This window comes from Haliotis cracherodii, unplaced genomic scaffold (genome assembly GCF_022045235.1).
Source record: "Haliotis cracherodii isolate W230 unplaced genomic scaffold, xgHalCrac1.p SCAF_4, whole genome shotgun sequence".
Lineage (NCBI taxonomy): Eukaryota > Metazoa > Mollusca > Gastropoda > Lepetellida > Haliotidae > Haliotis > Haliotis cracherodii.
The window spans coordinates 57,289,738-57,361,826 of NW_027266297.1; the positions used below are offsets into that span (position 1 = coordinate 57,289,738).

The following is a 72,089-nucleotide window of genomic DNA, read 5'->3' on the forward strand; positions in this document are numbered from 1 at the left end:
ATTCTTTGAGTAAATTTAGATGTTCTGGTCATACTTTGCAAACTGAAAATGGAAGGAAGTACAATATACCTAGAGCTATGAGACTATGTCCATTTTGTGTAAGACCTGAAGTGGAATCTGAATATCATTTTTGTTTACAATGTCCATACTATGACAGTTTTAGACGTAAGGTTCTACCTTACTATTTTTACACAAATGTAACTTTTGATAAATTTGTAACACTCTGCACATCTAAAACCCCATGGATAATTAATGCTTTAACTAAATTTATATTTCTTGCTTTTAAAAAGCGTAATAACTTTCTCATTGGCGCTGAAATTGTCTAACTCTGACATCATGTATTGTATAATTGGCCGGTGGCCGGTGGCCTCTCTCTCTCTCTCTCCCTCCCTCTCTCTCCCTCTCCCCCCTCTCTCTCTCTCTCCCTCTCTCTCTCAATAGCCCATGTCTTACTCAGATTTACATAAATTTATTATTTCCACTACTGCAGGTTTTCCCAGGTTCTCTGGTGTTGGCAGCAGGTAGGATGAAACAGCTGGGAGGGATATCGATCGTTTACAAACACGTCATATGTTGATCTACTCGATCCATGACGTAAGATACACCAGCAAAACAATACCTTGTAATAAACTGAAAACAGTGTTTTATCATATTTACAGGAGCTGCGACATTAAGGTAAAATCAGAGATCTGTTATGTGGTCTCTGGGTAAAAAATGACTGAATAAGCTTCAAATACAGAACAAAAGCGTCATTACATTCGAAAAACGCAATTGTCTCCCTTGTCTGAACTGGGAGCTGTTCTGAGACGCAGTTATGAAATTGTAGAGAGGTTATTGCGACGAATCAGTGGGAAATAGCCAGTTTAACCATTACAGATGGGGATTTCCCTACCTCGTAGCAGCCTTGACATCTTGAAGGCAGGCGGACTCGTTTGTGCGAGACAACAAAAGCCACGGGGTGAGTAGACTAAAGATAACACTGTCAAACTGATATATTACAATACGCGGGTTACCTGCGCAGCCCGTGCGGGTGTGTCATTCGGCAGTAGGTGGCCCGTTCGAGAGGTCTGTCGGCGTCTTCTCGTGAAGAAAGACCGACGATCTGATCGTAGCAATGAGTTTCCGCTCAGTGTTGATCCTGCACGTAGGAGTTTTCATTTCATCATAAAGGAAATATAAATGATAGATCGGCGTTTCCTTTATTTGATAATTTCGAATGACACTGAGCAGATATTTATTCCGATACAGACAGCATATAGATCTATATAGAAATCTAGGCCTACCGTCTCTGAAAAGAACTAGGATAGTCTAACGTTATATAATTAGAAATGAACAGCGTTAGCAATAAACAGTGTTACAAATTGGCACTAGTCCTGTAGTTTTTAAGAGTTTTGCTATATGTTATCAGAGACGATATAATAGATTACCGTATTGGTGTAATAAGCGCCCAGTTCTAATATGCGCCCATGGCGATATTTGTTAACATATTGGCTAGTGAACAATTCCAATTAGCACCCCTTCCGATTGATCAATGTACAAAAGACTTATTTATTCGTGTATAATACACACTTGTGTGCTATATGTACCCTTAATTATGGGCAATTAAATTCTGGAAAAATATATCTGTCGTATATAAACATTTCAGCCTGTCAGCATAAACCTCGAAATTTATCTTTCAACTCTGTTTATTTTTCACCAAAATACTATTCTAATAAGAGACTCCAATTTCTAATTTTGAGAGCGCCCTGAGCGCTTATTACGTCGAATGCGGTATGTTATATGGTCGCTGATGTTATCATTATAAGAACTAGTGGACTGAAAGGGGGCATGGGTGGCACAGTTGTCTAAGGCGCCGCGATTCGCTGTGCAGAGTTGCGTCCCTTGGGCACGCCAGAAACCTATCATTGTGGGTTCGAATCCAGGTTCGCCCCGATTATGTTTCTAGGTTTGTCAGCACCATACCCATGCTCGTGGGTTTCACCAAAGTGGAAAACATCCGAGACCTGCATTACTTGGGGCTTTCCTCCCACATTAAGCTGACACGCCGTGATATAACTGGAATACTGTTAAAAGCGGTGTTCCCCCTCATTTATCCGCGTACTAGGGTTAATTTTACCCTTTGCTCATCAGGCAACAGCCGACAGTTGACCCCCGCTAATTATCAAAGGCTTCTAATATATGATTAGATCTATATGTGAGATTGTCAGTTCAATCTCTGCATGTATTCATGTGCGCTAACCAGTTCAGTTTCAGTTATAGTTAAAGGCTGTATAAATGCGATACCAAAATGGCAAATGATATAATTTCCTAAAAACAGATAGGCCTTCATTTTATGGTGTGAAATTTCTTTTCAAGGAATTGCACATCATGTTTTAATTTGGCTAAAAAGACCTAGAAAATACTGACACTTACTTGACTATGAATTGACATTATCATTATTATATGTCATAAATAATAATTTTGGTTTATGTTTTTAAGATGACACACACGACAATGCATTGATGTTAATGTTTGTTATACATAAATAGTAATTGAAATATTTATTTAAAATACTGACACAAGATTATGAAAAGACAATAGTGTTTGTTATTTCCTCTTCATGTCAGAATGTTGAAATCTGATTGGTTCACATGGTCTTGATAAAATACTACGTATTCTGCCTGGGAGGGAAATAAATAAATTCCTTATACCCAGTATATATTAATTACTGAGTATTCTAACCACTAATTGGTTGTGACATTGAATTCCAGATGATGCTGGTAAGGGTTGTAATTTAGAGGCAGGAGACCAAGAGAAATAAATATGTTGTCAGAGTTCATTTAGAAGATAAATATTATGTGTGTGTCTATTTCCGGGATTTTATTGAGTATTTGCATCTTGGAAATTCATCTCGAGACGCGAAAGCGTTAGATAGTATTTATCGATTTTGTAAACCTATTGTTTTATTTAGAAAAAAACATGCGCACTCTTTAACACCTTCAGTCGCTTGCATCAGGGAATGCAAATCATATTTTCACCCTTTGACATTTGGTCATGTGACCCAAATTAGCCAATCACAACACAGAACACACTTTCTATAGGTTTACAATTGACATTAAATCCCCAAAATGTGAATAAAAGTAAAACAAAATTACAAAACAAATTAATTTAATTCCAACAGTGTCAGGCCATCAACTGTATGGCCTGAGGAATTAATTGTGAGCTGCCAAAGATTAGCACGTGGTTGATTAGTGTTGTTAGTGTATTGTTTCTCCATGCGGTGTCACATTGAGGGCTATCTCCATATAGATATCTAGCCACAAGGACATCAGGACTCATTACACATGTTTATTCTTAGTCATGGCTGCAGTACATATGGTCAGTGATGACATCATTAACTACATCATAGCGCAAGCTAGCTGATACTACTTACTCTAACACTACTCCCAATGGCATTACACACAATAGATATTTTGTGAAGTGACTGACTTGTTTTTTAATATGATGAAGGAATGTCCAGTGTTATGCAGGTCTCAGATATATAGGGGGCGGTCGGGTAGCCTGGTGGTTAAAGCGTTTGATCGTCACGCTGAAGCCCCGGGTTCGATTACTGATATGGATACAATGTGTGAAGCCCATTTCTGGGGTCCCATTTCTGGGGTCCCATTTCTGGGGTTCTGCATTGATATTGCTGGAACATTGCTAAAAGCGGCACAAAACCATACTCACTTGGATATATCGAAATTAATTCACCATGAGTGTTTATTTATGTCAAGGCATCTTCCCGAGGCAAGGGAGTTAACTAACTGTAAAAGTCCAGTTTCCATCCTTGCCGAACCAGGATGGAATTTTTGGGATCGATCGTAGCACCACCAGTTGCTATTACAAGTTTACAGCTGTAAAGGCTAAGGGGTTGTGTCTCTTACAGTGGATGATAACTCACATGATTTGAGATGACCATATGGGATAAGTGTGGGTTATCATATTAATAACCCGCTTGAATCTTGCTTGGCTTTACTTGATGCGCAAATGAAGATAATGGTCGCAGGAAAAGAATGCACTCATCCCGAGTGACATATAATTATATTCATTTTACCTACAGCTCATCAAGAGCAGTTATGGACATCTGTCATTTAAATCATCAATCATGATCACTGTCCACATGTTCATTGATTCATTCGACCGCCTCTGTGGTCTAGTGGTAGATCCTCCATCCATAGTGGAAGGTCTCAGGTTCGATCCCTGGCTGTGTCATACCAAAACACGTTAAAAGATGGCACTTGTTGTTACCCTGCCTGGCGCTCGGCATGAAGGGGCTCAAACAAGGACTGGTCGGCTCGGAGTCAGTATACTGGGGTATTCATGTTAAACTGACATTTTGTATCTCAATGGGCTAGAATTAGAAATCCGCATCAGTCTGTACCAGTAGAAGCAGCCACACACACACGTGCTTGCATGTACGTTGCTATATAAGTGCAATAATCTTGCACGCGACGTTAAACCCCATTTCACCCTACCTCATTGATTCATTCAAGTCTCTAAAGTAATTATTAAAAAGTACTGTACACTACACCATTTGAATACTTTTCAGGACCCTAATATTGCCGTCAAGGACCCTTAGAATTAATTTTTGGGGATCCCCTGGACCCCCAATTTGTAAGTCAAGGTAAAATCCTGCTCTCGGAATTACAGATTATATATTCCTTTTGAAATTAACTTTTAAGATTTTATGCCAAGGATCAGACTATGCCAATCTCATTAAAATCAGACCTTAGTTCTCGCTATAGCTAAACAAAGATCTGAAGACATCCCATTAGGGGTCACGTCAGAACGACCTTTCATTCAATCAATCAAAGCGTCGCTTACCAGATTTTGAAAGTGACAGTCGGAATGATTTCTCATCATGCAACCTCGAAAACTTTAACATGGGGTATTCCGAACGTTAGTTACTGAAACTATACAATCTAGACAATCTATAAGCCAATTCAGATTGTTTTTTTGTTCAGGTTTCAAATTTGTAATCGAGAATTTGTCAAAATATGTTTCCAAGCGTAATCGCCAGTTTGAAATTAGTGCCGTAAAGCACGAGAAAGCTGCCTTCTGATTGGTCATTCCATTGGTCGGTCAAAGTTTGCGCAAGGTCGGTCATCCCTGTAATGGGATGTCCTCAGATCTTTGTTTAGCAGTAGCGAGAACTAAGGTCTGATTTTAATGAGATTGGTACTATGCCATTTTGAACCTTGTGTAGATGAGTGAGTGAGAGTTGGGTTTTAACTAATAATAGAGTTACCTCTCATAATGGCATGTGATCATGGCAGAAAACAAGGACGTGGTAGCTGAGGACGCGCTGACAAACTGTCACATTTAATAACTATCCCTTCACTTAAAACTGTTTTGTTCTTGTGGTTTTCTTTGCTCAAGTTTTTGAGATAACAATAACTAAATGTATGAAGAAAGAGGTTCGAGAGCTGTAATTCAGTGATTTTTCATTACTTCTTACTATTTGATGTGGTGTATTGTGATACCAGTAGTATCGTCAGTCTGTATTTTGATACAAATTGTATCGCAAGATACCAGGCAATGTGTGCATTTCACTTTGCTCCATCACTATTCAACCAGGGACTTCAGTTGTCAGGCCTAGAACACCTAAATTGTTCTTGTGAGTCCCCATCTTCCTGAGGCAAGAGAGTTAACTGACTTTAAAAGTCCAGTTTCCATTGCCGAACTAGGCTGGAATTACTGGGCTCAATCAATCAATCCCCAGAGGTTTTTACCCGTTAAGTCCCTTTTAAGCCTCTCCTATGGACCAATCAGATTCCATCATTTGCGTTTGCTTCACACAAAATGGTGGCACCCAGTCAGGACGATCTGATCGATAATCAAGATCTATATTGTGATAAAACGGGTCTTACATCACAAAATGCATAAAATCACGTAAGCACCTTGATAAAACACATGAAAAGACTTGGAAACTATCTGCTGACAAAGAGTTGGCGGTGCACATGCTTTGCAAATCCTGCAATCGATCGAAATCTGCATGACAGTTTACGAACCGGATTTTGATTTCGGTGCACGATTTTGATTGGACTATGCATAGACTCGTTAGTCCAGTCAAAATGTAACTCCATAATACCAGCCTAGTTCGGCAAGGGTGGAAACTGGATTTTTGTAGTCAGTTAACTCTCTTGCCTCAGGAAGATGGTGAGTCCCCTGAACTGAACTGAACTGAACTGAACTGAACTGAACTTTATTTACACTCAGGCCGCTATCAGCGGCATCAAAGGTACAAAATTATTTCAACAACATAATACATATAAATATATACAAAAACATCTTTGCCAAGCATGCATGCATTTATACAGACTTACTAGGGTAGCAATATATATGTAATTCATAAAGAGGCAGAGTTACTTGATAGGTTTAAACAATGACATGATGATTTTACAGAATTTGGACAGTTTTCTCAATGTTCCTAGTCATGAATTATTGAAAGGTAAATTCATTTTAAGCATATTGGGTTTGATGTTGTTGAATCTGTGTAAGAAATGTTTACTTTCATTTTCTAAAGATGGTCAAATAAACAAAAAATGTAATTCATCACCAAGGTCAGATAATTTGCGAAGTTGGCATTTCCTTTTGGTTAAAGGTATTCTTCTCCATCTCCCTGAGATGCAAAAGTAGATAAATAAATCCCCTGAAACCTGACGTTCATCTTGGCTACACACACACAAAGAACGATTGTCAATACCTGTTTCTTTAATTAGATCAGTTTACCATGTCAACTGATGTTGTTGAAGCGAGATGTGGATAATATAGATTGACACCAGTCATTGGAACAGTTTGTAAAACTTTCCGCAACAGTGACCAAGGTTGGATCCAGCAAATTTAGAAGGGAGGGGTCCCAAATATCTAAATCATCTGTCAGTGAAGGAGGGTGGGGTGGGGTGGGTAGGGGTGTGGATTGTCTACAACATACTACATTTGGTTTTTAAAGTGCCTGTGGGGTGGGGGGGACCCTCTGGCTCTGGATCCCCCTGGGGTGACCATGACATTAATCACCAACGTCGATCATTCACTTTTAAGGTACCACCCTCTTGTCAAAATACGGTCTGTGACATCACTGTGAAAGTTTCCCCGTCCTGTTGTCATCGACAGTGATCATGCCAACTATTTGGGTGTCCTAAATGTGATGTTAAAGTAGGAAGTAATTTATGTTAATATCTTAGTAAAATTACCAATACCGTATTTGCTGTATTAAGCGCCCTGCCTCGGTAAGTTCGCCCCAACCCCACCAAAGAGAGTTTGGCTTAATACCACTTTGAACAGTATTCCAGTTATATCATGGTGTGTCAACCACTTGTGGGAGGTGAGCCCAATGTGATGCAGGTCTTAGACTTTTACCATTTAATGAAACACTGCGCATAATATGGTTCTCATAATCCTTGAAAAATAAGTAGGGCGATTCTGGGATTTGAAACCACAAGTTTTATCAGCACACATAAAGGATGCAATACGTAAAGGCGAATAAAATTTGTATCATGAATATAGGGTAACAAATACGAATAATAATTCATGAAGACAATAACAAGTCAGCTGTTGATGTATCATTTGTCATATTCAGCATGTTCAGTGAGGCAACAGCATAAATTATTTGACATGGTTTGTTAATTTTTAATATATTATTAAATATATTATTCATTTATATACTGCATTTATCCAGGTACTAGTATCTGCTCAAATGCGACAATGACCAGTGACCACAATATTGTCAAATTAAATAGTATAAGAGTGTTGTCTTATGAAGAAATCTATGCATAAAATATGTTCTTATGGGCATTTTTTTTATATGTAAATGCATATGCTTGCATATTCATAAATATTCGATTCTAGTGGCCACGAATAACAAATTCAATTCATGAATGGATTTGGTTCGATTCACTGAATAAGCGAGTGAATCGTAACAGCCCTACTGAACAATAAGATGAGTTAGTCAGGACCATCCATGCCTTTTGAACTTTGAATCCTCATTCAGTCCCACATTTCTCATGAAAGAAGTTTTCATTTGTTGACATGCATCATGCAATTGTTAATATCGCACTCAGTGTTCATTATTGATTGTTTTTGTTTGATTGATTGATTATTTGCCTGCAAGGTGAATGCATGTTCATCAAAGGCTACTGTCAGCTACCCTGCAAGGTAACATCAATTCTTTTGATATGCAGCGTCAACTGATGAGGTTGACTGCAGCAGCTGTGTTCAATGTTATAAGAATCTTGCACCATTGCATTTGAAAGGAAAACGCTCACAAAGAGTGTTTCCACTGTTTCCATGCCAAATTCAACCATACAGTTTACGCCATCTCATGGTATGTTCAATTATTGAAAGAGCAAATCAATATGTCTGCAGGATACTGTCCCAGCTAACCTGGATAATAATCACAAGCAAAGGTGTACATCGGGTTTGTGTTTCCTCCCTTGTCCTGACAGGTAATATTTGATAATGTGTGTTTAGTTTCACTTTTATGCTTGAACAATGAGCTATGGATCATGTATCTGCAGTTAAAAGCCTGCATGGCCCCGATGATGTTGTCATGGCTAGTGGGTTTGTCTATATGAGCTTGGATACCATGTACAGATATTCATGGTGAACCTATATTTTTTTAATTGTGCACAATAAGCTGTATCTGTGGATGCAAATAATCAGTTTTGTTCTGTTGTCATTAATAGATTTGTGAAAAAAAGGTCACAACGGTACTTGAGTTCTGACTATTGATATTCTGGATTCCTAAATCACATGCACAGATCAATAGTATTCCTGTCACTGTTTGTTTGCCTGTGGACATCAGATGTCATTAGTTATTTTCCTTTCTTTGGACACTGTGACGTTGGTGGCCCACTAATCTGAGGCACCACAATTTGCTGTCCCTTAGTCGTTCCCGAATTCGCTGTACAGACTTGTGTCCCTTAGTCGTTCCAGAATTCGCTGTACAGACTTGTGTCCCTTAGTCGTTCCAGAATTCGCTGTACAGACTTGTGTCCCTAAGGCGTTCCAGAATTCGCTGTACAGACTTGTGTCCCTTAGTCGTTCCAGAATTCGCTGTACAGACTTGTGTCCCTAAGGCGTTCCAGAATTCGCTGTACAGACTTGTGTCCCTTAGTCGTTCCAGAATTCGCTGTACAGACTTGTGTCCCTTAGTCGTTCCAGAATTCGCTGTACAGACTTGTGTCCCTAAGGCGTTCCAGAATTCGCTGTACAGACTTGTGTCCCTTAGGCGTTCCAGAATTCGCTATGCAAAATTGTGCTAGAAACAAATAATCGTGGGTTTGAATCCCAGTTTGCCATGATTTTTTCTAGGTTTGTCAGCACCATACCCTTCCTAAGACCTCCACTCACTTACGCACGCACACACTCCCTTGGTGGACGGTAATTTACTATTGAGTCCTAGTTTGTAGTGAGTGAGTGAGTTTGATTTTACGCCGCTTTCAGCAATATCACGGCAGGGGACACCAGAAATTCACTCACTCACTCACTTGACGGACGAACCGCCTCCGTGGTCAAGTGGTAGAGCGTCCGCCCGGAGAGCAGAAGGTCCGGGGTTCGATCCCCAGCCGCGTCATACCGAAAGATGTTAAAAGATGGTACTTGTTGTTACCCTGTCTGGCGCTTGGCATTAAGGGGCTAAAACAAGGACTAGTCGGCGCAGAGTCAGCATACTGTGTCTGAGTGGGGTATTCATTTTAAACTGCGCCATGGAATCTCAGTGAGCTAGCACTAAAAAATCGGCATCAGTCCGGACTAGTACAAGCAGCCCCCACCCCCACACACACACATACACGTGCATGCACGTCACTATATAAGTGCAATAATCTTGGACGTGACGTTAAACCCCATTTCATCTCAACTCACTTGGCGGACGGTAATTTACTATTGAGTCCTAGTTTGTAGTGAGTGAGTTTGATTTTACGCCGCTTTCAGCAATATTCCAGCAATATCACTGAGGGGGACACCAGAAACTCACTCACTCACTCACTCACTCACTCACTCACTCACTCACTCACGCACTCCACAATCAATCTCTGAGGTATCAAATCACATATATGAGTTTCCTAAATTTCAGATCAGCTCAAAACATTTGATTCAACCATTGTACCTTCATTTCATTCACCATATCTTTGCTATGACCAAAGTCACGCTTCATTTTGTCGTGGTAGAACTGAGAAAACACTAATGTGTGTTTAATGCATGCGATGTAGAACTTGGTTTCTTGCAGATTTAACCACACTTATTTGAATTTGAACACAGCATAACGTTTTGAAAGTTAATTTAATCCTGTAAGTTAGTCTGCAGATTCACACTCTCTGATCTGCTCTTCACAATTAATGTAACCATGTATGACATATATTTTATTCATTAAAAAATATTGAGCTTAGATATTTATGATAAACAGTAACACTTTATTTGGTCTGGTGCTTTTTCCTTAAATATAAACTGCTGTAAAAATTATATAAAATAGACTAAAATAGACTATAATATTTAGTCCTAAAGCCTTCAGGTTCTTGTCATCAAACTGTCCTATAATTGTTATGCAGTCCAAAAAGCTGTGCATTCACTTGCATCAGTGGTTACAGAAATCAATGCTGATTTCACAAGTGATATATGACTCAACCATATTCATAATTATTATTAGTTAAGCACACTGAGAATCAATCATTTTGAAAAGCACCAAGTAATACGATTGCATGAGTGCAGTGAATAGTATGGCTGAAGTGGTTACACACAACTGAGGCAGGGGAAGACACTGTTGGTCAAATACAGCTGATTTCAAACTGGTAGCTTTTGAAAAAAAACTGGATTATGGGATAAAACAATCTCTATCAGTAGGTAGTATTGTGTATAGTATAATGTGTTCAACACCCCCTGTATTGCCCAGTGTCCCAGATGCAGTCATGAATCAATAGTCATAACAGCTTACTTGTCATTCAGAACTAATGGTCTGTGAACAGCATATTATCATTGATAATCATGCAGCAATGTTGCCTGCACCTGCACTTACTTAGGTGGTAGGTGTGCATGGCTGCTTGTACATTTACACAAGGTAGGTGTGCAGGGCTGCCTGTATATTGACACAGGGTAGGTGTGCAGGGCTGCTTGTATATTGACACAGGGTAGGTGTGCAGGGCTGCTTATATTTACACAGGACAGGTGTGCAGGGCTGCTTGTATTTACCCAGGGTAGGTGTGCAGGGCTGCTTGTATATTGACACAGGGTAGGTGTGCAGGACTGCTTGTATATTGACACAGGGTAGGTGTGCAGGGCTGCTTGTATATTGACACAGGGTAGGTGTGCAGGGCTGCTTGTATATTGACACAGGGTAGGTGTGCAGGGCTGCTTGTATATTGACACAGGGTAGGTGTGCAGGGTTGCTTGTATATTGACACAGGGTAGGTGTGCAGGGCTGCTTGTATTTACACAGGACAGGTGTGCAGGGCTGCTTGTATTTACACAGGGTAGGTGTGCAGGGCTGCTTGTATATTGACACAGGGTAGGTGTGCAGGGTTGCTTGTATACTGGCACAGGGTAGGTGTGCAGGGCTGCTTGTATTTACACAGGACAGGTGTGCATGGCTGCTTGTATTTACACAAGGTAGGTGTGCAGGGCTGCTTGTATATTGACACAGGGTAGGTGTGCAGGGCTGCTTGTATATTTACACAGGGTAGGTGTGCAGAGCTGCTTGTATTTACACAGGGTAGGTGTGCAGGGCTGCTTGTACATTGACACAGGGTAGGTGTGCAGGGCTGCTTGTACATTGACACAAGGTAAGTGTGCATGGCTGCTTTTATATTTACACAGGGTAGGTGTGCAGGGCTGCTTTTATATGTACACAAGGTAGGTGTGCAGGGCTGCTTGTATATTTTTACAGGGTTGGTGGTAGGTGTAAAAGGGCTGCTTGTATATTTACACAAGGTCAGTGTGCTGTATAGCAGGTTTGTAGAATTTGTTGGCATCCAATTCAACATCCTTCCTTCATTCTGTTTAAGCAGTGATCATTACTTCCTGCAAATAGGTCATATAAGTGTACACATGTTACAAATATGGAGAAACTATTGATATTACTTCCTTATTTCCACGCTGTTCTGTGATGTTTATGTGTGGCTTCATATGATGTTGTGATCAGGTTTAAAGGGGCACTGATCTAACGCAATTCCCCGCGACTGGTTGTTGCCTTTGTTATTGTTTTTTCCCAGTAAGTACCCGGATGTATAGCAGAAATCTAGACTAGTTCGCGACCTCTGCTGCGCCATTCGTAAGCGCAATAGTCACTTTTATGGGTAGTAATAAGGGCGTATGGTCACATTGATCAACAAAATGAAATACAGTTTTCGAGATAATAAGGTAATGTAGGTATCTTTGTGGGAAAAATTGATAATGGTGATGAAGTTTTGATAAGTCACTTGCTTGGTAATTTTGCGATTTTCGTTTACACTATTTTCACTTGCATCACAAAGTAAATATTTCACCTGGGCATTGCTTTTTTTTAAAGTGTGTATATATTTTTTTACTGTCAAATGTGTAACAAATTTATTAAACGTCTAAGTATTCAGTTATTTTACAAAGTGACTGAAAAACATTTCCATCTGTATTATTATGATAACAAATTCCAAACATTTTGATGTTTAATGTCACCACCAAGAGACTGAAAATGTTACGTTGAAAAGTACATTTCTATGTTGTTTGGCTTCTAATCCTACATAATAATCTGTTGTGATGTTTGTAGGCCCTTTTGATCGTCTTAATCAATCTGGACAGATTTTTTAGTCAAAATGGTTACATCCCATTAGTGAGACATCCCATTAGTGAGACACCCATTGTAAGACAGTGGAGTAGGTGGGATTAATTAGCTAACACAGCCAGTCTACCCACTTAACAATGGTCACAGCCCATGATTAGCAGATTAATTAATAAGAGTAGGCCAGTAATTCTGTTTGAATATGCTCAGGAAATAACTTAGGAGCTAGTAGGAGCTTACTAAAAAAGTTGAGATGCATGTTTTGATAAAACTTACTTATTACACATATAAATTCCCCCTAGTCTGTGAACATTTCATGCACAATCATGGCAGGTTTGCAGCAGGTTGAGTTCATTACCAGTCAAAGAGGTACTATCCAGGTCCTCTTTCAGGGATATCTCCACTACAAGAACAAAGTAAGACAAACTGGTACTGTACCGTTAAGACCTGCATTGGCAAATGTACAACAGTTGGAAATTTTGTTAGAAATTTAACTGTACACAACCACCCACCAGAAGACACCAGCAGAATCAAGTTCCTTGGCAGCTTAAGAAAGAGAGCAAGAGAAGAACCAACCACAGGTGGACTTTGAAGTTGCTGCCATTAGAGCCCTCCGGACAGAGTTTCAAGGTTCAGACATCAAGGGGTATTTCTTCCACTTTACCCAGGCGATTTGGCGGAAAACACAGGAGCTTGGTCTTGCTGTTTTATACAGAGATAAGCCACTTGTGGAACAGTGTATCCGACGAGCTGCTGCCTTGCCTCTGCTGCCTCTGCAACAGGTTCAGGATGCATGGATTGACTCCATGAACCAGTCTCCCGATGTACCCAATGCTGAAGAATTCAACGACTACATAGTCACAAACTGGGTGGATTATGAAGCCAGATTCCCTCTTTCGCTGTGGAACCATCACCAGACATTCGGCCCAATTACCAACAACAACCTGGAGGGTTTCCACAGTCGCCTCAATTCATCACTGAATCATCGTCATCCTAATCTCTACAGGTTCATCGAGATTGACAATCGACTTTCCAGACTGAAGGATCAGCTATCCCAGGGTGTCAAGACACCACTCTAGTTCTTGGATGCTGTTGGCAAACTTCTGAAGATGGACTAAGGTTGTGTCGTGTGACAACCTCGATGTGAACTGTGATGTGAACTGTGATATTAATTTTAACTGGATTTTAATGGATTTTAAGGGATGGATGAATTAAAATGTTGAATTAAATAAAGTAAAAGAGGGTATCAAACATCTTGAGTCATTTCTTTTGTCTATAATAAGACAAGTCCATTTTCATGATAGGGGTTAATTACCTGATTAACATGTGCAACCAGGTATGACCTTGTTGTTTTAAGGTGTCTCACAACTGGGATGTCTTACTAATGGGAGGAGACCGTCAAAATGACTGAAATATTTACACATTTTATAAATTGCCTGAGAGAATCACATTTTACAAATTAACGTTAATATATACACGCTTACAAAGGAAAAGACCTGTGAAAACAACGTCTATCGCGCATTGAAGAATTTCCCAACCAAGACGTAGAGAAACAAGAACGAATCGGTTCAAATGAATGAAAACAAAATGCAAATATCATAATTACAACCTACCAAAGTTATGTGTATAAATTTTAGGCAGCTACCTTGTTCGAGGAATGTATCCATAAATATCCACACAAAGGAACAATAACCCACTCGTCTGCAGCTGTACAAAGAAACTTATTCGATGTCACGTGTCTCTGTAACAATCAAATATTTTAAAATATATATATCGTTTTGGGATATAATAACCCGTGTTCGTTTCTCAACTGATCACTTAGATTGTTTCAGGTGTTTCACATAGGTGTCAAGTCTCAATGGTCAGCTGAGAAAGCCCACGTGACAACTATTTTCATAACGTCCACGGTTCCTAAAAAATCCATTGAGTGATAAATAACAATGATCAATCAATCAACGTATTATCAGTTAACCCTTTGACCAAAGTATGTTGTTTTTACATCGGCACTTCACGCCATGATATGAGTGTATTCCCTTTGTTTTAGTAAACCTAGACATGTAAACACTCACTCTTGACATATCCACTGTGCAAGATAACAGTGATTAATCAATCAACGTATTTTCTGTTAATCCTTTGATGACTAGGAACAATCCATTGATTTACAAAAAAAGTAAATCAACTGATCATTCATCTCTTGCTGGGCTGCCACGTACATATTACATAACACACATTTCACCTCACTTCAAACCAGGATTTAGATTGAATAATTACCCCAGACACTATAAATGCTAAATGGGAACCTTTGTCAGGTAATCTAAGTGATGCTACCACTAATTGTACCTGTAATAAATTCATTAACTGAGCATCAAGTAAATGACGACAAATACACAAGTGTAGGGTTATACGAGAAAACGTGGATGACAACAAGGGAGTAGTAATCGTATTATCGACAAAAGCCGAAATCCGAAAATGCTTTCACTGCATGGATACTTTTTATTAGAATTAAACTATAACTATCTGGGGTATTTCCAAATGACGACATCCGATGAGCTTCGCCGTTCTTTTTGTCTGTTTGTTTAGGCTTAAGAAATTAATTAACATGCACCCTTTGTCGAAATCTTTATAGATCACAGTTAACCAATCAGTGTTTATGCAAAAATGCGTAAAACAAATATTGCCTCCAGCCTCCAAGTTTATTTAGCTGTTCTTGCAGACGGTAGCCCAGTCTCTGGTCACGCTCAGTTGCGTTGCGTATCATTCGGGTACTCACTGGGGAAAAAACAATAACAAAGGCAACAACCAGTCCCGGGGATTGCGTTAGATCTGTGCCCCTTTAATGTTTGTTCATACAGTTTATGCACCTTGTAACACTTTTGGTCTTGTATGCACGGATATCAGCAGTCATTAAGACAAAATTCTACCCAAAATAGCATTGAAGATGTTTGTTGTTTCAAGTTCATCAGCCCACATTCTTTGTTTATGATTTTTGTTTGTTGTTTGACACCACACTCAGCAATATCCCAGCTTTTTAACGGCGGTCTGTAAATAATCGAGTCTAGACCAGACAATCCACTGATTGATATCATCAGCATCGATCCACGCATTTGGGATACAATGACATGCATCAACCAAGTCAGCGAGTCTGACCACCCGATCCTGTGAGTCACCTCTTACGACAAGCTTAGTTGCCTTTTGAGGCAAGCATGGGTTGCTGAAAACCTATTCTACCCCGGATCTTCATGGGTCATGTTTATGACAGTCATGAGACAGGAGTCAACTATTTGTCCCCCAAAATACAAATCAGAAATTTGAAGATTCATGAGTAATTACTGCAGTCTCTGTTGGTTGGGCTCTGTTGCAATTGTGTCATCGTCTCCTTGATGAGCCTTATTTTTAAAACATGTTACCTTTAGGTACCCATTAGGGCTGGGACGGATAACTCAGGTCCCCGGGACGGGTGGGTGCTGAGTAGGACCCGGGTACCCACAGGACTACCTGGACCCATGGTTTGTCACGTGATATATTGTTTAATGACAAAAAAATTATCTAAAACAGTGGTTACACTACAAGTCACTATTGTTCACATTTCTTTCTGACTGTGCACACATTCCTTCTGACTTTTCATATGGTTGAATAAAGATATAACTTAAGTCAACTTCAGTGTATGCATGACCTGATCGTTTAATACATGCATCTAAATACGTTTTGCATGGGCTGTGGTAAAAAAATGCCAATCGGACAGTTTGTGTCTCTTGAGACCTACAGTGGGTAGTCTGAAGTGCCAAGATTACATCCTTAGGCCATGTCAAGTAACTACGTTGGGCTCTTACTGGGTCAGATATAGTATACGATGCTGAAAGAAATGTAAATGATTAAAAAATCAAATCTTGTAGCTTACACAGTTCATCCTGGTTCAAGAACGAAACTTTTCTCTGCATTGTGTTTCACTGTGTTCGAGTGTTTGAGTCATGGGTTCTGGTCATAGCCAGGACATCTCTACAGGACAACCCTACAGGGATTTAATCAAGACAACCCTACAGGGATTTAATCAAGACAACCCTACAGGGATTTAGCCAGGACAACCCTACAGGGATTAAGCCAGGACAACCTTACTGGGATTTTACCAGGACAATTCTACAGGGATTAAGCCAGGACAACCCTACAGGGATTTAGCCAGGACAACCCTACAGGACAACCCTACAGGACAACCCTACAGGACAACCCTACAGGGATTTAGCCAGGACAACCCTACAGGGATTTAGCCAGGACAACCCTACAGGGATTTAGCCAAGACAACCCTACAGGGATTAAGCCAGGACAATTCGACAGGGATTTAGCCATGACAACCCTTAAGGGATTTAGCCAGGACAACCCTACAGGGATTTAGCCAGGACAACCCTAAAGGGATTTAGCCAGGACACCCCTACAGGGATTTAGCCGAGACAGCCCTACAGGGATAAGCCAGGACAATTCTACAGGGATTTATCCATGACAACCCTACAGGGATTTAGCCAGGACAACCCTACAGGGATTTAGCCAAGACAACCCTACAGGGATTAAGCCAGGACAATTCTACAGGGATTTAGCGAGGACAAACCTACAGGGATTTAGCCACAATTTAGCCAGGACAACCCTACAGAGACTTAGCTGGGATTCCACAGAAAATAATATATATTTTTCAGATTTTTAAAGACATTATATAGTTGTTATTTTCTTGAATTCAGGGGTATTTCAAAGTTTTTCAGTTCAGTTTACCAGTCAAAATACTGGTCCATTTTGCCAGTCCTATTTATTAACCTATTGATAGCATCATAAAGAAGGTGTTTTACATCACTGGTCAGTGTTACATATAAAAATGCCAGGCTGCCATCTGGAGCCACAGACTTTAAAACGTGCAGGCCTGGACTAAATTCTTCTACGACGATGGATTACGGAGATTTTGCTGTCGGAAATTTCACATCTGACGATGAGCTCAATTCATTACTAGCTCTAAATTTAACATTTAAATCCTCACGTAAATGAGTTCAGTTTTAAATTAAATTTAGAGCTAGTATAAATCCGTTATACTACCTCTAATTTCAAAACACAGTAGGTTTATATATTAACATTGTATTTTCACACTGCATCAGTGTGCATTAAAAGCAGTAATGTAAAACTAGGCTTTCTCTTTACTGGTCCTGTCACCAGTGAAACACAAGTCACGTATACAAAGCTATATATACATAAGTATAACTACAACATTCGATGTAATAAGTGCCCCGCTCTAATTAGCACCCACATCGATATTTGCTGATGTATTGTAGTGAACAATCCCAATTTGCACCCCTTCCAATTGATCAATGCACACAAGACTTCTTTATACTTGTATGATATGTGTGTTATATGCATTATGGGAAATTAAATTCTGGAAAAATATATCTGTTGTGTATAAACATTTCAGGCTGTCAGCATAGACCACGAAGTTTACGATCTTCTAACTCTATTGTTTTTCACCAAAATAATATTCAAATAAGAGCCCACTATTTATTATTTTGAGAACGCCCTGAGTGGTTATTATGTTGAATACAGAGTGCTTATTATGTTGAATACAATATATTAGAATGAAGTAGTGTGAAAAATATTTTTTTCCAATTTGTGAAATTTTACTGACATTTGCATTTACTTGGTGTCGAGTATCAGTCTCTACATGCTTTGAGAAGGTCAAGATAAATTCCTGGTCTAAGGTTGTCCCCCTGTCAGTACTGCAACCACCCTCATGAATCCCATTTAGTGGCTACTCATTAGTGTGAAATTACCCAATAGATTGGACACTAGGGAGGAAATATATATTGAATACCCAAAGAAAACTATCGATACCAATTATGAATGATGACATGTTAAGAAACATCATATCATCAACGGCCCAAACCATGATCTGGAGTCCTGGTTGATGCAAGATTATATATTTATGTTGGCAGTGATGTGTGACTGTGTCCTGTGTAGCATGTTGAAAGCATGCACCATACACCAGACCACCTTTTTATCTAGTTGGGAATATCTTCTCGCTGCCCTGTTCTCAGTCCTTGAGGCAACCCGGGGCTGTGCAGAACCTGTCTGGACTTGAAGCTGGGAGATCTGTTTGTTTGTTTGTTTGTTGTTTACGCTGCACTCAGCAATATTACAGCAATATAAATAATCGAGTCTGGACCAGACAATCCAGTGATTGATATCATCAGCATCGATCCACGCAATTGGGACCGATGACATGCATCAACCAAGTCAGCGAGCCTGACCACCCGATCCCGTTAGTCGCCTTTTACGACAAGCATAGCCAACTTTTACAGCAAGCATGTGTTGCTGAAGACCTATTCCTCCCCGGATCTTCACAGGTCAAAGCTGTAAGATGAAGCAGGCCAAACAGATAGATTTTTCAGGATGCTGGCAGATCGGAACTGACAAGCACAGTACAGTTATGAAATGTTTCTTCCCATTTATAGCGTTGGTGGATCAGCTTGTACAAATTCTGTAGGAACTTCCATTGGTAGTTTGAAGGGAAACATCTCCCCAACTTTGAAAGTATTGAAAAATGGCTGGGCTTTTTCTAAGCGAACTCAAAATTTGCTTATTATGGACTATAACCTTGACTGGTTTGACTCGTGTTCGGCACTAATCTCGCTGCACTGCCCGAAGCGAAACCTATCGCAGGAATGAGAAACAAAAGATAAAGAGAAGTGAGTGAGTGAGTTGGGTTCAACACCGCTTTTAACAGTATTCCAGTTATATCACGGCGTGTCAACTTAATGTGGGAGGAAAGCCCGAAGTGATGCAGGTCTCAGACCTTTACCACTTCGGTGAAACCCACGAGCACGGGTATAGTGCTGACAAACCTAGAAACATAATCGGGGCGAACCGGGATTCGAACCCACAATCATAGGTTTCTGGCTTGTCCAGGTGACGCAACCTTGCACAGCGAATCGCGGCGCCTTAGACGACTGGGCCACCCATGCCCCCCGGATATAAAATAAAGAGCTGCAGCCAAACTGACATGTGTTTTTGTTGTTGATTATTGTACACGTGACTTGCAAGGGTAATGCTATTGGTCAACATCATCTTATTCACAGTAAAAGACTACATCGTATCATTCAGCAAATTTAGTAAGAGGTGACAAAAAACTTGGTCAATAAAAATGTGAAATTTGAGATAAAATATCAACTAACATGATGATTTGCCATTTAAATTGTATTTTCTGTTCTTACTTACTTTCTTACTTTGGTGATTTAACATGCGTATTTCGCACACGGTGTTGTGCTTGGCATTCTTTTATATACAGGTGACTGGTCAAATTGTTCCATGTGAAAAACATATCCGGCACTCGCAATCAGCTGCACGGAAGTGCTATGTGTATTGTTATTATAATTTAAAATATATTTAATTAAAGCTGCAACTTAAATAACATGATATTGGAATATATTATTCCTGATAAACAATAGTGTCAGACACAATTTTCCTCGATCCTTGCATTAAAATCCTTTCAAGTTATATCATTGGGTGTGTCTTGACCGAATCAAGAAAATTCCAAGAAAACGTGTGTACGGCTGATTGCTGTTTCTGGCTTGTTTACGAGAAAATGTGCAAGGTAATCTTGCAATCCCTGTATGTAAAACAATGCCTAGCAGAACAAAAAATACAATTTAAATGGTAGATCAACAAGTCTGGTGATTTTGTATCTCAATTTCATTTTTGTACTGACCTAGTCTTTTATCACCCGTTCGTATACCGGAATTCACTGAAGGGGTACGGTGTATTTTTTTCTGCGCATAACATTCAATTATTTTTTTTTCAAAAATACTGAATCCACTAGAGGGGGGTGCGCATTAAACTTGGGTGCGCATTGTACTTGGGTGCGCACTGTTCTCAAGAAAATACGGTAAGATTACAGTTTTTTCTTGGTATATGTTATCAAATTGACACTTGATTTTCTTTTGTTCACACGTGAATATCAAACAGTGACTGTCAAATATGATGTAGTTGTGGCCGAAATTAAAATTTATGATTAGCAATAACAAGATTCCGGATCCGAGATGCTGACAAAATTAACCAAAGTGTTCTGTTGTCGAAAACAACAGGTCCCCAGCTATTTGAAGATTGAGAGTTTGAGTATTGTTGCCCTTTAAGGCTTAATGGAGTATGGCATTTGTGAAATTCAGTTCAAGCTTGGGTGCATCAGCTATTTTCTATACCTCTGCAGTGACATGGCCTATATAGTTTACACTCTATCAAGAATCTTACTTTGTTTGACGCTGAGTTCATACTCTTGAAGACATTTCAGATGTGTTTTCATCCTCAGCTGATTCATTTGCTTGTCAAGGGGAGATTAGGTCCCCAGTAACCCATGCTTGTTGTTTGAGTCAAATGTAGATGATGAGGCTCCGTGTCTTGTTTGACTGAGAGTTCACAGATGGCGTGGATCGTTGCACTGTGAGCATTTTCCTGAGGCAAGGGAATTAACTGACGAAGTCCAGTTTCCACCCTTGCTAAACTGGGCTGGAATTTCTTGGCTCGATCATAGTGGCTATTACTAGTTATGTCCCTTCTATGACCCCCCTATTGACCAATCAGATTCCACCTCTCTTATCAATTGCATTTGATTAAAACAAAATGGCGGCACCCAGACAAGATAATCAAAATGAAGATTGTATTAAAACGAGTCTTACTTTGTGAAGTGCATCAAATCACGTGAGCACCTTGATTAAAAACATGAAAAAATTTGGAAAATATCTGTTGATGATGAGTTGGCAGGACACATGCTTTGCAAATCCTGCAATTGACTGAAATGGTCATGGCAGTTAACCAAACCAGATGTCAATTTTGTTACGCGATTTTGATTTGGACTGTGAATAGACTCGTCAGTCCAGCCAAATTATAACTCCATAATACCAGTGTAGATCGGCAGGGGTTAATATTGCGCTTCATCATCTGTTTTCTCCCTTGCCTCAGGAAGATGCTCTGTGAGATACAAACACATTGTATTTTGGTTAATCATTAACGCACCGTATATCTTGAACATATTTATATATACAATCCTACAATTTACTCAGATATGTGACATAAAAACAAGTGCATGTGAATGACTCCAGATTATAATTGCAAGGACAGACAAGTTTGCCAGCCTTTAGTCATGTTAGTCCATCCGTAAGTTGAAAGGCCTCTTCCCTCGGTGTGGATTCGAGTTAGAATTTGTTCCCACCAACTGGTCATAGGAGGCAATTTAATGGTTTAAGTGGTCGGGCAGCGTGACTTTTTTCTCATAATATCTCCATATTGTCTGTTTCAATATTTACACTAACGGTCCACTGTCCTTTTGCTGGAACATCGTCGAGTGCTGTGTTGAGCAACAAATAGACTAACGTGTGTATACCCACCCTGGGGTGTAGGGAATTGGGTTAAAAGAAGACCTTTGTTACTATAAGTACTGACACTTAGGTCATAAACAGATTGTACCTGGATGTGCTCAGCGGATTACTGGGGATATTGTGTTATATTGTGTCATGCATTGTTGATTGTACCAATCATTATTTTCTTCAAAAGACGATATATATTTTTGACGAAAAAAACAACTTTACAGTTTCCATTTTAGCATCATAAGTAGTGAATATTGTAGTGCGAGACATACTCAGCTTAACAAGTCAGGCTTACCTTCTTCAGCAGCTCGTGGAAGAAGTTGAATGTTAACAGACAGATTATGCTGTAAGCTCACTTAGAACTTTGACCTGGTTAGCTAAACAAGGCTAAAGTTCATAAATTGTAACAATCCTAACTAACTTGATTGTGTTGTTTCTGTTTCACAGGCTCAAGGATATGAAGGATTCATGATGGACAAGACAAGAACAGAGTCGCCTCCAACCACTGAACAGTGAATGTCACCATGGAGTCAGTGTTCATCAGCATCAATGAATGGCGACATATTTGTACTAACCACAGAGCAGTGAATGGTAACATTTGAGCACCACAGAGCAGTGAATGGCGACATATTTGAGCACCACAGTAGTGAATGGCGACATATTTGAGCAACACATTAGTGAATGGCGACATATTTGAGCACCACAGTAGTGAATGGCGACATATTTGAGCACCACAGAGCAGTGAATGTCCCTAAATTGGTCACCAAACAGTGAATGGTGCCATGTTGGTCACCAAGCAGTGAATGGTGCCATGTTGGTCCCCAAGCAGTGAATGGTGCCATGTTGATCACTGAGCAGTGAATGGTGCCATGTTGATCACCGAGCAGTGAATGGTGCCATGTCGATCACCGTCCATCCGTAAAATTTGTGCTTGCCTACATGATTAATTTTTTTTAACAGAATGAAAGTCTGATGTGATATGGGGTGACCTTTCCCTAATCTGAAAACAATATTTATTTTTAACTTGCCGTGTGACCATGCCATATTTATGTAAGATAAGAAATCATTAACACTGAAGTGTGAATAATTTCATTTTCGTAAAAATAACTCCCATGTTGAGTGATAGTTACTATAGCAACACCAGCAAGATTGGGCACAAGGCATAAGATACCATTCTGTCACAGAGCATTGACATATTTTGATGATTTTTAACAAATTGTGATAACATTGACAACACTGATATACATTTGGACGAGGTGTGATGAGATACTGGTGCTAATGTTCACGGACTGTGAAGATCACAGACAAGATTTCAAGTCCACCTAATTGTTACACTGCCTGAGGGAAAGTCATTTGTTTTGTACATGAATACTCATATCCTTTGTGTGTCACTGAACAGGAAGCTGTCTCTGTTGAAAATAGATATAATATTGGTTATATGTGAGATTCAAGTGTACTGTCATTTTTGAAGATGTGAGACAATCCATTTACCTGGCAAGTCTGTCAAACCAGTTTTTCTGTGTACTGTCTGTTTGAAGATGTGAGACAATCCATTTACCTGGCAAGTCTGTCAAACCAGTTTTTTGTGTACTGTCTGTTTGAAGATGTGAGACAATCCAATTACCTGGCAAGTCTGTCAAACCAGTTTTTTGTGTACTGTCTGTTTGAAGATGTGAGACAATCCATTTACCTGGCAAGTCTGTCAAACCAGTTTTTTTGTGTACTGTCTGTTTGAAGATGTGAGACAATCCATTTACCTGGCAAGTCTGTCAAACCAGTTTTTTTTGTGAAGGAGATATAACATTGGTTATATGTAGGAGTGAAATGTACTGTGTGTTTGAAGATGTGAGACAATCCTTGCATCGGCCAAGCTCATGAAACAGTTCTCGTCATGTGGACATTATGTCTGTTATCTGTATGAAGTCCAGTGTCTGATGTGAAGATGTGAGACTGTCTCTGGCCAGTCTAGGAATCCAACAGTTCTTGTACTGGACATCGGCTGTTGATGCAGCTGGGTCAACATGTCTGTCAACATTGTGCTGGTGATGCTGATGATAGTGATGCTCCCTCTTGGAGCAGCAGAATGGCCTCTGGGAGGTAAGATACGTCTTGTATTTGTGTTATGATGGTCCTTCTTTAAAACTGAGACATAATTTTATCTCAACAATCTTTTTCCTGTTATGTACAATATATCCCTTTAACAATTTCTGACATTAAATATATTTAAGTCTTTGAAAGGCATTTAGAAGTAATACACATAAGTAAGAAAATTTATTTGTTACAAAAAAAGTTCACATACTCTATATCTAAAAGCTTGCATTTTGGCAAACAAACACTTACCCCTGAATCCATTCCCGTCATTCTCAAGATCTCAAATTACCCGCCCTTGATTTCAAGGAGATATTGATGATGACAGGTTCAATGTACCAATGTGATTCGGATTAGTTTTAGCTTTTTTCCACTGATCAAAACTCTTGAAATTATGTTCTATACAAGACTTGAAGCTAATTCAACTGTATTATAATGGCCCATGACATTCTAAATGGATCAGGGTACCCCAGTTTTAGAGCATCTCTCGTACCAACCTTTTAGAGCAATGAGAGGTCTCTGTTATCCTACCCACTGGGGCGTGATAGGTCTTTTGTATCCCAACAACCAGGGCGTGATAGGTCTCTTGTATTCCACCCCAAGGGCATAATGGGTCTCTTGTATCCTACCACCCCAAGGGCATGATAGGTATCTTGTATCCCACCCCAAGGATGTGAAAGGGTATCTTGTATCCCACCCCAAGGGCATGATAGGTATCTTGTATCCCACCCCAAGGGCATGATAGGCCTCTTGTATCCCACCCCAAGGACATGAAAGGGTATCTTGTATCCCACCTCAAGGGCATGATAGGCCTCTTGTATCCCACCCCAAGGGCATGATAGGCCTCTTGTATCCCACCTCAAGGGCATGATAGGTATCTTGTATCCCACCTCTAGGTCATGATTCGCCTCTTGTATCCCACCCCAAGGACATGAAAGGGTATCTTGTATCCCACTCTTGAGGGTGTGATAGGTCTCTGTTTCCCAACTTGTGGAGCATGATACGTCTCTATTATCCCACACTTCAGGGAAAGTCACGTCTCTACTATCACACACGCACACACCCTCCAGGGCAGGATAAATCTATTGTATCCCACCCATTCCCTGTGGCAAGTTAGGTCTCAGGTATTATACCCATCATGGCAAGTTAGGGGAATTAGGGAAAGGTGGTATTTGGTATCCCATGTTTCAGGGCAAGGTGGTACCTGGTATCACACACTTCAGGGCAAGGTAGTATCAGGTATCACACACATCAAGGCAAGGTAGTATCTGGTATCACACACTTCAGGGCAAGGTAGTATCAGGTCTCACACACATCAAGGCAAGTAGTATCAGGTATCACACACATCAAGGCAAGTAGTATCTGATATCACACACTTCAGGTGAGTGAGTTGGGTTTAACACCGCTTTTAATATTATGCCAGTTTTATCACGGCATGTCAGCTTAATGTGGGAGGAAAGCCCGAAGTGATGCAGGTGCAAGACGTTTACCACTTTGGTGAAACCCACGAGCACGGGTATGGTGCTGACAAACCTAGAAACATAATAAGGGCGAACCGGGATTCGAACCCACAATCATAGGTTTCTGGCGTGCCCAAGGGACGCAACTCTGCACAGCAAATCGCGGCGCCTTAGACGACTGGGCCACCCTTGCCCCCAACACACTTCAGGGCAAAGTGTAGCAGGCATCACCCACTTCAAGGCAAGGTAGTATCTGCTATCACACACTTCAGGGCAAGGTAGTATCAGGTATCACACCCTTCAGGGCAAGTAGTATCAGGTATCACACACTTCAAGGCAAGGTAGTATCAGGTATCACCCACTTCAGGGCACGGTAGTACCAGGCATCACACACTTCAAGGCAAGGTAGTATCGGGCATCACACACTTCAGGGCAAGGTAGTATTGGGTATCACACACATCAAGGCAAGGTAGTATCAGGTATCACACACTTCAGGGCAAGGTAGTATCGGGTATCACACACATCAAGGCAAGGTAGTATCAGGTATCACACACACATCAAGGCAAGGTAGTATTGGGTATCACACACATCAAGGCAAGGTAGTATCAGGTATCACACACTCCAGGGCAAGGTAGTATCAGGCATCACACACTTCAGGGCAAGTAGTATCAGGTATCACACACATCAAGGCAAGGTAGTATCAGGTATCACACACTTCAGGGCAAGGTAGTATCGGGTATCACACACATCAAGGCAAGGTAGTATCGGGCATCACACACTTCAGGGCAAGGTAGTATTGGGTATCACACACATCAAGGCAAGGTAGTATTGGGTATCACACACTTCAGGGCAAGGTAGTATCAGGTATCACACACATCAAGGCAAGGTAGTATCAGGTATCACACACTTCAGGGCAAGGTAGTATCAGGCATCACACACTTCAGGGCAAGTAGTATCAGGTATCACACACTTCTGGGCAAGTAGTATCGGGTATCACACACATCAAGGCAAGGTAGTATCAGGTATCAAACACTTCTGGGCAAGTAGTATCGGGTATCACACACATCAAGGCACGGTAGTACCAGGCATCACACATATCAAGGCAAGGTAGTATCGGGCATCACACACTTCAGGGCAAGGTAGTATTGGGTATCACACACATCAAGGCAAGGTAGTTTCAGGTATCACACACTTCAGGGCAAGGTAGTATCGGGTATCACACACATCAAGGCAAGGTAGTATCAGGTATCACCCACTTCAGGGCACGGTAGTACCAGGCATCACACACTTCAAGGCAAGGTAGTATCGGGCATCACACACTTCAGGGCAAGGTAGTATTGGGTATCACACACATCAAGGCAAGGTAGTATCAGGTATCACACACTTCAGGGCAAGGTAGTATCAGGTATCACACACATCAAGGCAAGGTAGTATCAGGTATCACACACACATCAAGGCAAGGTAGTATTGGGTATCACACACATCAAGGCAAGGTAGTATCAGGTATCACACACTCCAGGGCAAGGTAGTATCAGGCATCACACACTTCAGGGCAAGTAGTATCAGGTATCACACACATCAAGGCAAGGTAGTATCAGGTATCACCCACTTCAGGGCACGGTAGTACCAGGCATCACACACTTCAAGGCAAGGTAGTATCGGGCATCACACACTTCAGGGCAAGGTAGTATTGGGTATCACACACATCAAGGCAAGGTAGTTTCAGGTATCACACACTTCAGGGCAAGGTAGTATCGGGTATCACACACATCAAGGCAAGGTAGTATCAGGTATCACACACTTCAGGGCAAGGTAGTATCGGGTATCACACACATCAAGGCAAGGTAGTATCGGGCATCACACACTTCAGGGCAAGGTAGTATTGGGTATCACACACATCAAGGCAAGGTAGTATCAGGTATCACACACTTCAGGGCAAGGTAGTATCAGGTATCACACACATCAAGGCAAGGTAGTATCAGGTATCACACACACATCAAGGCAAGGTAGTATTGGGTATCACACACATCAAGGCAAGGTAGTATCAGGTATCACACACTCCAGGGCAAGGTAGTATCAGGCATCACACACTTCAGGGCAAGTAGTATCAGGTATCACACACATCAAGGCAAGGTAGTATCAGGTATCACCCACTTCAGGGCACGGTAGTACCAGGCATCACACACTTCAAGGCAAGGTAGTATCGGGCATCACACACTTCAGGGCAAGGTAGTATTGGGTATCACACACATCAAGGCAAGGTAGTTTCAGGTATCACACACTTCAGGGCAAGGTAGTATCGGGTATCACACACATCAAGGCAAGGTAGTATCAGGTATCACACACTTCAGGGCAAGGTAGTATCGGGTATCACACACATCAAGGCAAGGTAGTATCAGGTATCACACACTTCAGGGCAAGGTAGTATCAGGCATCACACACTTCAGGGCAAGTAGTATCAGGTATCACACACTTCTGGGCAAGTAGTATCGGGTATCACACACATCAAGGCAAGGTAGTATCAGGTATCACACACTTCAAGGCAAGGTAGTATTGGGTATCACACACATCAAGGCAAGGTAGTATCAGGTATCACACACTTCAGGGCAAGGTAGTATCGGGTATCACACATATCAAGGCAAGTAGTATCAGGCATCACACACATCAAGGCTAGGAAGTATCAGGTATCACACACACATCAAGGCAAGGTAGTATCAGGTATCACACACACATCAAGGCAAGGTAGTATCAGGTATCACACACACATCAAGGCAAGGTAGTATCAGGTATCACACACTTCAGGGCACGGTAGTACCAGGCATCACACACATCAAGGCAAGGTAGTATCAGGTATCACACACTTCATGGCAAGGTAGTATCAGGCATCACACACATCAAGGCAAGGTAGTATCAGGCATCACACACATCAAGGCTAGGTAGTATCAGGTATCACACACACATCAAGGCTAGGTAGTATCAGGTATCACACACACATCAAGGCTAGGTAGTATCAGGTATCACCCACTTCAGGGCACGGTAGTACCAGGCATCACACACATCAAGGCAAGATAGTATCAGGTATCACACACTTCAAGGCAAGGTAGTATCAGGCATCACACACATCAAGGCAAGGTAGTATCAGGTATCACACACATCAAGGCTAGGTGGTATCAGGTATCACACACACATCAAGGCAAGGTAGTATCAGGTATCACACACACATCAAGGCAAGGCGGTACCTGGTATCACCCACTTCAGGGCAAGGTAGTATCAGGTATCACACACTTCAGGGCAAGGTAGTATCAGGTATCACCCACTTCAGGGCAGGGTAGTACCAGGCATCACACACATCAAGGCAAGGTAGTATCAGGTATCACACACATCAAGGCAAGTACTATCAGGTATCACACACATCAAGGCAAGTACTATCAGGTATCACACACATCAAGGCAAGTACTATCAGGTATCACACACATCAAGGCATATGAATGAAGATGTAATGTCTGAATTAAATTGTTTTGGTTACAGAACTGGTTCCGTCAACTCCGGGAGGGGACTATGTTTTGATTGGTCAACAGCTCCTGCTGGACTGTCACCTGAACAGCTCCACAACCTACAACTCGGGCATGTTGTTTGTGGAGAAGGGGGACGACTTTAATGGAAGCTTGACCATCATTGACCACCGAACAGTTGAGATGAACCTGACCGTCACATCTCTGAGTGATGCTGGGAGGTATTACTGTTGGGTAGGAGTATCAGGGGAAGACAGCAGCCTGTTCGTGGGATCACGCTTAGTGGAAGTTGAATGTAAGTGTAAAATGGTGTAATAATGTGTAAGTGTAATAATTTGGGTAATGTGTCCAGACAACATGGATACAGGTCACTGTGATATAGCTGGATCTGGGTCTGTTTTTCATATCCTCTAAATGGATTGGGTGGTTGGATTCAGGGACTTGGGTGTTTGTGTAGCATTGTGCTGGTAGCAATCACTGGTTGTCAGGTTGTCAGGGTGATTGTGTGGCATTGTGCTGGTGGCAATCAATGGTTGTCTGGCCCAGCTGGACTTTTTACAGGCTGCTGTGATGTAGCTGGAGTATTGATGACTGAAGCATTAACAACAAACAAACATTTAACACAACAACCAGGGTCCCTGATAAGTCACCCTTCAGGGCAAGATGGGTCTCTGATAAGTCACCCTTCAGGGCAACATGGGTCTCTGATAAGTCACCCTTCAGGGCAAGATGGGTCTCTGATAAGACATCATCAAGGGTGAGATGGGTCTCTGATAACACCATCCAGGTCAAGATGGGCCTGTTATTTTTTATTTGTTTGTTGTTTATTGTCACACTCAGCAATATTCCAGCTATATGACGGCGGTGGAGGGATGGGTCTCTGATGCTAGTGAAGAAACAATGCAACAAATCTCTGATGCACTGCCATACCTTGCCGATACATGATATTTACTAAAACTGTATCATGAGATACATGACAATACAAAATATGTATTTTTAATGAAGGAATAATCCTACAAGGGGTGTTCATTAAAGATTTCCCCTAAACCACTTAGGGTTATCATATTTGGTTGAAATTTCACATGTGTAATGATACATGTATCTATGGGTTATGTCTGAATTTGCAGCACCGAACTATTAATCTTACCACTTTTACAGGTGTTATGATCGAGTAGGGTGTGACAATGGAGCCAGTAGAATACCGAACAGTGATTAGGTTTTTATATTTGAAAGGTCGCACACCAAAAGAAACTTTAGATGAAATGAAAGCAACTTATGGGGAAGATGCCCCATCATATGACGTTGTTAAACACTGGCATCGCCAGTTCAAGTGTGGTCGGACATCTGTGAAAACAGCTGCCATTCCTGGTCGCCCCAATTCAGCCATTGATGAGGACACTATCCATCAAGTGGAGACCGCCATTTTGGCAGACCGACATATAACTGTTCGCCAGTTAGCACAAGATGTCAAGATCAGTGTAGGGTCTGTGGAAAAAATCATCCAGGACAATTTGAACATGCATAAGGTGTCTGCACGATGGATTCCGAGGTTGCTCACACCTTTCCAAAAGCAGGAACGAGTCAATTGCTCAAAGGATCTTTTGGACATGTGCAAAAATAACCAGGCAAACATTTTTGACGGACTTACCACACAGGATGAAACATGGGTAAATCACTATGATCCTGAGACTAAAGTTCAGTCGATACAATGGAAGCATGTGGAGTCACCACCCCCAAAGAAGGCACGTGTCCAACCCTCTGCAGGCAAGGTCATGCTCACGGTGTTTTGGGACCAGCACGGAGTAGTGATGATGGATTTCTTGGCAAAGGGTACCACAATCACAGGAGCTTATTATGTTTCACTGCTGCGGAAATTGGGGGACGCTATCACGCTTAATAGGCGTGGCATGCTGACCAAGGGTGTCCGTCTCCTGCAAGACAATGCTCCAGTACACAACTCTCATGTTGCCCAGACAGAAGCGCGTTCCTGTGGCTATGACATCCTTCCACATCCTCCTTACTCTTCTGACCTTGCACCATCTGACTTCCACCTCTTTCCAACCATGAAGTCATTTTTGAAGGGAAAACGTTTTCACAGATGATGAAACACTGATTTCTGAAGTCAAGTCCTGGTTTGAGACGCAAAATGAGGGCTTTTACAAGCGAGGTCTCCATAGTTGCATAAAACGATATGAGAAGTGTGTAACTCTTGGTGGTTTCTATATGGAGAAAGACTAATACCTATGCCAAGTTTCATTCCACTAGGTCCATCAGAAGTGGGTCAGGGGAAATCTTTAATGAACACCCATCGTATCTACTTAGAATTTCATTTCATTTCCTATGATATGTATTGTATCATTGCCTTCATTGTCATTGCATCCCTAGTTGCCAGAATACATGATTATCACTGTTCCAGATTACCCCGAGCCGGTTGTGAACACCACTCAATGATTATCACTGTTCCAGATTACCCCGAGCCGGTTGTGATCACCACTCAATGATTGTCACTGTTCCAGATTACCCCGAGCCGGTTGTGATCACCACTCAATGATTGTCACTGTTCCAGATTACCCCGAGCCGGTTGTGATCACCACTCAATGATTGTCACTGTTCCAGATTACGGGGAGCCGGTTGTGATCACCACTCAATGATTGTCACTGTTCCAGATTACCCCGAGCCGGTTGTGATCACCACTCAATGATTGTCACTGTTCCAGATTACCCCGAGCCGGTTGTGATCACCACTCAATGATTATCACTGTTCCAGATTACGGGGAGCCGGTTGTGATCACCACTCAATGATTGTCACTGTTCCAGATTACGGGGAGCCGATTGTGATCACCACTCAATGATTGTCACTGTTCCAGATTACCCCGAGCCGGTTGTGATCACCACTCAATGATTATCACTGTTCCAGATTACCCCGAGCCGGTTGTGATCACCACTCAATGATTGTCACTGTTCCAGATTACCCCGAGCCGGTTGTGATCACCACTCAATGATTGTCACTGTTCCAGATTACCCCGAGCCGGTTGTGATCACCACTCAATGATTGTCACTGTTCCAGATTACCCCGAGCCGGTTGTGATCACCACTCAATGATTGTCACTGTTCCAGATTACCCCGAGCCGGTTGTGATCACCACTCAATGATTGTCACTGTTCCAGATTACCCCGAGCCGGTTGTGATCACCACTCAATGATTATCACTGTTCCAGATTACCCCGAGCCGGTTGTGATCACCACTCAATGATTGTCACTGTTCCAGATTACCCCGAGCCGGTTGTGATCACCACTCAATGATTGTCACTGTTCCAGATTACCCCGAGCCGGTTGTGATCACCACTCAATGATTGTCACTGTTCCAGATTACCCCGAGCCGGTTGTGATCACCACTCAATGATTATCACTGTTCCAGATTACCCCGAGCCGGTTGTGATCACCACTCAATGATTATCACTGTTCCAGATTACCCCGAGTCGGTTGTGATCACCACTCAATGATTGTCACTGTTCCAGATTACCCCAAGCCGGTTGTGATCACCACTCAATGATTATCACTGTTCCAGATTACCCCGAGCTGGTTGTGAACATCACGTGTGTGAAGTACAACTGGGACGAAAAAATGAACTGCACCTGGGACCTTGGTGTAAACTACGTCAACGCTTCCAATATTGAAGTTTCTTTTTTTTACCGGGCACGGAGAAGGTATGTTTGAAAGATTTGCCCTTTAAATGGATAACCTTTAGGTATGCTTTTTCAAATACACTAAACGATTTAGTAGACATCCATCATGTACTTAGATGTAGCTTAGCACCTGGATAGACTTGGTCCCATACAGCCTGTGATTAACATAAGCAGTGACTTGATGAATCGGTGGTCAGGTTCTGTGACTTGATGAATTGGTGGTCAGGTTCTGTGACTTGATGAATCGGTGGTCAGGTTCTGTGACTTGATGAATCGGTGGTCAGGTTCTGTGACTTGATGAATCGGTGGTCAGGTTCTGTCACTTGATGAATCGGTGGTTAGGTTCTGTGACTTGATGAATTGGTGGTCAGGTTCTGTGACTTGATGAATCGGTGGTCAGGTTCTGTGACTTGATGAATCGGTGGTTAGGTTCTGTGACTTGATGAATTGGTGGTCAGGTTCTGTGCCTTGATGAATCGGTGGTCAGGACAATACCCTTCACCTTCTGTCCGTGAGTATTGACAATACCCTACACCTTGTGTCAGTGTGTAATTACAATACCCTTCACGTTGTATCAGTGAGTATTGACAACACCCTTCACCTTGTGTCAGTGTGTATTGACAATACCCTTCACCTTGTGTCAGTGAGTATTGACAATACCCTTCACCTTGTGTCAGTGTGTAATTACAATACCCTTCACGTTGTATCAGTGAGTATTGATAATACCCTTCACCTTGTGTCAGTGTGTATTGACAATACCCTTCACCTTGTGTCAGTGAGTATTGACAATACCCTTCACCTTGTGTCAGTGTGTATTGACAATACCCTTCACCTTGTGTCAGTGAGTATTGATAATACCCTTCACCTTGTGTCAGTGTGTATTGACAATACCCTTCACCTTGTGTCAGTGAGTATTGACAACACCCTTCACCTTGTGCCAGTGAGTATTGACAATACCCTTCACCTTGTGTCAGAGTGTATTGACAATACCCTTCACCTTGTTTCAGTGAGTATTGACAATACCCTTCACCTTGTGTCAGTGAGTATTGACAATACCCTTCACCTTGTACTGAGTTCACCAGATGAACAATAGACCAATATTGACAATACTTCACCAGATGAACAATAGGCCAGTATTGACAATACTTCACCAGATGAACAATAGACCAGTATTGACAATACTTCACCAGATGAACAATAGGCCAGTACTGACAATACTTCAACAGATGAACAAAAGACCAGTATTGACAATACTTCCCCAGATGAACAATAGGTCGGTATTGACAATACTTCACCAGATGAACAATAGGCCGGTATTGACAATACTTCAACAGATGAACAATAGGCTAGTATTGACAATACTTCACCAGATGAACAATAGGCCAGTACTGACAATACTTCACCAGATGAACAATAGGCTAGTATTGACAATACTTCACCAGATGAACAATAGGCCAGTATTGTCAATACTTCACCAGATGACAATAGACCAGTACTGACAATAATTCACCAAATGAACAAGACAATAGACCAGTATTGACAATAATTCACCAAATGGACAAGACAATAGACCAGTATTGACAGTAATTCACCAGATGGAGAAGACAAGTGCAACACAGCAAGTCACGTTTATGACAATATCAGTTACAACAGCATAACTCAAGCCACTTCTGACAATACCAGTCACAAATGTTGGTAAACACAACTTTAACCAGGTCATAACATTTTGTTTTATCTTTTGACACTAACTTTTCAGTGATAACGACACAGATGTGACTAGGTAATATTCCTACATTTACAGACACAATCTCTCTCTGCATGACATGAACACAAGGACGTCATCAAGTTGATATGGCTGAGATACAGCGGACAATGAAGTCAAATCCTACCTCACCCACTCATTCACCCACTCATCTCTGTCTTCATCCTTTCCTTCAACCCTAAAGCCTTTTTTAATATTAATTGGTTTGCAGATTTAATTCTCTGAACTATGGGTTGGTGATGATAATAAAAATAGTATCAAATCAGCTAGACCCTTCAATTAGACACTTCTGTTAGACCCTTCTGTTAGACCCTTCAATTAGACACTTTTGTTAGACCCTTCAATTAGACACTTCAGCTAGACCCTTCAATTAGACACTTCAGCTAGACCCTTCAATTAAACACATCAGCTAGACCCTTTAATTAGACTCTTCAGTTAGACCCTTCAATTAGATGCTTCAGTTAGACACTTCAATTAGACGTTTCAGTTAGACACTTCAGTTAGACACTTCAGTTAGATACTTCAGCTAGACCCTTCAATTAGATACTACAGTTAGCCCCTTCAATTAGACCCTTTAAATAAGACACTTCAAGAACCGTGAAGATTCAGGGTAGAATAGGACTTCAGCAACCCATGCTTGCCCCAAAAGGCAACTATGCTTGTCGTTAGACCAACGGGATCGGGTGGTCAGGCTCGCTAACTTGGTTGATGCTTGTCATTGTATCCCAATTGCTGACCTCTAGCCCAAAATGCGACTCAAAATGATAATCATTTTGGAAACATAAATGCAAAGTCTAATGCGAGCAAAGACCTCTTGCATTGTTCCCATTTAATTCACACTCATGTTAATTTCAAGATTTACAGTAGACACTATAATTAGTCCCTTTAATAAAACTTCAATTTGAAACAATGTGGTTTTCCTTTCATGAGTGTGATTGCAGAAAAGGCAGTAATAATAAATCCTTAATTTCTTTTCTTCTATTATATTTTTTTCTGGTTTATAGTGTCTGGGATCTGTAAACCAAGTAATAAAAGGCCGGCCCAACTACCTCCGTCTCTGTGAATGGCATCCATACCTACTAATATGCAACTAATGTTTTATTCAGATCACTAACAATGATATACAGTATGGCTTCTCAGAGATCATCAAATGAATGTGCATGTCTCCCTTTCAGTGCTGAACGTATGCTAGTTGAACACAAGTGTAATCATTTTCCCGAGGCAAGAGCCTCCACTTAAATATACATAATTAGGGCTGGCGATGAGAAAACTATAAATGATTACCGTATTTGATGTAATAAGCGTCCAGGGCGCTCTCCAAATTAGAAATAGGGGGCTCTTATTAGAATATTATTTTGGTGGAAAAAATAGAGTTGAAAGATAAATTTCGTGGTTTATGCTGACAGACTGAAACGTTTATATGCGACAGATATATTTTTCTAGAATTTAATTGCCTATATTTAAGGGTGCATATAACACATGTACACACGAATAAATAAGTCATTGATCAATCAGAAGGGCTGCTAATTGGGATTGTTCACGAGCCAATATATTAGCAAATATCGCCGTGGGTGCTTATTATGTTGAATACGGTATCTATATGAAATTGTTGTCATCGATATTAACTTACATAAACTATTGTGATGAAATAAAGTATAGATTTACTGAAACAGACTTGTTATTGTCAATATTGTCAATAGTTGAAGACAGAAAGCAATATTTTTTGTTATATCTCAAATGTCCACAAATCATTCTATGTATCAATGTGTCACTTCTCACCAGTGGTATAGAATTTGTTGATTTCTTTCGGGATATTCTCCTATATTTACTTAAAGTTACTTCTCCGATATTTATCATAATTGATCAATATTTAGTGGGCGATTATCAATCTCTGTAATCTATATCGATAGCCAGCTTTATACATAATACCTGTAAATCTTAGATTAAGATTTTTCGGCTGTCTCAAACTCAAAAATACACAATTAGGGCCGGCTAAAAAGATCGATAATTTGAAATTATGGTTGATTGGAAGAACTATTAACGATTATCTATATGAAATTGTTGTAATCGATATTAACTTACATAAACTATTGTGATGAAATAAAGTATAGATTTACTTAAACAGGCTTGTTATTGTCAGTAATGTCAATTGTCGAAGACGGAAGGTAACATTTTTTGTTATATCTCAAATGTCTATAAAAAAAATCTATGCATAAATGTGTCACTGCTCACCAGTGGTGTGAAATATGTTGATTTCTTTCGGGATATTCTCGCATATTTGCTTAAAGTTACTTCTCTGTTATTTATGATAATTGATAGATATTTAGTTGGCGATTATCAATCTCTGTAATCTATATCGATAGCCAGCTTTATACATAATAACTGTAAATCTTAGATTAAGATTTTTCGGCTGTCTCTAACTCAAATCTACACAATTAGGCTTGGCTAAAAAGATCGATAATTTGAAATTATGGTTGATTGGAAGAACTATTAACGATTATCTATATGAAATTGTTGTCATCGATATTAACTTTCATAAAATATTGTGATGAAATAAAGTATAGATTTACTTAAACAGGCTTGTTATTGTCAGTAATGTCAATTGTCGAAGACGGAAGGCAACATTTTTTGTTATATCTCAAATGTCCACAAAACAATCTATGCATAAATGTGTCACTGCTCACCAGTGGTGTGGAATATGTTGATTTCTTTCAAGATATTCTCGCATATTTGCTTAAAGTTACTTCTCCGATATTTATGATAATTGATAGATATTTAGTTGGCGATTATCGTTCATTGTATCAATTTGATAGCCAGCCCTATACACAGTACCTGTAAATCTTAGATTTAGTGATAGTTTAAGATTTTTTGGCTGTTCCATACTCAAATATACCCAATACCTTTAAAACATAGGTTTGGTGATGGATTACCATTTTTTAACAGTTGTAAGATCTGAATTAAGATTATGTCGAATGTGCGTGAAATGTGTGCCACTTTTCTGTCGGCAGGGGGTTTAGATGCCCCAACCAGACCCAGACAGGGTGCTACTTTACAAGGTACAACTTTCCCAGTCTAACGTATGTTGTCCGCGTGAAGAACAAGAGGACGAATGTGACAGTGAATGGCAGACCCATTTTCTCAAATTGTAATGATCTCGGTAAGGATGCGTTTATGTTACATGTTTGAATTAACCATTAGGGTATTTTGAAACAGTTTGAAGTTAGCAGTCTCGTTAAAATCAGATATTTTACTCCGATACAATATCTGCATCAAGATCTATCAAAATCTCCATAGGAGAGTCAGTAAAACCTAGTGAACAACCCTATATCATATTAAAATGAAATATACTGCGATGACTATGGTTGACTTTGAAGGTCAAGGTCATTACTTATAAATTATCATGGAAACTGGTTATGACCACAATCACCTGATATTCCAGGACCTTGGAACATCGGTTACAACGCCAGCAGTAGAATATGCTTTGGTTATGTTTTGTCATAGCTAACTTCACGTTTTAAAAATGTAATCATCATAGAATATATATATATGAACATCGATGTGCAAATAATACTTGTGGAATAACTTTGATTTGTATAAATATTCGGTTTTCCAGTTAAACCTGATCCAATCAATGTCATCAACGTCAATACAACAAAATCTAATTTCACCTTGGTCTGGAATCATAATAAGCGACTTCGAGCAAAAATGTACCGTTTCCGTTTCCACGAAGTCGGAGATGCAGACTGGAAGGTAATTGTCCCACTATTCAACTTTGTGTGCTCACTCACTCACTCACTCACTCACTCACTCACTCACTCACTCACTCATGAAGCAGATCAACATGTCCTTCACCTTGGGGGGAAGTGTGGTAGCCCTGAGGTTGAAAAGGTTGCTCATTGCGCTGAAGACCTGGGTTCGATTCCCGACGTGCATACACTGTAATAATATGTTTTTGGTGTCCCTCGCTATGATATTGCGTGAACACTGAACATCTCTTTCACTGAATCATATTTTTTTTCACCTGATAGTAACTATTTATAGATGTCCTAAGTTTGAATAGTCATTTATGTGCATGAATTGATCTTGTTCTATGCACCTGGTCATTTCTGACATCCATCCCAGTGCATTCAAAGCTGAAGATGGCCAGATTACCCCATAATTGTACAGGTTCTCAAAAAGTTCTCTTCAAAAGAACTGGAGGTGTAGCCTTATGGTTAAAGCGTTCGCTCATCACCCTGAAGGCCTGGGTCGATTCCCCACATGGGTACAACATGTAAAGCCCATTGCTGGTGTCCCCTGTCGTGATATTGCTGGAATATTGCTAAAAGCGGCGTAAAACCCTACTCTCTCACTTTTCAAAAGAAATGCAGTTCATTGCACAATCAGCCTTAATCTTTGCGGAGCTTGTGAAGATACATGCATGTACATGGCCACACAGCCTTTTTAATGGCAATCATCATGTATCTTTGGGACAGGAAGTCCTGATCGAACCTGCACCTGACTTTGAGGAGGAGCCTCTAAGCATGAGTCAGACAGAGGTGGGGCTACGGCCATACACCCTGTACGAGGTGGAGATGGACACCCGGCCCACTCCTACCACTGGATACTGGAGTGACAAGATCACCAGGACCAAGAGGACACTGGAAGATGGTGAGTGTTGGAGGTCAGGTGTGAGTGTTGGAGGTCCGATGTGAGTGTAAGAGGTCTGATGTGAGTGGTGGAGGTAAGGTGCGAGTGTTGGAGGTCAGCTGTGAAAGGATGTCAGCTGTGAGTGGTGGAGGTCAACTATGAGTGTTGGAGGTCAGATGTGAGTGTGGGAGGTCAAATTTGAGGGCTAAAGATCAGCTGTAAGTGTTGGAGGTCAGATGTGAATGTTAGAGGTCAAATATGAGTGTTGGAGGTCAGATGTGAGAGTTAGAGTTCAAATGTGAGGGCTGGAGGTCAGATGTGAGTGTTGGAGATCAGATGTTAGTGTTGGAGGTCAGACGTGTGTTAGAGGTCAAATGTAAGTGTTGGAGGTTAACTATGAGTGTTGAAGGTCAGCAGTAAGCATTAGAGGTCAATTGTGAGTGTTGCAGGCCACATGTGAGGGCTCAGATGTGAGTGTTGTAGGTAATCATTGGAATTTGATGGTTTGTCTGACATTTGGCCCCATGTACCTTAGTACCTAATTTCAGCAGCTAATAATATCCTACTATATCCTCACACAATTCATCGGGTCCAGTGGGGGTGCAGTGGTCAAGTGTGTGAGTCTAATTTCCTGCTGTCATATTGATTAAATATTGCTGTAAGCAGTATCAAATCCCACTCACTCACTTATTGACAGTGCCAGCTACAGGGCCACACACTACCCCAGGCAGCTTCTACTCAGAGGTCTGTCATTCCAACATCCACGATGTCACCGTGTTTTGGCAGGTAAGAAGTAAATAGGTATTTGCAAGGGGGTCCAACCTGTCCAGTACAGGCCTAGCTCATAGGAATATAGCACGAAAACTACAATGAAATACATAGAAAGTTAAAATTTACTTCAGATATGAAGCAGTGTCGTACTGTGCATGCATTCACCTTCCTCTGACCTGGGCAGGATGATCCCAGGAAAACATATTGAAACTATGATTTTTCAGATTTCAAAATGCTGGTATGTTTTTTTCTTGAGAACAACCAATCCGTGATTAAAAATAATGAAATATGTGCTCTCAAATGTTTTCTCTCCTTGGAACACCAGAGCGCCTGACATTTGTAAACATTTAGTCCTTTAGTCATGTTTATAGAATAATATCTTCAAAAGCCATAAACGTAAATGAGATGGTTGTGTCATTAGACCAGGGAAAGCTTTATGTTATAGATTGCAGCCTTGCAGTGTGTTGGACGAAACGAATGATGGGGGATGTCTAATATGGCACAACAGGGCCATCGTTTCGAAAAATATGAACTGGCAAAAAACATCGTTAAAATTTGTAATGTTTGATTGGTTGCTCTCTCAAAATAACTTCTGGCTTTTTGAAACCAGATTTTCATTTTTATTCAATACGATCTGGTTGTCATCCCAAGAAAACATGCCAGCTGTGCTAGGGATATACCAGATTGTGGGAACGCATATGTATCTACACCACGAGGTCATGAGTTAGACAGTAGCTGATTTGATCTTTTGCGTGTCCACTGTTGCAAGATCAACAAATGATTGGAATGCCAAGGAATATGATAGTATGTTTCTCTGCAGGAGCCTAGCGCAGCAGATCGCAATGGGAAGATCACTCGGTATTTGGTGGACTACAATGGCATCAGTTGTTTGGATGCAGCAGAGTTCCAGTTCACAGCTCTCAGTCTGCCTTGTGACAAACGTCAGGTTATCTCCCTGGATGCTGAGACAAGTGTCGGAGCATCAGGGAACCCATCCCTCATTGTCGTCCCACCCACAAGTCAAGGTCAGTGTTGAGATGACCATAGCCTTATGTGATTGTTCCAATAATGTGGAAGACCCCTCTTGGCCATGCTGACTATATAGACCTGACAGCATACAATTTATAAAACACTGACTATACAGACCTGAGAGCATACATTTTATAAAACACTGACTATATAGACCTGAGAGCATACATTTTATAAAACACTGACTAAACAGACCTGAGAGCAATACATTTTATAAAACACTGACTATACAGACCTGAGAGCATACATTTTATAAAACACTGACTATATAGACCTGAGAGCATACATTTTATCGAACACTGACTATATAGACCTGAGAGCATACAATTTATCAAACACAGACTACACAGACCTGACAGCATACAATTTATGAAACTACAGACCTGACAGCATACAATTTATAAAACACTGACTACACAGACCTGACAGCATACAATTTATGAAACTACAGACCTGACAGCATACAATTTATAAAACACTGACTACACAGACCTGAGAGCAATACATTTTATAAAACACTGACTATACAGACCTGAGAGCATACATTTTATAAAACACTGACTAAACAGACCTGAGAGCAATACATTTTATAAAACACTGACTATACAGACCTGAGAGCATACATTTTATAAAACACTGACTATATAGACCTGAGAGCATACATTTTATCGAACACTGACTACACAGACCTGACAGCATACAATTTATCAAACACAGACTACACAGACCTGACAGCATACAATTTATGAAACTACAGACCTGACAGCATACATTTTATAAAACACTGACTAAACAGACCTGAGAGCAATACATTTTATAAAACACTGACTATACAGACCTGAGAGCATACATTTTATAAAACACTGACTATATAGACCTGAGAGCATACATTTTATCGAACACTGACTATATAGACCTGAGAGCATACAATTTATCAAACACAGACTACACAGACCTGACAGCATACAATTTATGAAACTACAGACCTGACAGCATACAATTTATAAAACACTGACTACACAGACCTGACAGCATACAATTTATGAAACTACAGACCTGACAGCATACAATTTATAAAACACTGACTACACAGACCTGAGAGCATACAATTTATCAAACACAGACTACACAGACCTGACAGCATACAATTTATGAAACTACAGACCTGACAGCATACAATTTATAAAACACTGACTACACAGACCTGAGAGCATACAATTTATGAAACACAGACTACACAGACCTGACAGCATACAATTTATAAAACACTGACTACACAGACCTGAGAGCATACAATTTATCAAACACAGACTACACAGACCTGACAGCATACAATTTATAAAACACTGACTACACAGACCTGAGAGCACACATTTTATGAAACTACAGACCTGAGAGCATACAATTTATGAAACTACAGACCTGAGAGCATACAATTTATAAAATACAGACCTTAATTTATAAACCCTGGCACAGACCTGAGTGTGTACAAGTTATCAGACAGTCGGTCCCATCTCATTCTCATCTGCATTTCCTTCATGCTTGAGTGTGCCTGTACAGAATTACTTTTATGAAGCAATTTTTGTCATTTGTTTGTGTGAACTGTATATAAGTCTGATGTTGTCCTATAAGTTGACCAATCAGTTATCCCCTGCCCAATATTTTGTGGGGAATATAGAAACAGGACGCCTCTCTCTGTCATCTTTCATTTCCAGAGCATAACACTCCAATCTTTTTCAATATTTCTTCATGAAACTTTGTTTGCACGAGGCAAACATTAAACTGGAACCTTTGCTCTTTTTGGAATTGTTTATTTTTTATTTTTTGTGTTTCCAAGGCAACAAGTAGGAGTAAGGGCTTGTTTCTTTGAATTTCATTGGCCCAGTTTCTGTCAACCTGCCTATCAGACCAGGTACATCTTGCATCCAGCCATGGCTGACTTTGATGGAAGTCTGCATGTCTGGTAATGCCCCCATTTCACTACGACAATGAATATCTCGAATCACCCCATTAGGAAAGTTTTCATTTTCGTAGATAAATTTCAATCATTTCTTGAAGTACTTAAATGAATCTTATTTGATTCCCAAACATTCGTTCAGTTTGCAGGAGTTCGTCGAATTGGTGAGAAAGTTTTTGTTTGTCAAAAACTTTTGTGGAAGGGTCCCCAAATTGCAATTTTGTGGCTGTATCGTAATCCATTCGTAATTAATTCTTGTGTTCCGTAACAGCTTCGTATTCGATTCTTTTGCATTCTTGGCTATTAATTCTTAGCAATTCGTGGCTCCTAAAATTTCTTGTCCTCAACCCGAAAACATGCCGAAACAGCTTCGAATGTTCTGTGTCAACTACTAATCATGTAAGAATTAAGTAAGAACAACATTCGGCTTATGTGTAACTTAGTCGCAGGTGATTCTTACAATTCGTGCATGATCTGTACATGATCTTGTAATTCGTACATGCTTCTTAACCCATTCCTGGCATTGTTCATATTTTTCAGCCCCATTAGCCACGAAAGTTTGCATTATGGGTCGAATCGTCACAAATTTTGAAAGTTTCCGATTTGGGCTGATTCGGGATATTCGTGGTCGTATTGAAAGGGGGGCATTAAACAACATTCACAAAAGTCTCAGCATGGCGTCACAAAGTGGGGTGTGTAACTGACTGGGTTCTACTTTCTCACAGGGTCTAATATTCAAGATTTTGACATCGTGGTGTCTGACAGAGAGGTCAAGGCCATGTGGAAGCCACATGAAGGGGAGGTAACTGACCTGTATGTGTACTGGTGTGTGGGATCAAGGATCAGAAAGAAGTGTGAGGTATGTCACTGTTATATTGTGTGATCAGAATTGAATCTTTGCCTTCAGGATTTAACCTTGTTCAATAAGAACTAACATCGCTTTTTCAGCAAACACGTGCAGTGTCCTTTATTCACTCCCAACTAGAGTTATGTCGCTTTACAGAGTTTTTTCTGCCCACCCCCCACCCTACCCCCACCCCAACCACCTACACACCAGAGATCACAAAATCTAGAAATGTTTCTCAGGCAATATGGAGTTTTCACAGTTTAGTTTGCTCAAGTAAGAGATTCTTGGAGTAGGTTTGCAAAAGGCCACAATTGATGTGAAATTACTATAGTTGACACCAGTCCTTCTGGCAACACCCCCTTCGCCATCTGTTCAACATCTCTTATGACCGACAAACTTTATCAATCAGGTTTTCTTAGGTTTAATGTCACATGTACACATTTTTCAGAAACCTCTAGAATGGGCACCAGTCGGGGTCAACAGGACCTCATTCGAGATCCCTTATCTGAAGGTCGTTGTTGACGAATACTTGTTCGGTCTGTCGGCCGTCATTGACAACGTGACCACCGGTATCACTTGGGCGGAGTGTATTGTAGAGAAGGGAGCACGTGAGTGAGGAACTTGAAGTACAGTAAACTATGGTTACAGACAAAGAACAGACCATGTACAGACAATAGATAGACAATAAACAGACCATGTACAGACAATAGATAGACAATGAACAGACCATGTACAGACAATAGATAGACAATGAACAGACCATGTACAGACAATAGATAGACAATGAACAGACCATGTACAGACAATAGATAGACAATGAACAGACCATGTACAGACAATAGATACACAATGAACAGACCATGTACAGACAATAGATAGACAATGAACAGACCATGTACAGACAAAGAACACACCATGTACAGACAATAGATAAACAATGAACAGACCATGTACAGACAATAGATAGACAATGAACAGACCATGTACAGACAATAGATAGACAATGAACAGACCATGTACAGACAATAGATAGACAATGAACAGACCATGTACAGACAATAGATAGACAATGAACAGACCATGTACAGACAATAGATACACAATGAACAGACCATGTACAGACAATAGATAGACAATGAACAGACCATGTACAGACAATGAACAGACCATGTACAGGCAAAGAACAGACCATGTACAGACAATAGATAGACAAAGAACAGACCATGTACAGACAATAGATAGACAATGAACAGACCATGTACAGACAATAGATAGACAATGAACAGACCATGTACAGACAATAGATACACAATGAACAGACCATGTACAGACAATGAACAGACCATGTACAGACAAAGAACAGACCATGTACAGACAATAGATAGACAATGAACAGACCATGTACAGACAATAGATAGACAATGAACAGACCATGTACAGACAATGTACAGACAATAGACAGACCATGTAAAGACAATAGATAGACCATGTACAGACAATAGATAGACAATGCACAGACCATGTACAGACAATAGATAGACCATGTACAGACAATAGATAGACCATGTACAGACAATATACAGACCATGTACAGACAATATACAGACCATGTACAGGCCATGTACAGACCATGTACAGGCAATATACAGGCCATGTACAGGCAATATACAGACCATGTACAGGCAATATACAGACCATGTACAGACAATGTACAGACCACATACAAGCAATGTACAGACCATGTACAGACAATGTACAGGCAATATACAGACCATTTATAGGCCATGTACAGACCATGTACAGGCCATGTACAGACAATGAACAGACCATGTACAGACCATGTACAGGCCATGTTCAGACCATGTACAGACCATGTACAGCCCATGTACAGGCAATGTACAGCCCATGTACAGGACATATACAGATATATAATGTATATTATATAACATTGTCTTTTTGTTCCCTAAGTTTCCCACTGCATCGTATTCAGGGCCCACAGAGAAGCCGACGGGTCTTCAGGTTGAGAAGACTGCCTCCCCAACGAGCCTAAAGCTGAGGTGGCCCAAGACGAGGTGTATTGACACGGCACTGATCACCAACTACCGGCTGTATGTCGGAGAAGTGTCTGGCAAAAGTATGCTCCTCCATGTATTCCAACAAAGTATATAGTCACACATTCCATCATTGCTGAAAAAGTCTTTTTAAATCATAGTCACATTTTAATGTGTGAATGTGTTTGGTAGTTGTGTTATTTTGTTCAAAACATCACCAAATGAGTTCTAGTGTTGAAATGTGCTTATTATACCCAGTGTACCAGATCCTGTATAACACTTGTGCTTTGAATGTATATGTAGTATGCATGTTATGTGTAATGTTTGTTTTGTGTGCGTGTATGTGTGATGTGCATGTAATGTGTGTGTAATGTACGTTTGATGTATATGTATGCGCATATAATGTACGTGTAATAAGCTGTAATAAGCGTGTATGTGTAATGTATGTGTAATGTACGTGTGATGTATATGTACGCGCGTGTAATAAGCGTATAATGTACGTGTAATAAGCTGTAATAAGCGTGTATGTGTAATGTATGTGTAATGTACGTGTGATGTATATGTACGCGCGTGTAATAAGCGTATAATGTACGTGTAATAAGCTGTAATAAGCGTGTTGTGTAATGTGCGTGTGATGTATGTTTAATGTGCATGTATGTGTAATGTATGTTGTATTGTGTGGGTATTGTGCGTGTAATGTTAGTGTAAAGTTTGTGTAATGTTCGTTTAATGTTCGTTTAATGTGCGTGTAATGTATGTGTAATGTGCATGTAATGTATGTGTAATGAGCGTGTAATGTATGTGTAATGAGCGTGTAATGTGCGTGTAATGTATGTGTAATGAGCGTGTAATATACGTGTAATGTATGTGTAATGAGCGTGTAATGTATGTGTAATGAGCGTGTAATATACGTGTAATGTATGTGTAATGAGCGTGTAATGTATGTGTAATGTGCGTGTAATGTATGTGTAATGAGCGTGTAATATACGTGTAATGAGCGTGTAATATACGTGTAATGTATGTGTAATGAGCGTGTAATGTATGTGTAATGAGCGTGTAATATACGTGTAATGAGCGTGTAATATACGTGTAATGTATGTGTAATGAGCTTGTAGTGTATGTGTAATGAGCGTGTAATATACGTGTAATGAGCGTGTAATATACGTGTAATGTATGTGTAATGAGCGTGTAATATACGTGTAATGAGCGTGTAATATACGTGTAATGTATGTGTAATGAGCGTGTAATGTATGTGTAATGTGCATGTAATGTATGTGTAATGAGCGTGTAATATACGTGTAATGTATGTGTAATGAGCGTGTAATATACGTGTAATGAGCGTGTAATATACGTGTAATGAGCGTGTAATGTATGTGTAATGTGCATGTAATGTATGTGTAATGAGCGTGTAATATACGTGTAATGTATTTGTAATGAGCGTGTAATATACGTGTAATGTTCGTTTAATGTGCGTGTAATATACGTGTAATGTATTTGTAATGAGCGTGTATTTTGTGTTTAATGTACGTGTATTTTGTGTGTAATGTGGGTGTAAGATGTGTGTAATGGGTGTGTAATGTACATGCAATGTGCATGGAATCTACATGGAATCTGTGTTATGTGAGTGAAATGTACGTGAAATGCACGTGCAAAATGTGTGAAATGTGAATGTAATGTGCTGCAGAAAGTTTGACATCTCTGCTCCTCATTTTCATCCAGCCCATCTTCACTCACTGGTTTGATTGGCCCGAGCTTGATCAGGTTGTAGTGACTATGACATTGCTGTTTTCAGACATCATCAACAAGTACAACATCACCTACAACCTGACAACAGCCCAACATATTGCTACGGAGCTTCAAGCAGGGAGAAACTACAGCTTCAGGTTGCAGGCTGTGTCCTCTGCAGGAGCTGGACCCATCAATGACCCCATTTACCAGGCGATTCCATCAGAACGTGGTAAGTTACGTGATCCCATCAGCCAGGCTATTCCATCAGAATGTGGTGAGTTACATGACCCCATTTACCAGGTGATTCCATCAGAACGTGGTGAGTTACGTGACCCCATCGGCCAGGCTATTCCATCAGAACGTGGTGAGTTACATGACCCCATTTACCAGGTGATTCCATCAGAATGTGGTGAGTTACATGACCCCATCTACCAGGCTATTCCATCAGAACGTGGTGAGTTACATGACCCCATCTACCAGGTGATTCCATCAGAACATGGTGAGTTACATGACCCCATATACCAGGTGATTCCATCAGAACGTGGTGAGTTACATGACCCCATCTACCAGGTGATTCCATCAGAACGTGGTGAGTTACATGACCCCATCTACCAGGTGATTCCATCAGAATGTGGTGAGTTACATGACCCCATCTACCAGGCTATTCCATCAGAACGTGGTGAGTTACATGACCCCATCAGCCAGGCTATTCCATCAGAACGTGGTGAGTTACGTGACCCCATCGGCCAGGCTATTCCATCAGAACGTGGTGAGTTACATGACCCCATCTACCAGATGATTCCAGTCGGAACATGGTGAGTTACATGACCCCATCTACCAGGTGATTCCATCAGAACGTGGTGAGTTACATGACCCCATTTACCAGGTGATTCCATCAGAATGTGGTGAGTTACATGACCCCCATCTACCAGGCTATTCCATCAGAACGTGGTGAGTTACATGACCCCATCAGCCAGGCTATTCCATCAGAACGTGGTGAGTTACGTGACCCCATCGGCCAGGCTATTCCATCAGAACGTGGTGAGTTACATGACCCCATCGGCCAGGCTATTCCATCAGAACGTGGTGAGTTACATGACCCCATCGGCCAGGCTATTCCATCAGAACGTGGTGAGTTACATGACCCCATCGGCCAGGCTATTCCATCAGAACTTGGTGAGTTACATGACCCCATCGGCCAGGCCATTCTTTACAGGTTTGTATACACTGTGTTCCTCCATCAGAAAATACTTCACAGGTTTGTATACACTCCATCAGACAATACTTCACGGGTTTGTATACACTCCATCAGACAATACTCCACAGGTTTGTATACACTGTGTTCCTCCATCAGAAAATACTTCACAGGTTTGTATACACTCCATCAGACAATACTTCACAGGTTTGTATACACTCCATCAGACAATACTTCACAGGTTTGTATACACTGTGTTCCTCCATCAGACAATACTTCACAGGTTTGTATACACTGTGTTCCTCCATCAGACAATACTTTACAAACCTGTGAAGTATTGTCTGATGGAGGAACACAGTGTATACAAACCTGTGAAGTATTGTCTGATGGAGTGTATACAAACCTGTGAAGTATTGTCTGATGGAGGAACAAAGTGTATACAAACCCGTGAAGTATTGTCTGATGGAGTGTATACAAACCTGTGAAGTATTGTCTGATGGAGTGTATACAAACCCGTGAAGTATTGTCTGATGGAGTGTATACAAACCTGTGAAGTATTGTCTGATGGAGTGTATACAAACCCGTGAAGTATTGTCTGATGGAGGAACAAAGTGTATACAAACCCGTGAAGTATTGTCTGATGGAGTGTATACAAACCTGTGAAGTATTGTCTGATGGAGTGTATACAAACCTGTGAAGTATTGTCTGATGGAGTGTATACAAACCTGTGAAGTATTGTCTGATGGAGTGTATACAAACCCGTGAAGTATTGTCTGATGGAGTGTATACAAACCCGTGAAGTATCGTCCGATGGAGTGTATACAAACCCGTGAAGTATCGTCCGATGGAGTGTATACAAACCCGTGAAGTATTGTCTGATGGAGTGTATACAAACCCGTGAAGTAACGTCTGATGGAGTGTATACAAACCCGTGAAGTATTGTCTGATGGAGTGTATACAAACCTGTGAAGAATTGTCTGATGGAGTGTATACAAACCCGTGAAGTATCGTCTGATGGAGTGTATACAAACCCGTGAAGTATTGTCTGATGGAGTGTATACAAACCCGTGAAGTATTGTCTGATGGAGTGTATACAAACCCATGAAGTATCGTCTGATGGAGTGTATACAAACCCGTGAAGTATTGTCTGATGGAGTGTATACAAACCCGTGAAGAATTGTCTGATGGAGTGTATACAAACCCGTGAAGTATTGTCTGATGGAGTGTATACAAACCCGTGAAGTATTGTCTGATGGAGTGTATACAAACCCGTGAAGAATTGTCTGATGGAGGAACAAAGTGTATACAAACCTGTGAAGTATTGTCTGATGGAGGAACACAGTGTATACAAACCTGTGAAGTATTGTCTGATGGAGTGTATACAAACCTGTGAAGTATTGTCTGATGGAGTGTATACAAACCTGTGAAGTATTGTCTGATGGAGGAACATCGTGTATACAAACCTGTGAAGTATTGTCTGATGGAGTGTATACAAACCCGTGAAGTATTGTCTGATGGAGTGTATACAAACCTGTGAAGTACTGTCTGAGGGGGGCATGTAGTGAAGGAGTTCTGACCATGTATTGAAGATAGTTCGATTCTGCAACACTAGAAATATTCTTCTTATTATTTTTCAGGTCATATTGATTCGAAAGGAATTACTGTTGCAGTTGTAATCAGCGTTATCGTGTCGGCAGTCGTCGTTGTCATGTAAGTATCTCCATGACAACAGTGCAGGTTGTCATTCACAGTGATATCAGGGCAAGCAGGAGGGGCCCAGTCATCCGAGGCACCAGATTCCCTCTGCAGAGTCCCCCCCCCCCCCCCCCCCCCTCCCCCAGCAAAGACAGTGTCTCACTGATCACATTGTCTCCACCTGAACTGAACATGTTCAACACACTGTGAAGCATAACCCCTTTGTGCCTATGAGCACAATAATTTCAAATATTGCATATTGCACTTCATATGGAATTTAATTATGGGGTCTGTTCATACTTGCATGCTCACAAGAGAGTTCCTGTACAATGAGGTACCTACAATTCTGACTTGTGTCCCAAATCAGTGGAACACACACACACACACTCACGCACGCACACACACATACACAATCACACACTCCCTCTCGCTCTCCCTCTCTCTCTCATGTAATTTTAATTTTTGTTTGCAGATGGGTGTATAAGAAGAGAAAACAGTGCTGGGCTAAAGAAACAATCAGTTTACCCAAAGTGAGTTGCATTTTCAGCACCATCACTTCCACAAGCTGTTTCCAAAATACATCTGCACAGTGTCCATCTACCTTGTGGTAATAGCGGTAGTCCACAAGGACTTGTCAACAGCCATTCCTCAAATACACTACTCTCGTACTAGCCACCACATCTCAGTCCCAGTCAGCTGGCACAAAGCTGGAAAACAGCTGACTCACTGCTTTGTTAACATTGTGTGTTCCAGTGGACAAGCCCATATTCATCCCCATCACATGAGATGCTGCGGTCAGATACCTCCAGCTCCGGTTCGTCCTCCCAGGATGCAACCAACCAGACTAAAGCCACTGAGGAGGTAACTAGTGACAGAAATAGAAGATATGATAATTACGTATTGTGGGGATTACAGGTTAAAATAACAGCAACCTGTGCTTATGGGACATGGGGTAGCCTAATGGTTGAATTACACACTCGCCATGTGAAGATGAGAGTTTGATTCCCCATATAGGAATGTGAAGCCTATTTCTTGTGCTAGCTGGGTCCTGATTCCCAAAGTGTTCGTAGCGTTCTTGACCCATTATAACTCTATAGTTGTTGCAGGTGTCCGAATGTCGCAGTGACCTGTGATGATCTGGGTTAGAGTAGGTTCCTACCAACCCATGTTTGTTGTAAGAGGCAACTAACGGGATCGGGTGGTCAGACTCGCTGACTTGCTTGATGCATGTTATCATATCCCAATTGAGTGGATTGATTTTCATGATTTGAATCACTGAATTGTCTGGTCCACGCTCGATTATACAGACCGCCATCATATAGCTTGAATATTGCTGAGTACAGCGTTTAACAGAGAAAACAAAACAAATTCTCATTAAAGTCAAATCTTTTACTCCTATGGGGGCCTCAGATCTTCATGCAGAAAGGTCTTGTATCCAAGTAAATGACCTGATTGCAATGAGACTTTGCATATGTCAGGCTAAAACTACGGTAGATATGTCAGCCATAATAAAGGTGTGTTTCTTAATTTACCTCCTGTTCACAAATATGGAATTTAGTGTTTGTACTACAATTAAATGGTGAATTTGAACTGAAAGCTTCACCCTGCTGTGTTGTGAAGATGGATCGGTTACAGGATCAGGACAAAGACGTATTGAATAGTTTGTAGGTAAAATAGGACAACTCTTTGACCAACTTTTGATGTTTACTTCCAGGATGTGATCTGCTCCGGTTCCAGCAACAGCACCGGGACCAACTCGGATACCAACATGCATGGCATCCAGAACGGCATCCTGTCTGGTCAGACAACTGGCCTAAAGCTGACAAGTGACCCTGATCAAATTCAGGTGGTCATTAACCCAAATGAGTCTTATGTCCAGAATGGAATGCCTTATTGTCCAGACTACAAGAAGATAGGAGATATGGAGCCAGTGCATGGAAATAGACCATCAGAGAATTATTCTTTATTTTCTGATGCAGGTCTCGTAGATGCAAGACAGAACCATCTTCCTTGCAGTCCTAAAGAAGATCAAGTGGTTCACAACAAAGATGTTGCCGTTCGTATCATAAATCCCATGTCACCCTATGTGAAGACCACTTTGGGCAATGTGGCTCCAGCTTTCCATCCAAACTATGTCCAAGAACAGCAGATGACTGATGGGGTACCTTGTGTGAAGACAATCAGTGCTGAGGTTAATCATCCTAACTACCTTTCCAACACAAGCCCACCAGTTATCCTCAACGCGGATTATGTACAGGTGCCATTGGTGAATGCTTGTAAAGAAGAAGCATCTGACAATTCCGGGTCAAGGTCGGAAAATTCTGGGTCAGGGTTAAGTAATTCTAGGTCAAGGTCAGGTACATCAAGGTCAACATCTGATTCTGTGGATGCATATATGAGAGCTGGCCTTGGTTCAGATGATGTCCAAACGTCACCAGAATCTCCAACCCACCCCGACTATGTATCAGGTGTTCCAGCAGCAGGGCCTGCTGTTCTGCCACTGGAGGAACACCCGCTGGAGGAACATCCACTGGAGGAGATCCACCGGGATGGAGCAAGTCTCCACAAACTGCCTCCTGCTGGCATGGAAGCAAACCCTGATTACATTTCCATCACAGACAACTGTACTAAACTGTAGTAACTGGCCGACATTCTGCATCCTCATCAAGTGTAACCCTTCCAACACATAAACTGTAATTGTAATGAGACATCCATTTGGGTGATAATGTTCACAACAGATAGACACAATCTGTGCTTTGAAATCCAGCTATTCATGTCCTCTGGATTATTTTGAAACAGTCCTCGTCCCGAATCAATGCTGATTGTGCTACAACACTGACTTCTGTTGCATAATATTCCAATCTACAAGATATAAATGTGAGACAATATTGGCACACTCTACACTAATCTACAATAACGACGCTTGAATGGCAAGGCATATCACATGTCATTGATCAGCTCTGGCAGCTGGTTACAACAGTGTTGGAACAAAAGCTAGAAAACTTGCAACACAGTATGAGGATTTTGTTGGACAGCGCTCGTATTTCCTACTTAACCTACTCATGTAGGCGATGAGGTCACGACAATCAGCTCACTTCTACAGTACAGGTAGGACCTCATGGACAGGTCCGACATTGATCTTTACAGGACAGTGACCTCATGGACAGGTCCGACATTGATCTTTGGAGGACAGTGACCTCATGGACAGGTCCGACATTGATCTTTACAGGACAGTGACCTCATGGACAGGTCCGACATTGATCTTTGGAGGTAGTGACCTCACAGACAGGTCCAACATTGATCTTTGCGGCACAGTGACCTCACTGACAGGTCCGACAGCTGCACTTTACATGCGTGAAATGACTGCTCATTCATGCATCCATAACAATATTTGTTTTAACAGAGAACAGAAAGGGAAAATAATTTCTTGAAGGAATTTACAGATTGTTATATGTTGATGTTGTTTTGAATGGCATTAGCTCTCTTGTTATGTTTATAGATGCAGTATTAACTTCAGGTAAATTCTAAGATGGTGGGATTAGCCATGCTGACACTATACCACTATACATGCCCATGTAGAAGTGGCTTGGTTTCAGATTAGACAGGTATGTTCTCTAGTCATCTAATTACTAGACAGTGACCTGGATGGGACTCAACCCACAAAAGTACAAGAATCTGTACTTTACACAGAAAGTGTTATAGCAAATATAACATTCGTTCCATCTAGTCACAGGTTAGTCAAAAGTGTGAGAAGTCAATCTTGATGAGTCATCACTGATTCACCCATACTGCAGTGAGTATTCCCTTTGCACTGATCAGGGTTGTATCAAGGTTCTATACTAAGCGCCCATTGAAGTAAAATTGGGACAAAATCATTATTTTGTTCAAAATTGGGATTTTAAAAAAAAAATATATTTTCCTAAATCTGGAGGTATTTTCTCATTGCAATCAGTGTGATAATGTGAAATTAAGCATAATGTCTTTTCCACTTTGTTGGCCTTGTTGTCAGTGATATACATGTGACCTCTGCAAAGTTATAACTACTGTAAATCTGGAAATTAATGTGTCTCCAAATTAATACGACTGCTGACCCTGAGTCAAAATTGTGACTCAATGTCAATGCAACTCCCCCAACTCCATCCCCAGTGGAATGATACACATCCTTACCTTAATCAAATCTAACACAAATACCACCGCTTATTAGCGCTGAGTAAAGCACTTCCGTAAAAAAACAATAAACAGTGTTTTCCTAAAAACAACACATGGTTTATATGTTTACTCTGTTGACTGGCATTAGGGAATTCAAAGGCAATACAATTACTTAACCAACAACAGTTCACTGATTGCTGCCCATTGTGTAACTCCTATTCTTTGAATGACATTGTCAAATATTTGTTACAACTGCTTCATTAACGGTATTTGTGTTTATATACAAGTTGGTATTTCCGCTATCCAAAGTGTGCAGTGAGGCTGTCTTATTGTTGATAGTCATTTGGAGACAAATGAAAAGTTAATTAATGCAAGTGTATCGGCTATAAAATTTCTGAGTCCCGTGATGGGATTCGAACCACGGACCTTTTGAGGTTGGACGCCTTGTCCACATGACCAAAGAGGTTAACCCTGTCAGCAAGCTGACAGGGTAAGGATGTCATCTGTGGGATGACTCCATGCCCTGCTACACAAGCAAAGACCTCTGACATTTTTCACATGTAATTCACAGCTCGCGTTAATTTCAAGATTTACAGTATAGAACATAAAGTGGAAAAATTCTAATTCCAATTTGGGAATTTTAAATGATATTTGCTGCAGACTTGGGGCCAAATATCTGCCTCAGGGCAGGTCCTAGTACATCCCTGCTGATGATAGCAGACGCAACACATGTTTTGATATGTGTCTTTTGACTCTGTGGCAATAGATTACATGTTTTCACTATCAGGAATTGCAATTTGGTTATATTGTTTAATTAAATAAAGTAGCAATAGTATTTACTCCAATTGATTGATGATGGCAAATCATTTACTTGCCTGACGTTTGTCTGTCTCGTGTCTAGAAAATCCAATCTGTTTATTGACTTTTAAATGCCTGTTTTTTCATTTTCTGGTCATTGGTCAATATGTGTGATAAATCCATGTGTACTGGTGTTTGCTAGGTTTTTTTGTCTTTAGTACATTGTGTAGTATTAAATCATATTGTTTCATGAACCACCCGAGATTTTATAAAAAAATGTGCAATTTTTCAAGTTTTGAAAAACATATTTTCATGTTTTCAGAAAACAGCATCATCAGCTGGTCATAACACATTTCATATTCTTATCATGTTGGTCAAAAAACCAATTAATTCGAATTAATCATGAGTGTTTTAGTAGTTATATTTGTGATGTAGGGTCATCAGAAGGCTATTTTGTACAATGATACAACATATTCCACAGTTTCATACTAAGGGCATCATCATCAACAGCTTCATCCACTCCACAGTCATTTCAAACAACAGTATATGATTCCGTTGATGAGATTTTCTTTGGCAGCAGCCATATTGAAAAGCTATTTATGCCCTTCCTCAGCCATTTTTATGTAAAATGTAATACCGTATTTGATGTAATAATTAGAAATAGGGGGCTCTTATTACAATATTATTTTGGTGAAAAAACAGAGTTGAAAGATAAATTTCGTGATTTATGCTGGCAGGTTGATGAGCTACAGTGATGGGACACAACTTATTAGATTTAATTAATTTTTTTTAAATTCTCATCCGAAAAAGGTAATTCAATTCATTTTTAAAAGATTTAATGGAAACTGGGCTTGCTCTATTCCTTTGTTGTAGCTTTTGTCTCTGGCTGGTAGAATCTGTAAAAGCAAAAAAATACAATACTCAATTTGTAGTCATCTTGTCATTGGCCCTAGTTCTACTGCTGAGTATGACAGCATTATCTCCCCTTAAATACTGCCAAGTTGTAGAGTTATCTCCCTTGCATAGTTATCGCAGGGATATATTTGTAGGCCTTGGTTATTAACGAATCTATTTTGTGATATGGATTGCAATGGAGATCTTAACTTGTGTTGTATATTTAGATGGATATATTTCTAGAATGACAATGATTGTTAACAGTTTTCATTATAACCTTGACATAAACATTCATTGCCATCATAAATATATATGTAAGAAAAGATTCAGTGGTGAAAGTTCCATCTTTGAGCTGATTGTTGTGGTTGACAGGAGTGAGATTATTCCTGCAGTCAAGTCACAGCAATACCTTTTGCCTCCATGTTTCCAGTAAGGCACAATAAGTTATTTACTTGGTTTTTCAGCAACCCAGCTTGCTGTAAGAGGCGACTATATTTGCTGTAAGAGGCAACTATGCTTGTAGTATGAGGCGACTAACAGGATCAGGTGGTCAGGCTCGCCGACTTGGTTGATGCATGTCATCGTATCCTGATTATGTAGATCAATGCTTGTGATGTCAATCACTAGATTGTCTGGTCCAGATTCGATTATTTACAGACCGCCATCATATAGCTGGAATATTGCTGAGTTCGGCATTAAACAACAAACAAACAATATTAAGTTTTTATCCCCGTCTGCCGTAGTACTAAAGAGTACATGTCATTTTAGGGACCCAAACAGGCCGTTTTGAATCACAAAACAGTAAATGAAAAAGTAAAATGTAACAAATAAATAGAAACAAATTGTGAATAATTTGAATGACAATCTCTTATGGCCTAATTTTCTTCCATCCGTCCACCCATGAAAGTATTACCATGTTATCAGGAACTTGACCATGACAAGCCTCTAGTTGTGTGGGGTTAGTGGACACACATACATGTAAGTCAGGCTTTGTTCTTTAAGGAAGGCTGATAAAATAAATGTGGTATAAAGAAGCCAGCTTGTGAGACTTATGATGGAATATATTGCTGTTAGTCAGGAATGCTTTCTAATTTAAATGGCTGTTTGAATCTTTAGGTTTTGCATGTTAAGGGTGTGTTGTTAGAATAGGTCATGTCATCACTGTGTGGGTGTGCTGGTTAGACTGCTGCGTGTTACCGTCATTGTTGAAGCTACATGCCGTGAGACCATTGTGGTGATTCAGTAGACAGACATGTTGTAGTGATTCAGTAGACATACATGCTGTAGTGATTCAGTAGACAGACATGTTGTAGTGATTCAGTAGACAGACATGTTGTAGTGATTCAGCAGACAGCCATATACTGTTGTTGTGATGCTGTAGACAGCCAACAGAATTGGAGATATACAGTAATTGATGGAAGAACTGAAGAATGGGGGTATTGAGACTCTTACATTGGCACACTCTACACTAATCTACAATAACGACGCTTGAATGGCAAGGCATATCACATGTCATTGATCAGCTCTGGCAGCTGGTTACAACAGTGTTGGAACAAAAGCTAGAAAACTTGCAACACAGTATGAGGATTTTGTTGGACAGCGCTCGTATTTCCTACTTAACCTACTCATGTAGGCGATGAGGTCACGACAATCAGCTCACTTCTACAGTACAGGTAGGACCTCATGGACAGGTCCGACATTGATCTTTGGAGGACAGTGACCTCATGGACAGGTCCGACATTGATCTTTGGAGGACAGTGACCTCATGGACAGGTCCGACATTGATCTTTGGAGGTAGTGACCTCACAGACAGGTCCAACATTGATCTTTGCGGCACAGTGACCTCACTGACAGGTCCGACAGCTGCACTTTACATGCGTGAAATGACTGCTCATTCATGCATCCATAACAATATTTGTTTTAACAGAGAACAGAAAGGGAAAATAATTTCTTGAAGGAATTTACAGATTGTTATATGTTGATGTTGTTTTGAATGGCATTAGCTCTCTTGTTATGTTTATAGATGCAGTATTAACTTCAGGTAAATTCTAAGATGGTGGGATTAGCCATGCTGACACTATACCACTATACATGCCCATGTAGAAGTGGCTTGGTTTCAGATTAGACAGGTATGTTCTCTAGTCATCTAATTACTAGACAGTGACCTGGATGGGACTCAACCCACAAAAGTACAAGAATCTGTACTTTACACAGAAAGTGTTATAGCAAATATAACATTCGTTCCATCTAGTCACAGGTTAGTCAAAAGTGTGAGAAGTCAATCTTGATGAGTCATCACTGATTCACCCATACTGCAGTGAGTATTCCCTTTGCACTGATCAGGGTTGTATCAAGGTTCTATACTAAGCGCCCATTGAAGTAAAATTGGGACAAAATCATTATTTTGTTCAAAATTGGGATTTTAAAAAAAAAATATATTTTCCTAAATCTGGAGGTATTTTCTCATTGCAATCAGTGTGATAATGTGAAATTAAGCATAATGTCTTTTCCACTTTGTTGGCCTTGTTGTCAGTGATATACATGTGACCTCTGCAAAGTTATAACTACTGTAAATCTGGAAATTAATGTGTCTCCAAATTAATACGACTGCTGACCCTGAGTCAAAATTGTGACTCAATGTCAATGCAACTCCCCCAACTCCATCCCCAGTGGAATGATACACATCCTTACCTTAATCAAATCTAACACAAATACCACCGCTTATTAGCGCTGAGTAAAGCACTTCCGTAAAAAAACAATAAACAGTGTTTTCCTAAAAACAACACATGGTTTATATGTTTACTCTGTTGACTGGCATTAGGGAATTCAAAGGCAATAAAATTACTTAACCAACAACAGTTCACTGATTGCTGCCCATTGTGTAACTCCTATTCTTTGAATGACATTGTCAAATATTTGTTACAACTGCTTCATTAACGGTATTTGTGTTTATATACAAGTTGGTATTTCCGCTATCCAAAGTGTGCAGTGAGGCTGTCTTATTGTTGATAGTCATTTGGAGACAAATGAAAAGTTAATTAATGCAAGTGTATCGGCTATAAAATTTCTGAGTCCCGTGATGGGATTCGAACCACGGACCTTTTGAGGTTGGACGCCTTGTCCACATGACCAAAGAGGTTAACCCCGTCAGCAAGCTGACAAGGTAAGGATGTCATCTGTGGGATGACTCCATGCCCCGCTACACAAGCAAAGACCAATGACATTTTTCACATGTAATTCACAGCTCGCGTTAATTTCAAGATTTACAGTATAGAACATAAAGTGGAAAAATTCTAATTCCAATTTGGGAATTTTAAATGATATTTGCTGCAGACTTGGGGCCAAATATCTGCCTCAGGGCAGGTCCTAGTACATCCCTGCTGATGATAGCAGACGCAACACATGTTTTGATATGTGTCTTTTGACTCTGTGGCAATAGATTACATGTTTTCACTATCAGGAATTGCAATTTGGTTATATTGTTTAATTAAATAAAGTAGCAATAGTATTTACTCCAATTGATTGATGATGGCAAATCATTTACTTGCCTGACGTTTGTCTGTCTCGTGTCTAGAAAATCCAATCTGTTTATTGACTTTTAAATGCCTGTTTTTTCATTTTCTGGTCATTGGTCAATATGTGTGATAAATCCATGTGTACTGGTGTTTGTTAGGTTTTTTTGTCTTTAGTACATTGTGTAGTATTAAATCATATTGTTTCATGAACCACCCGAGATTTTATAAAAAATGTGCAATTTTTCAAGTTTTGAAAAACATATTTTCATGTTTTCAGAAAACAGCATCATCAGCTGGTCATAACACATTTCATATTCTTATCATGTTGGTCAAAAAACCAATTAATTCGAATTAATCATGAGTGTTTTAGTAGTTATATTTGTGATGTAGGGTCATCAGAAGGCTATTTTGTACAATGATACAACATATTCCACAGTTTCATACTAAGGGCATCATCATCAACAGCTTCATCCACTCCACAGTCATTTCAAACAACAGTATATGATTCCGTTGATGAGATTTTCTTTGGCAGCAGCCATATTGAAAAGCTATTTATGCCCTTCCTCAGCCATTTTTATGTTAAATGTAATACCGTATTTGATGTAATAATTAGAAATAGGGGGCTCTTATTACAATATTATTTTGGTGAAAAAACAGAGTTGAAAGATAAATTTCGTGATTTATGCTGGCAGGTTGATGAGCTACAGTGATGGGACACAACTTATTAGATTTAATTAATTTTTTTAAAATTCTCATCCGAAAAAGGTAATTCAATTAATTTTAAAAAGATTTAACGGAAACTGGGCTTGATCTATTCCTTTGTTGTAGCTTTTGTCTCTGGCTGGTAGAATCTGTAAAAGCAAAAAAATACAATACTCAATTTGTAGTCATCTTGTCATTGGCCCTAGTTCTACTGCTGAGTATGACAGCATTATCTCCCCTTAAATACTGCCAAGTTGTAGAGTTATCTCCCTTGCATAGTTATCGCAGGGATATATTTGTAGGCCTTGGTTATTAACGAATCTATTTTGTGATATGGATTGCAATGGAGATCTTAACTTGTGTTGTATATTTAGATGGATATATTTCTAGAATGACAATGATTGTTAACAGTTTTCATTATAACCTTGACATAAACATTCATTGCCATCATAAATATATATGTAAGAAAAGATTCAGTGGTGAAAGTTCCATCTTTGAGCTGATTGTTGTGGTTGACAGGAGTAAGATTATTCCTGCAGTCAAGTCACAGCAATACCTTTTGCCTCCATGTTTCCAGTAAGGCACAATAAGTTATTTACTTGGTTTTTCAGCAACCCAGCTTGCTGTAAGAGGCGACTATATTTGCTGTAAGAGGCAGCTATGCTTGTAGTATGAGGCGACTAACAGGATCAGGTGGTCAGGCTCGCCGACTTGGTTGATGCATGTCATCGTATCCTGATTATGTAGATCAATGCTTGTGATGTCAATCACTAGATTGTCTGGTCCAGATTCGATTATTTACAGACCGCCATCATATAGCTGGAATATTGCTGAGTTCGGCATTAAACAACAAACAAACAATATTAAGTTTTTATCCCCGTCTGCCGTAGTACTAAAGAGTACATGTCATTTTAGGGACCCAAACAGGCCGTTTTGAATCACAAAACAGTAAATGAAAAAGTAAAATGTAACAAATAAATAGAAACAAATTGTGAATAATTTGAATGACAATCTCTTATGGCCTAATTTTCTTCCATCCGTCCACCCATGAAAGTATTACCATGTTATCAGGAACTTGAGCATGACAAGCCTCTAGTTGTGTGGGGTTAGTGGACACACATACATGTAAGTCAGGCTTTGTTCTTTAAGGAAGGCTGATAAAATAAATGTGGTATAAAGAAGCCAGCTTGTGAGACTTATGATGGAATATATTGCTGTTAGTCAGGAATGCTTTCTAATTTAAATGGCTGTTTGAATCTTTAGGTTTTGCATGTTAAGGGTGTGTTGTTAGAATAGGTCATGTCATCAATGTGTGGGTGTGCTGGTTAGACTGCTGCGTGTTACCGTCATTGTTGAAGCTACATGCCGTTAGACCATTGTGGTGATTCAGTAGACAGACATGTTGTAGTGATTCAGTAGACATACATGCTGTAGTGATTCAGTAGACAGACATGTTGTAGTGATTCAGTAGACAGACATGTTGTAGTGATTCAGCAGACAGCCATATACTGTTGTTGTGATGCTGTAGACAGCCAACAGAATTGGAGATATACAGTAATTGATGGAAGAACTGAAGAATGGGGGTATTGAGACTCTTACATTGGCACACTCTACACTAATCTACAATAACGACGCTTGAATGGCAAGGCATATCACATGTCATTGATCAGCTCTGGCAGCTGGTTACAACAGTGTTGGAACAAAAGCTAGAAAACTTGCAACACAGTATGAGGATTTTGTTGGACAGCGCTCGTATTTCCTACTTAACCTACTCATGTAGGCGATGAGGTCACGACAATCAGCTCACTTCTACAGTACAGGTAGGACCTCATGGACAGGTCCGACATTGATCTTTACAGGACAGTGACCTCATGGACAGGTCCGACATTGATCTTTGGAGGACAGTGACCTCATGGACAGGTCCGACATTGATCTTTACAGGACAGTGACCTCATGGACAGGTCCGACATTGATCTTTGGAGGTAGTGACCTCACAGACAGGTCCAACATTGATCTTTGCGGCACAGTGACCTCACTGACAGGTCCGACAGCTGCACTTTACATGCGTGAAATGACTGCTCATTCATGCATCCATAACAATATTTGTTTTAACAGAGAACAGAAAGGGAAAATAATTTCTTGAAGGAATTTACAGATTGTTATATGTTGATGTTGTTTTGAATGGCATTAGCTCTCTTGTTATGTTTATAGATGCAGTATTAACTTCAGGTAAATTCTAAGATGGTGGGATTAGCCATGCTGACACTATACCACTATACATGCCCATGTAGAAGTGGCTTGGTTTCAGATTAGACAGGTATGTTCTCTAGTCATCTAATTACTAGACAGTGACCTGGATGGGACTCAACCCACAAAAGTACAAGAATCTGTACTTTACACAGAAAGTGTTATAGCAAATATAACATTCGTTCCATCTAGTCACAGGTTAGTCAAAAGTGTGAGAAGTCAATCTTGATGAGTCATCACTGATTCACCCATACTGCAGTGAGTATTCCCTTTGCACTGATCAGGGTTGTATCAAGGTTCTATACTAAGCGCCCATTGAAGTAAAATTGGGACAAAATCATTATTTTGTTCAAAATTGGGATTTTAAAAAAAAAATATATTTTCCTAAATCTGGAGGTATTTTCTCATTGCAATCAGTGTGATAATGTGAAATTAAGCAATATGTCTTTTCCACTTTGTTGGCCTTGTTGTCAGTGATATACAAGTGACCTCTGCAAAGTTATAACTACTGTAAATCTGGAAATTAATGTGTCTCCAAATTAATACGACTGCTGACCCTGAGTCAAAATTGTGACTCAATGTCAATGCAACTCCCCCAACTCCATCCCCAGTGGAATGATACACATCCTTACCTTAATCAAATCTAACACAAATACCACCGCTTATTAGCGCTGAGTAAAGCACTTCCGTAAAAAAACAATAAACAGTGTTTTCCTAAAAACAACACATGGTTTATATGTTTACTCTGTTGACTGGCATTAGGGAATTCAAAGGCAATAAAATTACTTAACCAACAACAGTTCACTGATTGCTGCCCATTGTGTAACTCCTATTCTTTGAATGACATTGTCAAATATTTGTTACAACTGCTTCATTAACGGTATTTGTGTTTATATACAAGTTGGTATTTCCGCTATCCAAAGTGTGCAGTGAGGCTGTCTTATTGTTGATAGTCATTTGGAGACAAATGAAAAGTTAATTAATGCAAGTGTATCGGCTATAAAATTTCTGAGTCCCGTGATGGGATTCGAACCACGGACCTTTTGAGGTTGGACGCCTTGTCCACATGACCAAAGAGGTTAACCCCGTCAGCAAGCTGACAAGGTAAGGATGTCATCTGTGGGATGACTCCATGCCCCGCTACACAAGCAAAGACCAATGACATTTTTCACATGTAATTCACAGCTCGCGTTAATTTCAAGATTTACAGTATAGAACATAAAGTGGAAAAATTCTAATTCCAATTTGGGAATTTTAAATGATATTTGCTGCAGACTTGGGGCCAAATATCTGCCTCAGGGCAGGTCCTAGTACATCCCTGCTGATGATAGCAGACGCAACACATGTTTTGATATGTGTCTTTTGACTCTGTGGCAATAGATTACATGTTTTCACTATCAGGAATTGCAATTTGGTTATATTGTTTAATTAAATAAAGTAGCAATAGTATTTACTCCAATTGATTGATGATGGCAAATCATTTACTTCCCTGACGTTTGTCTGTCTCGTGTCTAGAAAATCCAATCTGTTTATTGACTTTTAAATGCCTGTTTTTTCATTTTCTGGTCATTGGTCAATATGTGTGATAAATCCATGTGTACTGGTGTTTGCTAGGTTTTTTTGTCTTTAGTACATTGTGTAGTATTAAATCATATTGTTTCATGAACCACCCGAGATTTTATAAAAAATGTGCAATTTTTCAAGTTTTGAAAAACATATTTTCATGTTTTCAGAAAACAGCATCATCAGCTGGTCATAACACATTTCATATTCTTATCATGTTGGTCAAAAAACCAATTAATTCGAATTAATCATGAGTGTTTTAGTAGTTATATTTGTGATGTAGGGTCATCAGAAGGCTATTTTGTACAATGATACAACATATTCCACAGTTTCATACTAAGGGCATCATCATCAACAGCTTCATCCACTCCACAGTCATTTCAAACAACAGTATATGATTCCGTTGATGAGATTTTCTTTGGCAGCAGCCATATTGAAAAGCTATTTATGCCCTTCCTCAGCCATTTTTATGTAAAATGTAATACCGTATTTGATGTAATAATTAGAAATAGGGGGCTCTTATTACAATATTATTTTGGTGAAAAAACAGAGTTGAAAGATAAATTTCGTGATTTATGCTGGTAGGTTGATGAGCTACAGTGATGGGACACAACTTATTAGATTTAATTAATTTTTTTAAAATTCTCATCCGAAAAAGGTAATTCAATTAATTTTAAAAAGATTTAACGGAAACTGGGCTTGATCTATTCCTTTGTTGTAGCTTTTGTCTCTGGCTGGTAGAATCTGTAAAAGCAAAAAAATACAATACTCAATTTGTAGTCATCTTGTCATTTGGCCCTAGTTCCACTGCTGAGTATGACAGCATTATCTCCCCTTAAATACTGCCAAGTTGTAGAGTTATCTCCCTTGCATAGTTATCGCAGGGATATATTTGTAGGCCTTGGTTATTAACGAATCTATTTTGTGATATGGATTGCAATGGAGATCTTAACTTGTGTTGTATATTTAGATGGATATATTTCTAGAATGACAATGATTGTTAACAGTTTTCATTATAACCTTGACATAAACATTCATTGCCATCATAAATATATATGTAAGAAAAGATTCAGTGGTGAAAGTTCCATCTTTGAGCTGATTGTTGTGGTTGACAGGAGTAAGATTATTCCTGCAGTCAAGTCACAGCAATACCTTTTGCCTCCATGTTTCCAGTAAGGCACAATAAGTTATTTACTTGGTTTTTCAGCAACCCAGCTTGCTGTAAGAGGCGACTATATTTGCTGTAAGAGGCAACTATGCTTGTAGTATGAGGCGACTAAAAGGATCAGGTGCTCAGGCTCGCCGACTTGGTTGATGCATGTCATTGTATCCTAATTACGTAGATCAATGCTTGTGATGTCAATCACTAGATTGTCTGGTCCAGATTCGATTATTTACAGACCGCCATCATATAGCTGGAATATTGCTGAGTTCGGCATTAAACAACAAACAAACAATATTAAGTTTTTATCCCCGTCTGCCTCAGTACTAAAGAGTACATGTCATTTTAGGGACCCAAACAGGCCGTTTTGAATCACAAAACAGTAAATGAAAAAGTAAAATGTAACAAATAGATAGAAACAAATTGTGAATAATTTGAATGACAATCTCTTATGGCCTAATTTTCTACCATCCGTCCATCCATGAAAGTATTACCATGTTATTAGGAACTTGAGCATGACAAGCCTCTAGTTGTGTGGGGTTAGTGGACACACATACATGTAAGTCAGGCTTTGTTCTTTAAGGAAGGCTGATATAATAAATGTGGTATAAAGAAGCCAGCTTGTGAGACTTATGATGGAATATATTGCTGTTAGTCAGGAATGCTTTCTGATTTTAAATGGCTGTTTGAATATTTAGGTTTTGCATGTTAAGGGTTTGTTGTTAGAATAGGTCATGTCATCACTGTGTGGGTGTGCTGGTTAGAATGCTGCGTGTTACCGTCATTGTTGAAGCTACATACCGTTAGTGCTGTAGTGATTCAGTAGACATACATGTTGTAGTGATTCAGTAGACATACATGCTGTAGTGATTCAGTAGACAGACATGTTGTAGTGATTCAGTAGACAGCCATATACTGTTGTTGTGATGCTGTAGACAGCCAACAGAATTGGAGATATACAGTAATTGATGGAAGAACTGAAGAATGGGGGTATTGAGACTCTAACATTAGAAATAGGAATCTAGTCTATTAATTCATGTTGATGCAATAATCTACCAACATACAGTCAAGTCTCGTTAATCCGACACTCGGCTTTATCTGACACAAATGATGGGAACCAATTGATTCAGTGCTATTTAGTCCCATTAATCCAACATTCTCGCACTCCAACTCCGACACACCTAATTTGCAACAAATTACCGAAATCACTCATTAATCAGTCTTGTTAATCTGACACAGTGGTCAGCGTACTCCATGGTCCTCTGCCTGCGAGTACACAACCTCGTGTTTTGACACACACTGGCTGCAGAGATTAACTTAACAATTAACAGGAAAAGCTATTCAAACCTGTATGTACAAAGCTATACAAATGTAGTTTACAAATTGAAGCCAGATAAATGTGCATGAAGTCAGTTTAAAATATGAACAGGTATATAAAACATGGTTGAATTCAGTGAGTAATGACTCTATTGTTATGTATAAATGGGAAAATTATTATTATTTTTGCAATGTCATTAATTATAAATTAAGGAATGAATGAATAAACAACATAACAATATAAATATTTCGTTTCGGTTTTAATGATTATATTACAAGGCACACACGGTTATTATCTATCATGAAGACGTCCGATTTTCGATCACTAATCACTTAATTTCGTTGATCCGACATACTCGTTAATCCGACACAATCATGTGCAACCAACGATGTCGGATTAATTAATGAGACTTGACTGTATATATATGAATAGATATGTTGTTGACCCAAAAGTAGATGAAAGTTTATCGTGCTTGGTCCTCGTCTGTTGGTACATACATCCCAAACACAGGCACACATGCAAACCATGCATGCATGCCACGCACGCACGCACACACACACACACCCTACTGAGATTGTATAACCCAGCTGAAGTAGTGAGTGGGTTGGGGTGTTTATGTTAACAAAATTGGAGAGAAGATTAACTGGAGAACTGAGGAATCTTGGTATTTAAACTCTAGTCATGTAATTCATGTTTATGCAATAATCTAACACCATATATGTTGTCGACATGTAGCTTAAAGCTGACAAGTATTTTGTGCTTGGTCCTGGTCTATTTGTACATACAACCCCCCCCCTCTCCCCCCAACTGAGATTGTTTTATTTTTTTCCATGTGTCCATATTGATATTTTCCAAATTGTTTTGAAATAAATTCAAGTTAAGTTTTTTGTTCTGATATGGTGATATTATTCTGAGTTCCATGAGACCTTGTTTACTGTTACTTCAAATGGTTATGACCAGACTTCCTGGTGCCACCACTGTGCCTTGGCATGATGGGGGGCGGTCGGGTAGCCTTGTGGTTAAAGCGTTCGCTCGTCACGCCAAAGACTGGGGTTCAATTCCCAGCATGGGTACAATGTGTGAAGCCCATTTCTAGTGTCCCCCGCCATGATATTGCTGGAATATTGCTAAAAGCGGTGTTAAACCACACTCACTCACTCACTCACTCACTCACTCACCCTTGGTAGGTATCATTCCTCCCTATTTCTCACTCACTCACTCACTCACCCACCCACCCACTCACTCACTCACTCACTGACTCACTGACTCACTCTCTCACTCACTCACTCATGATGTGTCCATGTGTTCCATGGTCCTGAGGACTTAACAACTGCCACTGGAAAAGTCGGGGAAAATATTCAAACACCACGTGAAGTGGCAATAATTACAATTCAAACACTTTGCTTAAGATAATTTGCTTAATTGTAAAGTAGTCAAGACCCTAATGATATTATTCCTCACAAGGCTAGACCATTTTACTCCAGTTATAGTGAGTGAGTGAGCATGGTTTTATGCGGCTTTAGCAATATTCCAGCAATATCACTGTGGGGGGACACCAGAAATAGGCTTCACACATTGTACCCATGTCGGGAATCGAAACCCGGGTCTTTGGCGTGACGAGCGAATGTTTTGTATTTTTATACCTTGCATGCTTTTTGCCAGTGAAGAGGTATTGTGTTGTAACAGAAATCAGTGTTGTGCTAATACAGCACATGATGTAGGTGTCTCTCGCAACAGATGATGTCGTCAGCTGGGACTGAGATGGGTCACTCGTGTACTCAAGTCAGGTGGCATCTTCCCGAGGCAAAGGAATATAAAAGTCCAGTTTCCTCCCTTGCCGAACTAGGCTGGTATTATGGAGTTACGTATTGTCTGGACGAACGAGTCTATGCATAGTCCAATCAAAATCGCTCACCGAAATCAAAATCCGGTTCGTAAACTGTCGTTCAGAAGTCCATCGATTGCAGGATTTGCAAAACATGTGCATCGCCAATTCGTTGTCAGCAGATATTTTTCATCCTTTCATGTTTTTAATCAAGGTGCTCACGTGATTTGATGCATTTCGCGATGTAAGACCCGTTTTATCAAAATATAGATGTTGATTATCGATCAGATCGTCCTGACTGGGCGCCACCTTTTTTGTGTGAAGCAAACGCAAGTGATACAAGAGGTAGAATATGATTGGTCCATAGGAGAGGCTTAGAAGGGACATAATTGGTAATAGCCACTGGTGGCGTAACGATCAAGCCCAGTAATTCCAGCCTAGTTCGGCAAGGGTGGATACTGGACTTTTAAAGTCAGTTAACTCCCTTGCCTCAGGAAGATGGTCAGGTGGGTTTTCTCTATTACACTGTTCAAATATTATATTTTATGTTTCCGTAGATATAAAAAGGAAAAGGGAAAAATTAGATTTCCAATTCTCTATTTTCACTTTGTTGAATGTGACAGAAATGTTTATTTTTTTTATAGTGTTTCCCTGGGAACTACCCAGATGCGTGGTTAGTCACGTGATATATTGTTTAATGATAAATTATCTGGTTTCACTACAAGTCACTGATGTTCACATTTCTTTCTGACTATGAATGCATTCCTTCTGACCAGGCATGACCAGATTGTTTTATACGTGTATCTAAATACATTTGGCAAGACTACAGTGAAACTATTCCCAAACAGACATTTTATATTCATCTCTTGAGATCGACAGCAGGTACCCATTTAGGGTAGAGTAATAGTGGGGTCGGTACCCACGTAGTAAATTTGGACTCGTCCCAGCTCTAGTGTTGACTGTTTGTCCAAATTATTCACAGTCACTCAATTTTCATGTTACAGTTGTCGTACAGACAAATGATTTGCCCACTGGTACATTCATTACTTTTTACTAAATACTTCAGTGTTGTTCAAGCAATACAGACAAAGTTTGTCACCTCTCTTCACTACACCTCTCTCCACTATACCTCTCTCCACTTTTACCTCTCTCCACTACAGAGGGCTCGGGTGGTCCAGTCGTCTAGGGCGCCACGATTTGCTGTGCAGAGTTGCGTCCCTTGGGCACGCCAGAAACCTATGATTGTGGGTTCGAGCTCTTGTCCGCCCTGATTATGTTTCTAGGTTTGTCAGCACCATACCCGTGATTGTGGATTTCACCGAGGTGGTAACGTCTGAGACCTGCATCACTTCGGGCTTTCCTCCCACATTAAGCTGACACGCTGCGATATAACTGTAATACTCTCTCTCTCTTTCTCTCCCCCTTTTTCTCTTCCCCCCTCCCCCCTCTCTCTTTCTCTCCCTCCCCCCCCTCTCTCTCCCTCTCTCTCTCCACCTCTTTCTCTCCCTCCCTCTCTCTTTCTCTCTCTCCACCTCTCTCTCTCTCTACTACACCTCTGCACTCCACATGCAACAACGGGCATGTCCCCAGCATCTTTTCTCAAAGTCACAGCCTACAACTATACAGGACTGCAGTGTGCCCTTGCATCCACTGCACAGTATAACACTTGTCACGCCAAGATTACCGATCTAGTTTCTTGTAATGTCGCCCTCTTGTAACAGTCCATCTCAACCCAATTGAGCACCAGTACAACCTTCAGAGAGGAGTTTTGAGTAAGGTTGTTTGTTATCAGTTGGTTTACAATTTTTCCTCTCAAAATTGTGAGTTAAAAAAAATTACACACTGCAATTATTATATTTTGGTTTCTGAGGAATATGGATTTCAGTTGGATGAGAAAAAATAGGATTTCAAATTCATTATTTTATTTCAGGCATTTTTTGAATGTGTCAGAAATGTTAATACTTTTTATAGTGTTGCCATGGGAACAGCCTGCATTGTTAGGAGTACCGATGAAGCTGTGAAAAGTATTTTGGTACACAGCTACGGGTCATTAGGTTTTCTGCCCGTCTCAATCATGCAAGGAAAAAATTTGTGATTTTTAAATTCATAAGCATGATTATCAAGCTCTATATTAATATTAAAGATGTTTCAGACTTGATCAGTTTTCTCATTCCCTTATTTTTAGTATAGTCAAATCCAGAAACCAAGTGATGGAAAATAAAACACCTTACGTGCTTCTAATGATCCTGTTATGATGACATAGACACATATACTTATGCCTTTTTGTACTGTTGTGAAATTTTCATGAAGTGAGACTCTGTCAAACAGAATAAAAATTGCTTGAGTTCTTGTAGTTATTGAGTTGTGTCCCTTGACCATGCCAGGATCCACTGATTTTAGATAATTAAACTTGTGTTTACCGAGTGACATTGGGCTTTCCTCTCACAGTAAGCTGAAGCTCTGTTCAAAGCCTTTTCTCTGTCAATGTTATTGTTCCCCTTTTTTATCTATGCATATCTATTGATTATGCAATATCTGTTTGTATTAGTTATTCAAGTTTATTTTATTATCTTGTGTTTATGTGGCTGCAGTTGGTCTGAAAACTTGTTCTTGTTTTATTTCTGTTTTGCAAGCTTTGTTATTTCAAACCAAAAGTGCCATTTACTTAATGCCAACAATTCATTTTTTTGTTCATGTGGTAAGGGACACATTGGTTCAAAGGTTATCTCCCTTTAATTCATTGTGGGTTCAAATCCACTCTCGTACCCAGAGTTCCATGCAGCCAGTATTGTACCTCTGCCACAGGCCAGCACCATGTGACGATTCGTCACAACTTACACAGTCTATTCAAGATATTGCATATGTTTTTCATCTGTTTCATTTTTAACAAGTCTACATATCTAGACAAACATATGTCATAGAATGGTTAACTTCCATTGAGAAAGTATCCTAAATCATGAAAAACTATTTCCATTTGGGTATTTATCCTATGTTTACATTGGTTGAATGGCTCCAGGTGCTGTCATCCAAGCCCTACAGAGAGCTAGCGGTACGGTCGCTTTGATGTGTAAATATGTATTGTCATGCAACTCACTGTCGCAGTTGTAGTAGCATATGCATATAATTATGCAAAGTAATATGTAAAGCGCGCCTAAATACTTGCATTTGTCCGTTCTATTCTGATTTCTGTTAAAGCGCGTTTGTTTACAAATAAGAGAAAAGTTTGGTCACATGATATGCAAATTAGCCTATGGCAGTGGTGTTATGCTAAGTATATGAAGCGTCTTTGTTTACAAATAAGAGAAAAGTCCGGTCACATGATATGCAGATTAGCTTGTGGCAGTGGTGTTATTCTAAGTATA

The 72,089-nt window shown here is 40.1% G+C and overlaps 1 protein-coding gene across 3 annotated transcripts; it reads left to right on the plus strand.

Annotated features, from left to right (window-relative positions):
• Positions 1–882: 882 nt before the first annotated feature.
• Positions 883–54,860, plus strand: LOC139480430 (uncharacterized). Of its 3 annotated transcripts, none has more exons than XM_071263503.1 (18): positions 883–958; positions 22,594–24,243; positions 29,223–29,501; positions 32,773–32,911; positions 34,647–34,670; positions 37,661–37,809; positions 38,266–38,402; positions 39,128–39,302; positions 39,979–40,067; positions 40,873–41,077; positions 43,764–43,897; positions 44,334–44,493; positions 45,876–46,019; positions 47,729–47,893; positions 50,497–50,569; positions 51,027–51,084; positions 51,308–51,415; positions 52,269–54,860. In XM_071263503.1, the coding sequence occupies exons 2-18, from the start codon at positions 24,168–24,170 to the stop codon at positions 53,190–53,192; spliced, it is 3,039 nt and encodes a 1,012-aa protein (XP_071119604.1). In that variant the 5' UTR covers positions 883–958; positions 22,594–24,167; the 3' UTR covers positions 53,193–54,860. The 3 variants fall into 3 exon arrangements, with proteins under 3 accessions (XP_071119604.1, XP_071119606.1, XP_071119605.1); XM_071263504.1 differs by lacking the exon at positions 883–958 and adding an exon at positions 8,416–8,465; XM_071263505.1 differs by lacking the exon at positions 34,647–34,670.
• Positions 54,861–72,089: the final 17,229 nt, after the last annotated feature.

Bases quoted from the DNA above. Each gene is read 5' to 3' on its own strand.
- LOC139480430 (XM_071263503.1), top strand. From the start codon at position 24,168: ATGTCTGTCAACATTGTGCTGGTGATGCTGATGATAGTGATGCTCCCT. The intron at 40,068-40,872 runs GTAAGAAGTAAA...GTTTCTCTGCAG, and splicing joins ATGTCACCGTGTTTTGGCAG to GAGCCTAGCGCAGCAGATCG. The intron at 51,085-51,307 runs GTGAGTTGCATT...TGTGTGTTCCAG, and splicing joins AAACAATCAGTTTACCCAAA to TGGACAAGCCCATATTCATC.